At 43.6% G+C, this 71,500-nt stretch overlaps 2 protein-coding genes across 3 annotated transcripts; both read left to right on the top strand.

Annotated features, from left to right (window-relative positions):
- Nucleotides 1-21,420: 21,420 nt before the first annotated feature.
- On the top strand, nucleotides 21,421-31,657 carry LOC119354840 (transcription factor bHLH35-like). Of its 2 annotated transcripts, none has more exons than XM_037621590.1 (5): nucleotides 21,421-21,628; nucleotides 21,728-21,953; nucleotides 22,037-22,306; nucleotides 22,413-22,583; nucleotides 29,668-31,657. In XM_037621590.1, the coding sequence occupies exons 1-5, from the start codon at nucleotides 21,537-21,539 to the stop codon at nucleotides 29,734-29,736; spliced, it is 828 nt and encodes a 275-aa protein (XP_037477487.1). In that variant the 5' UTR covers nucleotides 21,421-21,536; the 3' UTR covers nucleotides 29,737-31,657. The 2 variants fall into 2 exon arrangements, with proteins under 2 accessions (XP_037477487.1, XP_037477488.1); XM_037621591.1 differs by having other exon boundaries at nucleotides 21,746-21,953; nucleotides 29,668-30,297.
- A 3-nt stretch (nucleotides 31,658-31,660) lies between these two features.
- Nucleotides 31,661-33,128, top strand: LOC119354842. The gene is made up of 2 exons (XM_037621592.1): nucleotides 31,661-32,266; nucleotides 32,750-33,128. Exons 1-2 carry the CDS (start codon nucleotides 31,916-31,918, stop codon nucleotides 33,008-33,010), a joined length of 612 nt encoding a protein of 203 aa, XP_037477489.1. The 5' UTR covers nucleotides 31,661-31,915; the 3' UTR covers nucleotides 33,011-33,128.
- Nucleotides 33,129-71,500: the final 38,372 nt, after the last annotated feature.

Raw genomic sequence — 71,500 nt, 5'->3', positions numbered from 1 at the left:
GTTCCACCATGCGGCAGCCGGCTTCTTGCTGCGTCGCAGCCGCGTCGAGGAGCTGCTGGACGCGCTCCGTCATGCAGCGTCACTCGTCACCCTCCAGGTGATCCAGTTCGTTTGCCGCCGCCTTGGCGGCACGCAGGTTTTCCAAGGGCGTGGCATAAATGGGGAAGTCAACCCCTAGCATGCTGGCGACGGCTGCGCCTCGCTGCCGAACGGTGCCCATCCGGCAGGGCTCGCCAGCAGCCGACGTGCCGCAGACGGCGCGGTCGATCTCGCGTTGGTAGGCCTCAGTGAGGCATCTCATGGCGGCCAACTTCTTCGCGCTCTCGACGAGTGCGACGCGGCAGGCCTCCAACGTCTCACCGTTGGTGTCGCCGGTGATGGGCACAGACAAGTCCCGCATTGCCGCCTGCAGCGGATCCTGGCCTGCCCCGCCAGAAACTCCACCATGACTGATGACCAGCACCTTCGTGACAGTGCTAGCACTGGCGTCGTTGATCACAGGAGGGAGCGGGTCGTCGATGATCACCATGTTGGCGGGGAAGGAATCGGGGGATGCTACGTCATAGTCGACAAGCATCGGGTCAGTGGAGCCGAGAGACTCTTTGTCGAAGGCAGGCTCGTTGGTGATGTCGATCTTGCCAAGGAGGTCGACGAGGCAACTTTCGGAGCGGGCTGCCACCTCGTCAGGTGCAGGCTCATTGGAGAGCCGGATCTCACCGACGAAGTCAGCGAGAATGCTCACAACGCAAGCGGCTTCCGCGTTGCGCAGCGTGTCGATGCAGACGCCATCCGGCGTGCCGGGCTGGCTATGTTCGCTGGGAAGGAAAAGGGTTCCCGTCCAGAACGTGTTTCCGGACGACGGTTGCTACCTCTTGAGCACTGCGTTGGTTTTCTCATGAAGAGGAAAGGGTGATGCAGCAAAGTAGCGTAAGTATTTCCCTCAGTTTTTGAGAACCAAGGTATCAATCCAGTAGGATACTACACGCAAGTCCCTCGTACCTACACAAACAAATAAGAACCTCGCAACCAACTTGATAAAGGGGTTGTCAATCCCTTCAGGGTCACTTACGAGAGTGAGATCTGATAGATATAATAATAATAAGATAATTTTTTTGGTATTTTTATGATATAGATTTAAAGTAAAGATTGCAAAATAAAATAGATTGGAAACTTATATGATAAAAGATAGATCCGGGGGCCATAGGTTTCACTAGTGGCTTCTCTCAAGATAACATAAGTATTATGGTGGGTGAACAAATTACTGTCGAGCAATTGATAGAAATGTGCATAATTATGAGAATATCTAGGCATGATCATGTATATAGGCATCACGTCCGCGACAAGTAGACCGAAACGATTCTGCATCTAGTACTATTACTCCACACATCAACCGCTATCCAGCATGCATCTAGAGTATTAAGTTCATAAGAACAGAGTAACACATTAGACAAGATTACATGATGTAGAGGGATAAACTCAAGAAATATGATATAAACCCCATCTTTTTATCCTTGATGGCAACAATACAATATGTGCCTTGCTGCCCCTGCTGTCACTGGGAAAGGACACCACAAGATTGAGCCCAAAGCTAAGCAATCTCCCATTGCAAGAAAGATCAATCTAGTAGGCCAAACCAAATTAATAAATCAAAAAGACTTGCAAAGATAACCAATCATACATAAAAGATTTCAGAGAAGAATCAAATATTGTTTATAGAGAAACTTGATCATAAACCCACAATTCATCGGATCTCGACAAACACACCGCAAAAAGAGTTACATCAAATAGATCTCCAAGAAGATCAAGGAGAACATTGTATTGAGATCCAAAGAGAGAGAAGAAGCCATCTAGCTAATAACTATGGACGCAAAGGTCTGTGGTAAACTACTCACACATCATCGGAGAGGCTATGGTGTTGATGTAGAAGCCCTCCGTGATCGATTCACCCTCCGGTGGAGCTCCGAAAAAGGCCCCAAGATGGGATCTCTTGGGTACAGAAGGTTGCGGCAGTGGAAATAGGGTTTCGTGGTGCTCCTAGATGTTTTCGGGGTGTATATATCAATACATACATACATACATACATACATACATACATACATACATATATATATAGGAGGAAGAAGTAGGTCGGTGGAGCTGTGAGGGGCCCAAGAGGGTGGGGGCGCCCAGGGGGGCAGGCGCGCCCTCCTGCCTCATGGCCACCTCGTTTCTTTCTTGACGTCTACTCCAAGTCTCCTGGATCACGTTTGTTCCAACAATAACTCTCCGGAAGGTTTCATTCCATTTGGATTCCGTTTGACATTCCTTTTCTGCGAAACACTGAAATAGGAAAAAAAACAGCAATTTGCACTGGGCCTTGGGTTAGTAGGTTATTCCCCAAAATAAAATAGAAGTGTATAAATAAGCCCATTAACATCCAAAACAGATAATATAATAGCATGGAACAATAAAAAATTATAGATACGTTGGAGACGTATCAAGCATCCCAAGCTTAATTCCTGCTCGTCCTCGAGTAGGTAAATGATAAAAACAGAATTTTTGATGTGGAATGCTACCTAGCATAATTCTCAATGTAATTTTCTTTATTGTGGCATGAATGTTTAGATCCGAAATATTCAAGACAAAATTTTAATATTGACATAAAAATAATAATACTTCAAGCATACTAACAAATCAATCATGTCTTCTCAAAATAACATGGCCAAAGAGAGTTATCCCTACAAAATCATATAGTCTGGCTATGCTCTATCTTCATTACACAAAGTATTTAAATCATCGACAACCCCGATGACAAGCCAAGCAATTGTTTCATACTTTTGACATTCTCAAACTTTTTCAATCTTCACGCAATATATGAGTGTGAGCCATGGACATAGCATTGTATGTGGAATAGAGTGGTGGTTGTGGAGAAGACAAAAAAAAGGAAGAAGATAGTCTCACATCAACTAGGCGTATCAATGGTCTATGGAGATGCCCATCAATAGATATCAATGTGAGTGAGTAGGGATTGCCATGCAACGGATGCACTAGAGCTATAAGTGTATGAAAGCTCAACAAAAGAAACTAAGTGGGTGTGCATCCAACTCGCTTGCTCACGAAGACCTAGGGCATTTTGAGGAAGCCCATCATTGGAATATACAAGTCAAGTTCTATAATGTAAAATTCCCACTAGTATATGAAAGTGAGAACATAGGAGACTCTCTATCATGAAGATCATGGTGCTACTTTGAAGCACAAGTGTGGTAAAAGGATAGTAGCATTGCCCCTCCTCTCTTTTTCTCATTTTTTTGGGCCTTCTCTTTTTTATGGCCTCTTTTTTCTTTTTTTAATTGTTTTTCGTCCGGAGTCTCATCCCGACTTGTGGGGGAATCATAGTCCCCATCATCCTTTCCTCACTTGGGACAATGCTCTAATAATGATAATCATCACACTTTTATTTACTTACAACTCAAGAATTACAACTTGATACTTAGAACAAAATATGACTCTATATGAATGCCTCCGGCGGTGTACCGGGATGTGCAATGACTCATGAGTGACATGTATGAAAGAATTATGAACGGTGGCTTTGCCACAAATACGATGTCAACTACATGATCATGCAAAGCAATATGACAATGATGTAACGTGTCATAACAAACAGAACGGTGGTAAGTTGCATGGCAATATATCTCGGAATGGCTATGGAAATGCCATAATAGGTAGGTATGGTGGCTGTTTTGAGGAAGGTATATGATGAGTTTATGGTACCGGCGAAAGTTGCGCGGTACTAGAGAGGCTAGCAATGGTGGAAGGGTGAGAGTGTGTATAATCCATGGACTCAACATTAGTCATAAAGAACTCATATACTTATTGCAAAAAAAATATTAGTTATCGAAACAAAGTACTATGTGCATGCTCCTAGGGGGATAGATTGGTAGGAAAAGACCATCGCTCGTCCCCGACCGCCACTCATAAGGATGACAATCCATAAATAAATCATGCTCCGACTTCATCACATAACGGTTCACCATACGTGCATGCTACGAGAATCCCAAAATTTAGAACAAATATTTCTCAAATTCACAACTACTCAACTAGCATGACTCTAATATCACCATCTTCATATCTCAAAACAATCATCAAGTATCAAACTTCTCATAGTATTCAATGCACTTTTATGAAAGTTTTTATTATACTCATCTTGGATGCCTATCATATTAGGACTAATTTTATAGACAAAGCAAATTACCATGCTGTTCTAAAAGATTCTCAAAATAATATAAGTGAAGCATGATAGATCAATAATTTCTATAAAATAAAACCACCATCGTGCTCTAAAAGATATAAGTGAAGCACTAGAGCAAAATTACCTAGCTCAAAAGATATAAGTGAAGCACATAGAGTATTCTAATAAATTCAAATTCATGTGTGTCTCTCCCAAAAGGTGTGTACAGCAAGGATGATTGTGGTAAACTAAAAAGCAAAGACTAAAATCATACAAGACACTCCAAGCAAAACACATGTCATATGGTGAATAAAAATATAGCCTCAAGTAAACTTACCGATGGAAGAAGACGAAAGAGGGGATGCCTTCCGGGGCATCCCAAGCTTAGGCTTTTGGTAGTCCTTGAATTTTACCTTGGGGTGCCTTGGGAATCCCCAAGCTTAGGCTCTTTCCACTCCTTATTCCAAAATCCATCAAATCTTTACCCAAAACTTGAAAACTTCACAACACAAAACTCAACAAAAAATCTCATGAGCTCCGTTAGTATAAGAAAACAAACCACCACTTAAGGTAATGTAATGAACACATTATTTATTTATATTGGTGTTAAACATACTATATTCCAACTTCTCTATGGTTCATACCCACCGATACTAGCCATAGATGCATCAAAATAAGCAAACAACACACGAAAAACAGAATCTGCCAAAAACAGAACAATCTGTACTAATCTGTAGGTTTCGAATACTTCTGTAACCCCAAAAATTCTGAAATAAATTGGTGGATGTGAGGAATTTGTCTATTAATCATCTTAAAAAATAATCAACCTAATCGCACTCTCCAGTAAAAAAATGGCAGCAAATCTCGTGAGCGCTGAAGTTTCTATTTTTTACATCAAGCTCGCTAAAACTTCCCCCAAGTCTTCCCAAAGGTTCTACTGGGCACAAACACTAATTAAAAGCATAAAACCACATCTAAACATAGGCTAGATGAATTATTTATTACTAAACAGAACCAAAAAGCAAGAAACAAAAATAAAATTGAGTTGCCTCCCAACAAGCTCTATCGTTTAATGCCCTAGCTAGGCATAAAAACAAGAATAGATCTAGGTATTATCATCTTTGGTATGCAATCCATAAGTGGCTCTCATAATAGATTCATAAGGTAATTTAATTTTTATTTCTAGGAAAGTTTTCCATGCCTTTCCTTAACGGAAATTGGAATCTAATATTCCTTTGTTTCATATCAATAATTGCACCAATCGTTCTAAGGAAAGGTCTACCAAGTATAATGGGGCATGTAAGATTGCAATCAATATCAAGAACAATGAAATCTACAGGCACATAATTCCTATTCACAACAATAAGAACATCATTAATCCTTTCCATAGTTTTCTTAATAGTGGAATCCGCAAGATGCAAATTTAAAGAACAATCATCAAATTCACGGAAACCTAACACATCACACAAAGTTTTTGGAATCGTGGAAACGCTAGCACCCAAATCAGATAAAGCATAGCATTCATGATCTTTAATTTTAATTTTAATAGTATGTTACCACTCATCATGAAGTTTTCTAGGGATAGAAACTTCTAATTCAATCTTTTCTTCATAAGATTGCATTAAAGCATCAATGATATGTTTGGTAAAATCTTTATTTTGACTATAAGCATGCAGAGAATTTAGCACGGATTGCAACAAGGAAATATAATCTATCAAAGAGAAATTATCATAATTAAATTCCTTGAAATCCAAAATAGTGGCTTCATTGCTATGTAAAGTTTTGACCTCTCCAATCCCACTTTTACCAATTTTTGCATCAAGATCTAAAAACTCTGAATCATTGAGACGCCTTTTAACTAAAGTTGACTCACCTCCAGTCCCATCATTATCAAGATTCATATTGTAAAACAAATATTTAATAGGAGACACATCAATCACTTTTAGATCTTCATCCTTATTATCATCAAAACTAGAAGAACATGCTTTTATGAAGTAATCTCTTTTAGCACGCATCCTAGCGGTTCTTTCCTTGCACTCATCAATGGAAATTCTCATGGCTTTGAGAGGCTCATTGATATCATGCTTAGGTGCAATAGATCTAAGTTTCAAATAATCAACATCAGTAGAAATTCTATCCACGTTCCTAGCCAACTCATCAATCTTAGACATTTTTCTTCAATCAAAGCATTGAAACTCTTTTGTGAACTAATAAATTATTTAATACTAGATTCAAAATCAGAGGGCATCTTATTATAATTTCCATAAGAATTGTTGTAGGAATTACCATAATTATTAGAGGAATTACTAGGATACAGCCTAGAATTAAAGTTTCCTCTATATGCATTGTTACCAAAGTTGTTCCTACCAACAAAATTCACATCGCCGACTAAGGCATAGCCTACTGGCGCTGAGGGGGTGATGCCTTCCCACCCACCGAGGTTCAAGGCATGGTACTTGCAATTTGGATTTGTTGCACCAATTATACTGTAGGGGTTCCCTTACAGTCTTTCTATAAAAAAACAAAATTCAAATTCATAGATTCATTATTATTCTCAATCAAAGTAGACAAAGGCATATCATTAGGATCAGAAGAAACACTCTTATTAGCAAACAATTTCATAAGTTCATCCATCTTTCCACTCAAAACATTAATTTCTTCTATAGCATGAACCTTTTTACTAGTAAATCTTTCGGTGTGCCATTGAGAATAATTAACCATAATATTATCTAGGAGTTTGGTAGCTTCTCCTAAAGTGATTTCCATAAAAGTTCCTCCCGCGGCCGAATCTAAAAGATTTCTAGAAGCAAAATTCAGTCCAGCATAAAAATTTTGTATGATCATCCATAAATTCAAATTATGTGTAGGGCAATTATGAATCATTAATTTCATCCTCTCCCAAGATTGTGCAACATGCTCATGATCTAGTTGCTTAAAGTTCATAATATCGTTTCTAAGAGAGATGATCTTTGCGGGAGGAAAATACTTAGAGATAAAAACAACTTTGCACTTGTTCCAAGAATCAATACTATTTTTAGGAAAAGACGAAAACCAAGTTTTAGCACAATCTCTAAGTGAAAAAAGAAATAGCCTCAATTTAACTATATCATTATCCACATATTTCTTCTTTTGCATATCACACAAATCACACAAAGTTGTTTAGATGGGTAGCGGCATCTTCACTAGGAAGGCCAGAAAACGGATCTTCTGTGACAAGATTCAGCAAAGCAGTATTAATTTCACAAGATTCAGCATCAGTAAGAGGAGCAATCGGGGTGCTAATAAAATGATTATTGTTGGTATTGGAAAAATAACACAATTTAGTATTATCTTGAGCCATCGTGACAAACAATCCAACACATAAGCAAGCAAGAGGCAACAAAAAAGAGGCGAACAAATAAGAGGCGAGCGGAAAAAGAGGGCGAATAAAACGTCAATGGTGAAGTGGGGGAGAGTAAAACGAGAGGCAAATGGCAAATAATGTAATGCGAGGGATAAGAGTTTGTGATGGGTACTTGGTATGTCTTGACTTGTGCATAGATCTCCCCGGCAACGGCGCCAGAAATCCTTCTTGCTACCTCTTGAGCACTGTGTTGGTTTCCCTTGAAGAGGAAAGGGTGATGCAGCAAAGTAGCGTACGTATTTCCCTCGGTTTTTGAGAACCAAGGTATCAATCCAGTAGGAGACTACACGCAAGTCCCTCGTACCTACACAAACAAATAAGACCCTCGCAACCAACGCGATAAAAGGGTTGTCAATCCCTTCACAGTCACTTACGAGAGTGAGATTTGATAGAGATAATAATAATAGAAATATTTTTGGTATTTTTATGATATAGATTGAAAGTCAAGATTGCAAAATAAAATAGATTAGAAACTTATATGATAAAAGATAGACCCGGGGGCCATAGGTTTCACTAGTGGCTTCTCTCAAGATAGCATAAGTATTACAGTGGGTGAACAAATTACTGTCAAGCAATTGATAGAAAAGTGCATAATTATGAGAATATCTATGCATGATCAGGTATATAGGCATCACGTCCGCGACAAGTAGACCGAAACGGTTCTGCATCTACTACTATTACTCCACACATCGACCGCTATCCAGCATGCATCTAGAGTATTAAGTTCATAAGAACAGAGTAACACATTAGGCAAGATGACATGATGTAGAGGGATAAACTCAAGCAATATGATATAAACCCCATCTTTTTATCCTCAATGGCAACAATACAATACGTGCCTTGCTGCCCCTGCTGTCACTGGGAAAAGACACCGCAAGATTGAACCCAAAGCTAAGCACTTCTCCCATTGCAAGAAAGATCAATCTAGTAGGCCAAACCAAACTGATAGATCAAAGAGACTTGCAAAGATAACCAATCATACATAATAGATTTCAGAGAAGAATCAAATATTGTTCATAGATAAACTTGATCATAAACCCACAATTCATCGGCTCTCGACAAACACACCACAAAAAGAGTTACATCAAATAGATCTCCAAGAAGATTGAGGAAACATTGTATTGAGATCCAAAGAGAGAGAAGAAGCCATCTAGCTAATAACTATGGATCCGAAGGTCTGTGGTAAACTACTCACACATCATCGAAGAGGCTATGGTGTTGATGTAGAAGCCCTCCGTGATCGATTGCCCCTCCGGTGAAGCTCCGGAAAAGGCCCCAAGATGGGATCTCTTTGGTACAGAAGGTTGCGGCGGTATAAATAGGGTTTCATGGTGCTCCTAGATGTTTTCGGGGTATATGGATATATATAGGAGGAAGAAGTAGGTCGGTGGAGCTGCGAGGGGCCCATGAGGGTGGGGCGTGCCCAGGGGAGCAGGCGCGCCCTCCTGCCTCGTGGCCACCTTGTTTCTTTCTTGACGTCTACTCCAAGTCCCTTGGATCATGTTTGTTCCAAAAATAACTCTCCCGAAGGTTTCATTCCATTTGGATTCCGTTTGATATTCCTTTTCTGCGAAACACTAAAATAGGCAAAAAACAGCAATTTGCAATGGGCCTTGGGTTAGTAGGTTAGTCCCAAAAATAATATATAAGTGTATAAATAAGCCCATTAACATCCAAAACAGACAATATAATAGCATGGAACAATAAAAAATTATAGATACGTTGGAGACGTATCAATGGTGCACCTGGCCACACGGTGGGCGCCAAATGTCAGGGTTGTGGTGCGACATATGCCAAGGGGTGGCTTATCATGGAGAGGGCCGAGAGTACATTGCCGGGCTCTAGAGGCGGGAGTGAGCGAGAACTCCTAAGCCGGCGAATCTTACCCAGGTTCAGGGCTCTCCTAGGAGATAACACCCTAGTCCTGCTCTGCGGGGTCTCCGCATGATCACTATCTCAATAAGGTGACTACAAGGTTGCTCCTTGAGCTGTTTGCTAGAGGAGGAAGATGAGCAAGGCTAGCCTTTCTTCCCCACTCTATATGTGTGTGTATCTACTAAGGTTCTGAACCCTTTGCATGGGTGCCCTGGGGGGTTTATATAGGCCTACCCCCTAGGGGTACAATGGTAATATGGCCGGGAGTGGGACCCGACCGTCAGTGTCTCTGGTTGCCGGCTTCTCCGCCGGCTGCTAGGGCCCACCGCCTGGTGGGTCCCGCCAGCTGCCTTGTACTTGGCCGACAGGCCACGCCTGCCGCTCGCGGGTCTTGTCGGCTGCTTAGCACTGTAGCCATGCCGCTGATGACGTGTGATTTGTCGGGGAAGCATGGCTACAGTCCCGCCGCCTAGCGGGCGCTCACTATTGCCACATCCCATCTTATCTGGTTAAGGGCGCACTAACTCCAAGGGAGGGGAAGGCCGCCTGCTAGGAGTCGGCCTCCCTCGCGCCGTCTGGTCACGGCTCGCCACCTTTCGGCATCTCTTGGACAGGTAGGGCCCGCCGTCCGAGGGCCGTACCGACAGACCGTCGTGGGAGCATGGCCATCTCTGCCATGATGATGTCACGGGCGGTTTGGCAACAACGTTGCGCCGGGCGAGGGATGTCCGCTCGGTACGCTGCATAGTGGCCACGTTCAGCGCTGGATTCGGGGGTGGCAGGCTGCACTATAGCCACGCCCCGTCTCGTCGTTGTAATGAGGTGCTAACTTTGAGGGAGTGAGGGGCCGCCTGCTAGGAGCCGGTCTGTCCCGTTGCCGCCTTCTGGGCTCCGCCATCTTCTGGCAGCCGGCCACTTGGACCAGCCGGCCCCAAGAAGGTGGTCCTTTGTCTTTGATGCTTGAGGGGCGCTGCCGGCCCTGATGTCTTGAAATACCATGGGGGGGTGATGAGGCTACTCGTGGTCATTTACTCCAACAATCGGGGCCTCATCCTCGAGATCTGGAATCCCGTGCATACCGAACCTAGAGTGGGAGGGTGATGCCTCCATCATCGCCGCCATCGATCGGGGCCACATCCTCGAGATCTGGAATCCCGCGCATCCCGATCCAGGAGTGACAGGGCGATGCCCCCGCCACCACCGTCGCACACGCGGTCTTAGCCCGGCGCCGACCACCGGCAGCGGCGGAGGGGAAAGCGGAAAGGAGGAGGGGTACCGGCGGAGGAGGGTTGGGTCCCCTCGGCCGCTTATGTCTACTACACAACCTTCTTCTTGTAGACGTTGTTGGGCCTCCAAGTGTAGAGGTTTGTAGGACAGTAGCAAATTTCCCTCAAGTGGATGACCTAAGGTTTATCAGTCCATGGGAGGCGTAGGATGAAGATGGTCTCTTTCAAGCAACCCTGCAAGCAAATAACAAAGAGTGTCTTGTGTCCCCAACACACCCAATACAATGGTAAATTGTATAGGTGCACTAGTTCGGCGAAGATATGGTGATACAAGTGCAATATGGATAGTAGATATAGATTTTGTAATCTGAAAATATAAAAACAGCAAGGTAACTAATGATAAAAGTGAGCACAAACGGTATTGCAATGCGTTGAAACAAGGCCTAGGGTTCATACTTTCACTAGTACAAGTTCTCTCAACAATAATAACATAATTGTATCATATAACTATCCCTCAACATGCAACAAAGAGTCACTCCAAAGTTATTAATAGCGGAGAACAAACGGAGAGATTATGGTAGGGTACGAAACCACCTCAAAGTTATCCTTTCTGATCGATCTATTCAAGAGTCCATAGTAAAATAACACGAAGCTATTCTTTCCGTTCAATCTATCATAGAATTCGTACTAGAATAACACCTTAAGGCACAAATCAACCAAAACCCTAATGTCACCTAGATACTCCAATGTCATGGGTATGATTATTTGATATGCATCACACAATCTCAGATTCATCTATTCAACCAACACAAAGAACTACAAAGAGTGCCCCAAAGTTTCTACCAGAGAGTCAAGACAAAAATGTGTGCCAACCCCTATGCATAAGTTCACGAGGTCACGGAACTCGCAAGTTGAACACCAAAACATACGTCAAGTGGATCACGTGATATCCCATTGTCACCATAGATAAGCACATGCAAGACATACATCAAGTGTTCTCAAATCCTTAAAGACTCAATCCGATAAGATAACTTCAAAGGGAAAACTCAATCCATTACAAGAGAGTAGAGGGGGAGAAACATCATAAGATCCAACTATAATAGCAAAGCTCGCGATACATCAAGATCGTACCACCTCAAGAACACGAGAGAGAGAGAGAGATAGAGAGAGATTAAACACATAGCTACTGGTACATACCCTCAGCCCCAAGGGTGGACTACTCTCTCCTTGTCATGGACAGTGCCGGGATGATGAAGATGGCCACCGGAGAGGGATTCCCCCCTCCGGCAGGGTGCCGGAACGGGTCTAGATTGGTTTTCGGTGGCTACGGAGGCTTGTGGCGGCGGAACTCCCGATCTATTCTGCTCCCCTATGTTTTTAGGGTATATGATATATATAGGCGAAAGAAGTCGGTCAGGGGAGCCATGAGGGGCCCACGAGGGTGGGGGCGCACCCAGGGGGCAGGCGTGCCTCCCTGCCTCGTGGGCACCTAGAAGCTTCCCTGACTTCAACTCCAAGTCTCCTGGATCACGTTAGTTCCAAAAATCACGCTCCCGAAGGTTTCATTCCATTTGGACTCCGTTTGATATTCCTTTTTTGCGAAACACCGAAACAAGGGAAAAACAGAAACTGGCACTGGGCTCTGGGTTAATAGGTTAGTCCCAAAATAATATAAAAGTGTTTAATAAAGCCCATAAACATCCAAAACAGATAATATAATAGCATGGAACAATAAAAATTATAGATAAGTTGGAGACGTATCAAGCATCCCCAAGCTTAATTCCTGCCCGTCCTCGAGTAGGTAAATGATAAAAACAGAATTTTTGATGTGGAATGCTACATAACATAATCATCAATGTAATCTTCTTTATTGTGGCATGAATGTTCAGATCCATAAGATTCAAGACAAAAGTTTAATATTGACATAAAAATAATAATACTTCAAGCATACTAACTAAGAAATCATGTCTTCTCAAAATAACATGGCCAAAGAAAGTTCATCCCTACAAAATCATATAGTTTGGTCATGCTCCATTTTCATCACACAAGAATGCTCTCATCATGCACAATCCCGATGACAAGCCAAGCAATTGTCTCATAATTTAGTGATCTCAATTTTTTTTCAACTTTCACGCAATACATGAGCGTGAGCCATGGATATAGCACTATGGGTGGAATAGAATATAATGAGGGGGTTATGTGGAGAAGACAAAAAGGAGAAAGTCTCACATCGACGCAGCTAATCAATGGGCTAGGGAGATGCCCATCAATTGATGTCAATGCAAGGAGTAGGGATTGCCATGCAACGGATGCACTAGAGCTACAAATGTATGAAATCTCAACAAAAGAAACTAAGTGGGTGTGCATCCAACTTGCTTGCTCACGAAGACCTAGGGCACTTGAGGAGGCCCATTGTTGGAATATACAAGCCAAGTTCTATAATGAAAAATTCCCACTACTTATGAAAGTGACAAAACAAGAGACTCTCTATCATAAAGATCATGGTGCTACTTTGAAGCACAAGTGTGGAAAAAGGATAGTAGCATTGCCCCTTTTTATTTTCTTTTTTTCCTTTTTTGGGCCTTCCTTTTTTTATTTGGCCTTTCTCTTTTTTGGGAGACAATGCTCTATTAATGATGATCATCACACTTCTATTTATTTACAACTCAATGATTACAACTCGATACTAGAACAAGATATGACTATATGAATGCCTCCGGCAGTGTACCGAGATGGGCAATGAATCAAGAGTGACATGTATGATAAATTATGCATGGTGGCTTTGCCACAAATACGATGTTAACTACATGATCATGCAAGGCAATATGACAATGATGAAATGTGTCATAATAAACGGAACGGTGGAAAGTTGCATGGCAATATATCTTGGAATGGCTATGGAAATGCCATAATAGGTAGGTATGGTGGCTGTTTTGAGGAAGATATAAGGAGGTTTATGTGTGATAGAGCGTATCATATCACGGGGTTTGGATGTACCGGCGAAGTTTGCACCAACTCTCAAGGTGAGAAAGGGCAATGCACCGTACCGAAGAGGCTAGCAATGATGGAAGGGTGGGAGTGCGTATAATCCATGGACTCAACATTAGTCATAAAGCTCACATACTTATTTCTAAAATCTACAAGTCATCAAAAACCAAGCATTACGCGCATGCTCCTAGGGGGATAGATTGGTAGGAAAAGACCATCGCTCGTCCCCGACCGCCACTCATAAGGAAGACAATCAAATAACACCTCATGTTTCAAATTTGTTACACAACAGTCACCATATGTGCATGCTACGGGACTTGCAAATTTCAACACAAGTATTTCTCAAATTCACAATTACTCAACTAGCACAACTCTAATATCACTATCTTCATATCTCAAAACAATTATCAAGCATCAAATTTCTCTTAGTATTCAATGCACTTATATGAAAGTTTTTATTATATCAAAAGCAAATTACCATGCTGTTCTAAAGGACTCTCAAAATAATATAAGTGAAGCATGAGAGATCAATTATTTCTATAGAATAAAACCACCACCGTGCTCTAAAATATATAAGTGAAGCACTAGAGCAAATGACAAACTACTCCAAAAGATATAAGTGAAGATCAATGGGTAGTTGAATAATTATGTAACTATGTGAAGACTCTCTAACATTTAAGAATTTCAGATCTTGGTATTTTATTCAAACATCAAGCAAAACAAAGTAAAATGACATTATAAGAATGGCAAACATCATGTGAAGAAGCAAAAACTTAGGATCAACCGAAACTAACCGATAGTTGTTGAAGAAGAAAGGTCGGATGCCAACCGGGGCATCCCCTAGCTTAGACGCTTGAGACTTCTTGAAATATTATCTTGGGATGCCTTAGGCATCCCCAAGCTTCGGCTTTTGTATCTCCTTAATTCCTCTCATATCAGTCTCCCTAAATCTCAAAAGCTTCATCCACACAAAACTCAACAAGGACTCGTGAGATAAGTTAGTATAAACCAATGCAAAAACCTTACCATACTCTACTGTAGCAAATCACTAAAATTATTATTCAACATTGCATACTAAATTCCTCTGCATATTTAATAGTCCTATCCTCAAATAGAATCATTAAAGAAGCAAACATATGCAAACAATGCAAACATAACAGCAATCTGCCTAAACAGGACAGTCTGTAAAGAGTGCAGCAAGATCCATACTTCCCTACCTCGAAAAATTATGAAAGAAAATTCCCACTGTAGTAAATTTATCAGAGCTTATTATGCAAAAGGTTTCAACATTTTATCACATTCTGACTTTTCTAGGGAATTTTTGCAACAGCGGTAAACTTTCAGTTTTTTACAGCAAGATCAAATAACAATCACCCAAGAAGATCCTAAAGGCTTTACTTGGCACAAACACTAATTAAAACATAAAAAACACAATCATAACATAGGATAGATGATTTATTTATTACTAAACAGGAACAAAAATCAAGGAACAAAAAAAATTGGGTTGCCTCCCAACAAGCGCTAACGTTTAACGCCCCTAGCTAGGCATGATGATTTCAATGATCCTCACATAAAAGATAAGAATTGGAACATAAAGAGAGCATCATGAAGAATATAACAAGAACATTTAAGCCTAACCCACTTTCTATGAATAGGTATTTTGTGAGCAAACAACTTGTGGGAACAAGAATCAACTTGCATAGGAAAGCAAAACAAGCATAACTTCAAGATTTTAAGCACATAGAGAGGAAACTTGATATTATCGCAATTCCTACGAGCATATATTCCTCCCGCATAATAATTTTCAGTAGCATCATGAATGAATTCAACAATATAACCATCACATAAAGCATTCTTTTCATGATCTACAAGCATAGAAATTTTAATACTCTCCACATAAGCAAAATTCTTCTCATTCGGAATAGTGGGAGTATCATAAGAAACTCGAATACTATAAATTGTTTCCATATTAAAAGAGTAATGTTCAGAAAAGGGGTAATCATAATCATGACAAGTTTTATAAATATAATCATCACTACTTTTTATAGCATAAGTATCATCACAATAATCATCATAGGTAGCAACTTTGTTCTCATCATAATCGATTGAAACCTCTTCCAAGATAGTAGAATCATTACTAAATAAACTCATGACCTCTCCAAATCCACTTTCATAATTATCACAATAAGATTCAACATGATCCGAAATAGTGGTATTACTACTTCCTAAAGTTGACACTCTTCCAAACCCACTTTCATCAATATAATCATAATAAGTAGGAGGCATGCTATCATCATAACAAATTTGCATATCAAAACCTGGGAGGCTAAAAATATCATGTTCATCAAACGTAGCATCCCCAAGCTTAGGACAGACATTAATTGCAGCAAATATATTCTCAAACATGTCATTCTCATCAAACATAGAATCCCCAAGCTTGGGCCTTTTCATATTATAAGCATAATCACTCTCATCATTAATAGTATGGATAGCACCGATAGTATAGCAATTATCATCATCACAATGAGTAGTAGGAGAAACATCATTTGGGAGGGATACCTTTCTACCTTTGCTTCTCCGTCTTTTCTTTTTATTCTTCACATCATGTGTGGGTTTAACCCTCTTTTTTGAGCTCCTTATTAATGAGATTGGTTGAATAGAAGGCTCCTCCACATTACCTGATTCATCATAATAAATAATAGGAGGATATTGGGAAGCCTCTTCCCTTTCATTAGTATTCTCTTCATTCTCTATTTGTTTTCTTTCCTTTATATACTTGGCAATATAAGGATTTTCAATGCAATTCACCACACAATACATATAAATTATATCTAGATCAAAATTAAGAACTCTATCAAGGGCAAATTCTGGAATAACCTTAGATATACGTTTCATTTCTTCATAACCCAAGAGCAAACTAAGTTCATTGTGATGTGCAAGGGAAATCAAGTCATCACAATTTTTGGACACGATACGATCATGAAACAATTTGCATTGGGTACTGAAATGATCACGTTCATTGCAAAGTTCACAAGTACGGCTAAGAAAGTTTAAATTTTCAGCACAAACATCTAGCCTTTCTTACAACCATTTAGTTTCCAAATACTTATGCCTCTTGCAGAATCTATCTTCCCTGTATGGTATGTACTTGCAAACTCTATGCACTCCACAAAAATCGATATGCTTATAAGAGATATTTTCATCATGACTAGTGCAATCATCATTAGTACTATGGATATTCAAAGAGTTCATACTAATAACATTGCAATCATGCTCATCATTCAAAGATTTAGTGCCAAACATTTTATGGACTTCTTCTTCTAGCACTTGAGCACAATTTTCCTTTCCATCATTCTCACGAAAGATATTAAAAAGATGAAGCGTATGAGGCAAACTCAATTCCATTTTTTGTAGTTTTCTTTTATAAACTAAACTAGTGATAAAACAAGAAACTAAAAGATTCGTTTGCAAGACCTAAAGATATACCTTCAAGCACTCACCTCCCCGGCAACGGCGCCAGAAAAGAGCTTGATGTCTACTACACAACCTTCTTCTTGTAGACGTTGTTGGGCCTCCAAGTTCAGAGGTTTGTAGGACAGTAGCAAATTTCCCTCAAGTGGATGACCTAAGGTTTAACAATCCATGGGAGGCGTGGGATGAAGATGGTCTCTCTCAAGCAACCCTGCAAGCAAATAACAAAGAGTCTCTTGTGTCCCCAACACACCCAATACAATGGTAAATTGTATAGGTGCACTAGTTCGGCAAAGAGATGGTGATACAAGTGCAATATGGATACTAGATATAGGTTTTTGTAATCTGAAAATATAAAAAAGCAAGGTAACTAATGATAAAAGTGAGCACAAACGGTATTGCAATGCGTTGAAACAATGCCTAGGGTTCATACTTTCACTAGTGCAAGTTCTCTCAACAATAATAACATAATTGTATCATATAACTATCCCTCAACATGCAACAAAGAGTCACTCCAAAGTCACTAATAGCGGAGAATAAACGAAGAGATTATGGTAGGGTACGAAACCACCTCAAAGTTATCCTTTCTGATCGATCTATTCAAGAGTCCATAGTAAAATAACATGAAGCTATTCTTTTCGTTCAATATATCATAGAGTTCGTACTAGAATAACTCCTTAAGGCACAAATCAACCAAAACCCTAATGTCACCTAGATACTCCAATGTCACCTCAAGTATCCGTGGGTATGATTATACGATATGCATCACACAATCACAGATTCATCTATTCAACCAACACAAAGAACTTCAAAGAGTGCCCCAAAGTTTCTACGGGAGAGTCAAGACAAGAACCTGTGCCAACCCCTATGCATAAGTTCACGAGGTCACGGAACTCGCAAGTTGAACACCAAAACATACATCAAGTGGATCACGTGATATCCCATTGTCACCACAGATAAGCACATGCAAGACATACATCAAGTGTTCTCAAATCCTTAAAGAGTCAATCCGATAAGATAACTTCAAAGGGAAAACTCAATCCATTACAAGAGAGTAGAGGGGCAGAAACATCATAAGATCCAACTATAATAGCAAAGCTCGCGATACATCAAGATCGTACCACCTCAAGAACACGAGAGAGAGAGAGATCAAACACATAGCTACTGGTACATACCCTCAGCCCCGAGGGTGGACTACTCCCTCCTCGTCATGGAGATTGCTGGGATGATGAAGATGACCACTGGAGAGGGATTCCCCCCTCCGGCAGGATGCCGGAACGGGTCTGGATTGGTTTTCGGTGGCTACGGAGGCTTCTGGCGACGTAACTCCCGATCTATTCTGCTCCCCGATGTTTTTAGGGTATATGGATATATATAGGCGAAAGAAGTCGGTCAGGGGAGCCACGAGGGGCCCACGAGGGTGGGGGCGCGCCCAGGGGGCAGGCACGCCTCCCTGCCTCGTGGCCACCTCGAAGCTTCCTTGACTTCAACTCCAAGTCTCCTGGATCACGTTCATTCTAAAAATCACGCTCCCGAAGGTTTCATTCCGTTTGGACTCTGTTTGATATTTCTTTTCTGCGAAACACTGAAACAAGGGAAAAAACAGAAACTGGCACTGGGCTCTGGGTTAATAGGTTAGTCCCAAAAATAATATAAAAGTGTTTAATAAAGCCCATAAACATCCAAAACAGATAATATAATAGCATGGAACAATCAAAAAGTATAGATACGTTGGAGATGTATCAGCCGCCCGCGCGATGGGCGAGGGAGGGGGAGGAGGAGAAGTATGATACAACAATTATATCACTAGAAACTCCTTTCACGTATGAATCTAACGATATGCTTTGTGTAACATGTATGTCATATATTACTACTCTAACCCATAGTCAAAAGGAATCTCGAAAAACGTATTAGGCCCTACATACATATAGATGGAGCGAGTATATAAACTATATTATGAAATGAAGGAAGTATATAGTACGCACATCAAGATTATGAGCCCCACGGGAAGATGCAGCTGCCCGCTGCCAAGCATACATCAGAGCAACTCCAATGAGGCGACCCATTTCGTCCACCGCCGTCCGTTTGGGTCGGCATGGGTAAAAGAGAAGGCCCAATGCAGCGACCCAAACCCAAATGGAGTCCACTTCATGTCCGTGCCGACGCATTTGCGGCCCAAATTTGCGTCCCAAATGCGTCAGCGCGGACGTAGAACGGACGCTACGCGCGCCTTCTCGGTGTCTTCCACGGCCCCACCTGGCGGTCGTCCAACCGCCCGCCACCTACCTGGTCAGCTTAATTTATGACATCGGGCCCACACGTTAGCAACGGCGGTCATCCTTTTTTAAGCCGGCCGTGCGGCGGGGCCGTCCTCATCCAGCCAGACCCCATCCCCATCTAGCCAGACTTGCTCCCCCGTCGCCGGCAAACCCTAGCCACCCTAGCTGTGCCAAATGGGGCTCTTCTCCGGCGCCGGTAGCAGCAGCAAGGCCAAGGCCAAGTCGCCCGCCACCCCCTTTCCCATAGAGTTTCTCCTGCCTCCGCCGACGCCAGCTCGCCGGCCGAGGCATCGAGTCAACATGCCGGTGCACCAGGCAGAGTGGTACTGGCAGCACTGCGTGCCTCTCCCGTACCCCGACGTCACCCTGCCGCACAACTGGCACCTAGATCCGGAGAGGATCCCGGTGCCGGCGGCCCCGCGGTCGGCCAGGGCACACGCGGAGGAGGTGCGGCGCCGGCGGGAGCTCCTGACGCCAAAGCAGCACCGCGATACCGCCTACGCCTCCGACTCGCCCAACTGGGTGCGCTGGTTTGCCTTCGAGCACGAGGAGGCGAGGTGACGCGGCGTCTGCGAGGTCGACCGGACCATGCCACCGCCCCCGCTCATCGTCCGTTTACCAGGAGAGCGAGGATGACGAGTGGCGCAGGGCGGCGGCGGCAGAGGAAGAGGAGGCGGCGTACGAGGCGGCCATGGCGCAGGCCATGGCCCTCTCCGCGGCGGGCGACTGCGTCCTGCCGCCAGTGACCCCGCCGTCTCTGTGAAAGCCGAGCCGGAGCCGGAGCCGGAGCCGTCCCCCATCGAGTGCTACTCCTGGACGGGAGTAGTGCGTGAGTGGGTCAGTGCGCCGCCGGTCCGGGTGGGGGCGACGCCGGCACACGAGGCGGCGTACCTCGAGCACTGGCGCCACATCCGGTTGGCCGAGGAGCGCCGCCACGGCGAGTACCTTGAGATGCTCGAGCGCGAGGCCGAGGAGGAGGCGCGCCAGGCCGCGGCGGCACAGGCGGCCTCACAGCCCGCGCCGGCGCCGGCACAGCCCGCGCCGGACATGAACGCCCTCTGGAACTCAGCGTTCTTCTGGGCCGGCCCTGCGCCGACGCTCATCGACCTCACGGACCCCGAGGACGACAACGACGACGCTTAGGGCAGCGCGCCGCCTCGTAGTTTAGTTTATTTTTAATTTTTATTAATGCTAATTTGAACGTGTGGACTCTCTCCGGCCTTCCTGGCCGGCTTTAATGTATAATTATTGCATGTTTTTTTTCGCGCCGTCAAAAATGGATCGGGCCAGCGTTGGGCGTACACGCCGACCCAAATACGAACGTGATCGTTCGTGTCTACCTAGCCGACCCAAACGGATAAAAAGTGAATAAAATCGCCGTTGGTTTGGATCGGGCCATTGGAGTTGCTCTCATGGCCTGGACGGAGCACATGCGAGGTGCCAAAGTTGTTGGGCCCATACGTTGACATGAAGGGGACAGCAGCGCACAGGCACATATTCGATCTCGAATGGGACGCGAATCGAGAACAATTTTGTTAGAACTCATCTAGATGAGATATAATTTGGTCTTATTCATCTTTTATAGCCATTGGATGTGATGCTATAAGATGCTATAAGATGCGTGTGTGCTGACGTGGATGTTATATATTCTTGTTTTCCAAGTGAATAAGACCAAATTATATCTCATCTAGATGAGTTTTAGGTACTTCCGTAAATGGTAAACCAGCCAATGGCTGTACGGCACGCACGTTGTCTAGGCCGTGAAGGCGCCAGGTGCCATCAGGTAGGGTCGCTCGCACGTCGGCCCCCGCCACCCTGCGACGCAGATCTACCATCGTCCACACGCTGCCACTTGTGCTAACGAATTCACGCTATCCACACGCAGTCACATCCTGATCGCATCCTGCTACTATTCCATGCTTCTGTATAAAGCCTCTGGGTGCTGACTAGCGAGTAGCGAGTGAAGCATCAAGTACCCCTGGCAGAACAAAACCCCTCGCTAAAAACAAGCGCCAGTACAGCACGGGGGAGAGAGAGAGAGGCCAACAACCATCTGTGCGAGCAGATCGACTCGTTGTCTCGTTGCAATGGAGGCCGACATGGACATGAGCTTCGATTTCTCTTGGGAGACGCCTAACTTCTTCGAGGCCCAGGTGCTGGAGCTCGGCGTCGTCGACAGGTGAGCCTGCACATTCAAGTGCGCCCCTCTGCTTGTTCATGGGGCAATCCATCGCCGGTAATTGTTCCTTCCTTTGGTGCCTACTAACCGTTGGATTAGCCTTGTTGATTGTTGCAGTATGTACCTGCCGGCTGAGGACTCGCTGTCCGGTCTGTACTCCTGCAGCTACGACGACTCGAGCTCGCCGGACGGCGCCAGCTCGTGGTCGACGGCCATGACGATGGCAACCCGCGCGAGCAAGAACATAATCATGGAGAGGGACCGTCGCAGGAGGCTCAACGAGAAGCTTTACAACCTCCGCGGCGTGGTTCCAAACATCACCAAGGTGAGCGCTCCCGCGCCCGCCTGCGATTCATCAATTTACAGATCACGGTGTGCTTAATTTGCTTGGCGTTTGTGCGGCGTTAGATGGACAAGGCGTCCATCATCCAGGACGCCATCGCGTACATCGAGGCGCTGCAGGAGCAGGAGCGGCAGCTTCTAGCCGAGATATCCGACCTCGAACCAGACAACTGCACCGCCATGGTCAAGGCGGAGGACGTCGCCTCCGTCGGGAGCCAAGCGGAGGAAGACGGCGTGGGCTTGCCGCGGCGGAAGAAGATGAGGAGGACTAGCTCCGCCTCCTCCGTCAACGACGCCATCACTTCCCCTGCCACGTATCCGGTCGAAATCCTCGAGGTAAATATCAACCTTCGAGGCAACGTTATGGAACGACACCATGCAATTGCAATTGCAGAGACGTAGTGCAATCGATGGAATGACTGCGCTGTTACGGTTTGTGCAGCTGGAGGTGACGAATGTAGCGGAGAAGCTGTCGGTGGTGAGCCTGAGGCACGGCAAGGCGCGGGACGCCATGGCCAAGGTGTGCGGGGCGCTGCAGTCGCTCTGTCTCAAGGTCATCACGGCAAGCGTCACCACCGTGGCCGGCAGCATGGTCCACACCATGTTCATCCAGGTAACCGTCCATCGATTCGCTGTCTTTCCCACCCAATCAATTGCTCCTCTCGCTCTATCCTGATTTCTCCAACGAAAAAGATTTGCTTCCGGTCCGTCCCTTTTGCTCGGTTGCTCCCGAATTTCTTTGATGACATCACCTTTGATGACGTCACACAAATGACGTCATACGTGACAGGGCTCGTTCATAAAAAGCATACGTTGGTTTCTTTTCTCCATCAACCGGGTAGATTATTATGAACCGGTAGTACTCCGTTCATTTCATAATGTAGTGTGTCTGCATTTTTCAAGATTTAAGTTTAATCATAAATTTAACCAACGTGGAAAACTGCAGTGGGAGCAAAACTTATATCATTGAAAACTTCTTTCGAATACGAATTCAATGATATAATTTTTGTTTCCGCCGCAGTCGTTCACGTTGGTTAAATTTGTGATCAAATTTAAATCTTAAAAAATGCGGACACACTAAATTATGAAATGGAGGAAGTATCTCACAAGGAAAATAAGAGGGTAGAATTTCGATCATGTTGTCCTACCTCATAAAATGTGACCAATGAAAATCCTCCGCGATAATCCTCTGAAGCTGCACCACCACTTGATCCTCCGACATAAAAAAAACACACTACTCCTCGAACCTTGGTACGTATCTCCGTCCTTGCGTTTTCAATTAGTAAGTTTGCACGTGCAATGCACGATACACTTCGATACACACCCGCACAAGTAACCACAACAAGCGTGAACTCAAAGATCCAACTAAAGACACTCACCGTGCTTGAAGATAAAGCTAGACACCATATTCGGCTTGGTATCATCATGTAAGTTGAGCAACAACGAGAAGTTTTTCAAAGAAAGATCAATGGTGGACATGCGGTCCAATACAGCTGACAAAACTACTACAAGCAAAAATAATAATGTATAAGTGCATATTATGCTCGAGAAAATGAAACATAATGCATTGGACAACAATGCCCAATCATGTTATGAATTTTGTAAAGTAACTTCAAAAAAAGCGAGTAGCTTCAAATTCGATTGTGAGAGGTCATCTATTCCAAGTTGATAACGTGTAAAATACACCTGGAAGGGAATATAGTAACGAAGCAATACAATTTTCTATTGTCGATTAAATCAACATATTCAAATCACATACGATGAGTGCATGATAGCTGATTAAATGAGCCAACCATTTCCACTGGAAAAGATTTAAATTTTGCTTATTGTTGTAAAAAAATGCATGGTCTACAGTTCAAACATGAGTGAAAACAATAAGTCAAGATATTGAAGGGTTCTACACAATATCCAGGTAGTAGAAAATAAATGTGAGTTCTGCTCTACAAAAGACGTCACCTGTGGTGAGATGCTGATAGTAAGTACAAAACAATTCTTGTAGTTAATTCTTGCGTAGGAAACACTGACCGCAATATAGTTGCCAACACTCATGCATCACAGCGCCAGGAGTAACCTGTTAAATAGCAGGAATATCACTAATTATTAACATCTGAAGAACAAATGCACGTACAAGGAACATAATCTAAATCCTTACACTAAAGTGGCAATAATATAGGAGACTTTTGATTTTCAGTAGAGCTGGTAGCAATCACACATGGAATATTCCTGCAAAAACACACATAGATGAAGTACTCCAGAAATAACAATTGGCCAGCATGTAGAACAAAATACATCAGAAAACTGAAGTGAGAAAGAGGGTGACATTCGGATTCCTTGCTATCACTCTGCCATTGTAAGCATGCACAACCATCATGTTGTGGAGCAAATGCTTATAAGGATGATGGATGGTGCAAAATAAGAACGAAAGGAGAAAACCAATATTATTTCATATTGAACAAAATTCAAAACTCACCCATTGATGCATCATGAACCTGAGCGTTTGAATCTCGTGTTTGTGCTGTAATGAAAAATAGGACAATGCAAATGAGGTTAGGATTTGAGACACCTCTTACCAAAGGAGGCAGGGATGCATGATAATTTGCAGATTTCATTTGTTGATAATGCCAAACCTAGAAGTTGCAGAGGCGGGAATATACGGTGGGGGTGAGGTCCGGCGGGTGGGGTGCGGGGAGATGATGCATTGTGTGCGGATGGTGAGGCAGTGGCAAATCAGATCCAAAACGTGTAGCACGTCGAGTGAAGCAGTGGGCGACGACACATGGGTGCCCTGAAGAAGGCACAACTCCTCCTCATGCGTCCCTGGTGGTGGCTCGCGTGCTGTCGTGGCCACTACTTCTTGTACATGAGTTCCGGTTCCGGGCGAGAGCACGTTCGTCTTGCCAGCGTACGCGGGTGGCTCTATCATCCGGCCGTATGTGAGCTCTTCATGTGTCTCCCATGCGCACACTCCTTCGCTGGACAGGGCCAGGGCACGAGCGTTGTCGGCGAGCCCGCCGGCGCATCCTTTCGATCTCTTCGACACTCACATCACGACGTGTCTCCTCCTGGGGGCATTCGCCCCTCAATCATTGGGTGCATGCGCCGCCGGCGCCAGACAGGGTGGGCAGCATGCATGTTGCCAGGCGAGCGCAACGCCGCCACCGCCGGACAGGGTCAGGCCCGTGTGCATGTTGCCCGGCAAGCGCGCCGCCGCCCTGGGCGCGGCCTCTCGCCCTCTCCTCTACATGCCTTGTCCTCCCTCCCTCGTGTGTTACTTTGGGTTCCTCAACGACGGAGTCCTCGCTTAACGGCGGGAGCGTCTCGCATGCATTGGCTGGCGGCTTGCTCGTTGGAATTTTCTCTTTTTGGTTGGAGGTTTTGTACGGGATTAATTAGATTGAGAGGTGGCGCTAATTAAGGGAGAGAGATAACCGGTGGCAATTTGGATTGCATGTGTTGCGTGATTGTAGGAGTTGCTGATGCGGGGCGTATGTGGGGTGTTTTGGTGGAGTACGGTCAGTCAATTAAAATTGCTAAATGCACATACAAATAGGATTAGATTAAGGTTAGCTGTTAAATTAACTTAGTGGGCCTAATCATACGGTGGTAATTGATCTGCATACATTTTGTGAGGTGTCTTTAGAGAAGATTTTGTTTGATCTTTTATAAGTAGTGTAGATGCGTGGACGGCTCGAGTTGACACACTGTCTAAAAAACATGAGTCTCAAACTGCAAGCACCATATGTCGTCAGCACTGACTTTGGCATGTGCATACTACTCCTCCAACCTTGGTATGTAGTATTGCTCATCGTCGCGAATGTAACCCTGGTCGCTACGGTGATTCTGTTGCTATTTTTTTTTGAAATGAAAGGTAGATCACATTCTACTTTGTATATTTCAAAACAGGCCGTAGCCCGGAGACCGTAGGTCCATTACATTTATGTTCTGCACCATGGTGCATAGGCCATAAGCTGCCTAGCGAAAGGAAGAACAACAGAGGGAGCAAGAACAGAAGCCAAAACAAAACAACAGAACAACAACAACAACAACAACAACATGATCTACATTATGCACGTAAACTCTGCATCCAAAGTAGAACAACTTCTTTACGCTCCAGTCTCCTTGTCCAGTGGCTCCATAGCTTGAGAAGATTTGATGTGTACAACCGAGCATAAGATGGAGACCAAATCTTATTGTTGAAAATCCTACCATTCTGGGTGTGCCAGAGAGTGACAGCAGCGGCAGCAACGAGGACATGCCAAGTAGCCGACGACGTTCAACTTGATTGAGTATGATGTATAAAATCCAGCAGATCAGCGGAGTTAGCCATGTCAAAGCTGTCCTAGACAGTAGATGCGAGAGAGAAACGCATGATGATATGGTCGATGGACTCTCGGGCCGGGCAGACATCGCAATCAGCATGAGAAACCACCGAGGTCCATTGTTTCCTGACCATGTTATCTCTTGTATTCAGACGACCTCAAAAAGCCAGCCACAAGAAGATACGGTACTTAAGCGGAATTATGGGGTCCCAAACCCACGAGTTGAACCTGCTGCTCATCCCCCGGAAGGTGAGAAGGTGATAAAAGTCCGAAGTGCTCGAAACCTTTCCATAAAGGGAGGAAGAACGAGTGTCCTTGTCAAGAGGCGCAGGCTGAATGCCCAGAAGAAGAGAGTGCAAGCGCTGCAGTTCCTGGACTGCCGATCGTGTAAGATTAGGGTGCAGCTGAACATCCCAAACACCATCAGCAGAGAGCTGCGAAGCAACCGAGCAAGAAATGTCTTTTGCAAAAGTGTAGAGAGTCGGCAACACATGATTAAGATGCCCGACTTCAAGCCATTTGTCATGCCAAAAAGAGAGACAACTCCCATTACCCAGAGAGCATCTGGAAGCATTGAGAACCATGGAATAAACCGCTTGAAACCCTTCCAAATGGGTGTATCTCTGCTCTGTGTCCCAAAAGCAATACGACGATCGCAGTACTGTGAAGCGAACCACTGGAAACAAGGAATATCCGAGGACTGCAGAACTTGGCCGTGAACTTGCATAACAGAGCTTGATTATGAGCAGCCACATCCCGCACACCCAGCCCACCAGAACACCGCGGCATAGACACATATTCCCAAGCCACCAAGCATTGATCTCCCTGAACACTGTTCTTGCCTTGCCAGAAAAACGCCCTTAGGAGGTTGTTCAGCTTGGCAATATCTTTGCACTGTCGCTATTATTCGCCGCAGCTGAACGACGAAGACCCTCTGTAACAATCATCCCTGTATGCACCATCTCTCTCAGAGTCAAACTCTCCCATCTATCCATTCCTTCTGCCGGCGCTGTTACCAAACCAATAACGGTCAGCTCCAAAACCACTATGCCCCCGGTGTGTCTTCTTTGTATGTTTGTGATAAATTGTTTTTCTAATAAAGGGTGAAATTTATTTTCTTAAAATTAATGGAGCATCAGGATGATACAAACACAGAGAACACACCTGACCTTTGCATGGTTAGGATGTACAACCAACACCCATGCACGCACACATAAATACGTCGCCAAATAGTAGTCATATAAGACCAACACTACTATGCATAGACGAGGAAAAAAACAAAACCTCAAAGCGATCAGATCCGCGATCGATAAACTACATCAATGACCATAGCAGTAGCAACCATTCCATGACAACACACGAATGACGAGGTTCATCAATAGCAGTGCCTTCAGAAAGGGATCGACGCTCATGCGTCGCCACCAGACCCAACTACCCAAGGCTATAATATAAATTTTTCACCCTAAAGAACCAGTCTAATAATATCCGAGCAACACCTTCAGCAAGGTAAGGACACAAAAACACATGGATTTACGGATTTCTAATATTCGTTGCTGTTGCACATGCAACAATTTTTATGGTAAGAGACTATGATCCAACTACTCGATGCAACGTATCGGAATTGCTAGGTATAACCCACACAGGTCAGCCCTAGGCTTTCATCTCATAACTCAAGACCGAAGCCACTTATGTGCTGTAGCCATCACTTTTTCGTGATCCCAGCAGTTGCATGCGATGTGGCCGCTACACAACCATCCCTCTACGCCAAGCTATCGTCCCGCCAAAGCTAGTCACTGAGTCTGGAGAGAGGAACCCTCACAAAGACCTTTCGGTGGGCACCACAATGCGTCGCAAGTGCACCGTTGCACGCCGGTGTGGTCGCCATAAGGACCAACAACAATGACGAAGCACAACACCACTGACTACCACCTCACCAGAGAGAGCCCTTCACAGGCCTGTCATCCTAGGGGCCAATATGGCTGGAGCCGGAGGATGAAAGGCACATCAATATCGCTCGCGTGGAGCGCAGCCGCCACTAGATCAGGAGCGGATAGCCGCCAGATCAATGTCGTGCCTCCCGATCCAAGTCGACAAGAACCAAGGCCGCATTGCCAAATAGGGAAGCCGCCACGTGCACTGGGACTGCTGTTGCCGCCATAAAACGAGGCTTCCATAATGTAGTTGCCCGCCCAGCACCACCAGGAAGCTGTTGCATCCACGCAACAAAAGCCACAGGGACGACGCGTCCCATCGCCAACTTCCTCGAGTTGCCCGAGGCTTCGCATGTGAGCCCTCTAGTGGAAGCAATGTGTTGGGAAGACAAAGGAGCACCCTAGCGGTGGATGTGATGAGTGTTTCCCCCATGTCGCAAGAGGCGGCACGGGGGATGCGGGTGTTTGGTTCAGTTCTAGGCTGCCTTTGTCAAATCAATTGTTTTGGGTGAGTAAGACTAGAACTATATCCTGCAGAAAAAAAAGAGATTTGAACTATGTGTTTTTAGAGCTGAAAGTAGGTATAAATCACAGTGTACGAGCGCACTAGGTAGTAACGCCTCATATTGGGCTTGCAATGTGACATTCCCCCTATCTCTCGTGCATGCATGCATACAAACAAATGCATGATATCAATAAAGCATTTCCCTAAATTGAATTTCAAAAAAATCTTTACCTCTTAAATCATTGACCCTATTAATGATTCGCTTTCACTAGCATTCTGGTGGCGAAATCTTCAAAACTAGATCCCATACCAGCATGTTTCGACGAATTTTTGGCCGGTACTTGCCAGATTAGTGTCACTTAGTTATCTTTATTTGCTACCTTGTTGTCAAAATGAAATTAACTTAGTTTTCAGATTTCTGGAAGTTGATATACACCGCTAAAAGCTTGCTTCATTATGCTTATGTTAGTTGATGCCTCTTCCTACTTTTGTCAATCATCGAATACTCACTCTTTAGCTATGCATAACATTGCAGTGTCCAAAAGCGTATGAAAGTATTTCTCGGTAACTATATACAATCATCATGGAAACCGTTCAGGGTTAAAGATGGCAACTAGGGTGACATAATATGACAACTGATGGCAATGAAAAAAATCATTGAAGAATGTCAATATCAGATCTTGTTTCGAAGCCCTTGTGAAGAAAAACCTAGCGGTGTAGAAGGATCGCTAATCGGATTAACGATTTGTGAGATAAATCATTACAAAAGTTCAAAAATGCAATTAACGTGATGACATCAACATTAGATGAAAGATTCCTGCATGCATGCATGTGCTTTTTCTATAAGTGAAAAATCTCGTTGAAAGGTGTGATAGCATCAAAAGACACATATGCACACAATGCTACTTAATTTTATTGATAAAATTTAGTTCTATTTTTCAGACGGAAGGGATGGATGGTGCTCGGACAATCAAGGAGCTGATACAGGTTGCACTCCACCATCTCAAATGAGAAGAAGCTCGTCAAATCCATGAGTTACTGATGATGTTAGTGTTGCAAACTATGCACTAATGGGCATCCCAACTTCTACCTACAGTGTATCATGTTCACTATATCATGACAAGAGAGGCCTATGAGTCCACCTTAGTACTAATGTCATCATCTAATAACACCACAACAATTGTAGTTATTAATCATAATCACTAGTAAAATGGTACCGCATGGGTTAGCCCGGCGTGGCACCATATGGAGCATGGAGGTTGATTTAGTGGGATTTCTGCTACGGTCGGCATGGGTGGGCTGTTGTACGGAGTATGTGCAGATTTCTTTTCAATATTCAAAATCCTAACTAAATATATTGAGGGTCCAAATTACAAATTTGTTTCATCGTAATGTTCCTCGTGTCGATATCTTTAAAATTAGCTACCATGTAAATAGGTTCTGATGAACTTTTATTTCATGAGGTATACCTATTACGGTGGTAAAGGAATACTCATGTTAGTTAGTTAGTCGGTCCGTGTACATTGTTAGATATTATGGGTCTTGGACCACTAAGTCTTCTATATCAGCCTAAAAAAATTCTGAAATCACAAAGGCCCATTTAAGTTGCATGGCAAGTGTGTAAGTTTAGTCTTGTACTACTACTTGAGAAACATTAGCACTGATATATAAGGTTAGGAGATATACTACTCCTTGTAGCATGAGAAAAGAGTGCAACTACCTGCACGTTCAATCTCACTCACTCCCCCACTTCATGCCACGCAATGCGCACGGGTCACATCATATATCATCATGTCACCTAAATTGAGCTTGAGTTCGAGACAATGTTATATGCCATGTTGGAAGAATTGATATTTTTCTAGGTAGTGCACCGCTAAATCATCTTTGGGTGTGCCTCTCCAAACTTGAGCCTGTTATGGACATCGTTTGCTTCCAAATACTCCTTCCACCATGTGTTAGGTGCATTTCTACACTAGTGGAGAAATGACTAGCCACAACTTTTGTTGGTGGAGCACCATTTCCCACCAATGCCGACACTATTTTTTTTCAAATAGTGCTGGCGTGTGCATACTTGGTACGGCTGTGATACGACCTTAGTGCTGTCGTAAAAAAATTCTGTTACACCATAGATATTTGCTGAGTTTTTTTTGCTTGCTACATTTTCTTATGGCGTGGCCCATTAGGCCCATGCCAGCACTAGTCCATCTTCTAACTACCCTATCCAGTCAAAAAAAAATCTAAGTTCGATTCACCCCACATTGTTTTCACCTTCGCCCCCCCCTCGACCAGTGCCGCCTCCTCCTCCCGACCACGCCGCTCGTAGTCGTTGGACTAGTGCGTCAACCGCCACCTCTGGGTCAGGAGAAGATCTCCCCTCTCCCCTCGCACATCTTCTTCCCTTGCCCTAGCGTCTCCCTCCAGTGGCGGATCTGAGCCAGAAAAATAAGATACTTCTTCTCTGTACATGGATGGACTGATGAATGGATCATGGATGAATTTTGGTACCGTGAATATGTATGTTTGTTTGGTAGGAGTAGATGCTTTGCTTGATAGATGAATGAATGGTGCTAGCTTTCTGATAGATGGATGGATGAATTTTAGTACTGTAAATGCTCAATGCTACTGTGTAGGTAGATGATTTGCTAAATTTGTATTGCTAGTGTGATTGCTAATGGATAGACATTGTAGATGAAGAAAGCCAAGAATTATAATTAGATTGGCGGTGTAGAATTTGTTTATTTGTGTCTCCCTCGACCGATTTTGTTTATTTGTGTATACAATTAGTAGTGTAAAATTAGATTTAGCAGTGCAGTATCTGATTATATTTAGTAGAAATTGATTTATTAGTATTGAAACCGATTATACTTAGTGTTTAGTCTAGAATCCGATTATACTTAGTGTTCAGTACATTTTGTTTAGAATGGCGCAACTACCACCATGTCGAGTGTGCAAGTCAAGGTGCTCTAGCAGCCTTGCAACTGGCACGTTGTTCGGCATCTACTTCTAGTTGAGTTTTGTTCCTGCAGCGGTAACAAATTATATGAACCTTCTAAAAGTTATTTCTTTTATTTTTGTTGTTATTTCCATTAATGCATTGTGTGTGTGTGTGTGTGTGTGTGTGTGTTTTGTTCTTACACAGATCGTCCCATGCAATGCAAGATAGGAATTCAATGAGCTGACCGAAGACACTATGATCTTCGACGCTCCTGGGGGGCCTACACTATGGAGGTCGAGAAGGAATGAAAGATGTCCCAGATTTGAGGAGATGAATGAGATCATTTCATTGCCCATATGCGACTCACTGGGGGGTGAATTGATCAACTTCTCCTTCAGAGGACGAAGAACCAGGCTGGTTGTTATCTATCTCAACACGGAGGAAGATGATGAGGACCCACTTGATGAAGCCCTCTATGGCCAAAGAACGAGGCTGGGCGATGATGAAATGGACAACCTTTGGAAAAAACTTCTGCCACGTGATGCCTACGCCGGGATGCCATTCGTGAGCCATCTGACAAGGACGAATATTATCCGCCATGTCATGGTACGTTACTTAGTGTAGTAATTTGATGATACTTAATTAGTGTAGTAATTTTTATGATGTGCTTAGTGTAGAATTTGATGACATGCTTAGTGTAGTAATGTGATGGTATGCTTAGTGTAGTAATTTGATGACATGCTTACTGTAGTAATCTGGTGATATGCTTACTGTAGTGGTAATGTGATGATATGCTTAGTGTAGAATTGGATGACATGCTTAATGTTGAATTCAATGATATATGTGAATTGAAGTGTATGCATGCTTTGTTGATAATTGCACATGACATATGTATTTTTTCCAGAAATGATATGCTCAATGTAGTAATTTGATGATATATATGCTTAGTGTAGTAATTTGATGATATGCTTAGTGTAAAAGCTGATGATATGCTTAGTGTTGAATCCGATGATATATGTGAATTGAAGTGTATGCTTTGTTGATAATTGCGCATGACATGCTCATCTATCATATATGTATGCTTTTTAGAAATTACCTACGAGGCTATCGGTGAGTTGTGACATCGAGCCGGATGAAGCAGACATGGCTAGACTACGCCTTACCACAAGGGGCTCCATCACCACCTGTGCGTACGCAGTGGACACGGATGATTGCACTGTCTTAAGCATGGCGGGGTGGAACAACTTCCTTGCTGGCAAGAATCTCTGTGTTGGACAGGTCATCTTAGTCACTATCAGAAACACCCCGCGTGTTGACTTGAGGATGATGATCATCATTGATCTCATTTGAAAGTATATGTGTGGCTGGGCCATCAGTGTTAAATAAACTACTTATTAACTATTAGTTAGCTAGTGTTTGTGAGAGTATTGTCATTTATTAATTAGCTAGCTAGTACTATTTGTGAGATTGTCGCTTATTAACTGGTATTGTTCTTTTATATGTGCTTATTATTAATGTGAAATGTGAAATGTTATATGGTGGGGGGGGGGGATTGGCTGCATGAAACGTTTGTGGCATGCGAAGTACATTACATGTCGCTAGGTGAGTGATTATAATGGTGGTTTTGTCCACATGACACACCATCAACATGTAGAATATTGGTGACATGGGGTCCACTACCACCATAGTTTTTTTAACAATGGTGCTATATTGATGGTGTTGGGTGTCCACGCTAGCAAGGTGGTGAGTCCAAATTATGTGATTATTTTGCTAGTATTTTTGTGCCTACTCCTTATGCCTTGTGGAATTTTACCGTGTTCGTGCATTTCTTTTTGTCGTTTATCCCAGGTAACATGTTTTGGACCAATTTTTTTTGGAAGAAATCCCAGGAAACGGTAGTGAAATCATGCATTTAGTATGATCACCTACCATAAAAGAGTCAAGTAGGAAGGCCAAAGAACAAATCGTCGCTGCGCTTCTAGGGTAAAAGACGACGTTCCATACGACTATGCCTGCCCGTATGAGCAGTCGTATGGAGTGCAACGCCGCCGGATCAACTATTTCCACCCCGTGAAATCGGATGGGGGATGGTACGAATATAGAGACCAGAAACCCGTCCAAAAGGAGGAACCATAGCCTCCAGAGTAATTCAGAGGAAGGAATCGGCAAGGAGGTGATGGCTGCCTCCACTACCATCATCGGGAAGGCTTCAACATCATCACCACTATCATCATCATCGTCCACATCCTATTCATTGTAATCTCAAGAACCCTAAAAGGGACAACTTGCGTGTTACATGTGTGATTCATTCATGTTCTACATCGACAGTGTTATCATGTTTCTTGCCTTCATGAGTGAGTAGTTCCCCTGGTTCTCGGGGATATGGATGAAACCTACCGTGTAATAGATCGTATGATATTAGGATTTATATCCTCTTTGCATATTTATGTTAATGATCTTCTTGACGTTGGGTGAAGTTGACCATCCAATGTATGCCAATTTTGGACGAAAGGTTATTACTAATGGCGGAATGGTTGGTTGCCGTGGTGGGTGACATGACTGACCCCATCCCCCTTCGTCCTGAATCGTTGCAGCAGGGGGTAAAATAAAGACCACCTATAGGCTGCATCCATGGGGTACTTTTCCCCCTTAATCACTGTTTGGTAACCAGAGTGGGGACGAACGGTGGTGGTGTATGTGAACGAGCCTGCCAAGTATATGCATGTGTCTGTACCCGCTCTGCCCACAAATAGAAATATGCAAAGTGTCTTAGGAATCTGACATAGCATTGTGTTTAGGCACCACAATAGACGCACACACTAGAGGGAACTCCAGACTCTCGAGAACTCTTTAGTCCGATTGGTTTCAAGACTCTCATTTGCAACTATCAATATTTACTTTCATTTCAATATTTAGTTTTATGTTTCTACACCATTTATATTATATTACTACTACTTTGGGTTACTCATAACTTGCATGCATAATATTTGCACCATCCAAGAGACAAATGATTGATTCATGTGCTCCCGATGGGATCGATACTCTTACTTCAAAAAGGTCACAACTAAACCATGTGCACTTGCAGGCTACGAAACTTTTTCTGGTGCCGCAGCCACGGAGCTGAGCGCTTTTGATCTTTGTCTTAAGTTTGGTTTGAATTTTGTGCAGAAGTCCAGGTAGTTGCTTTGCTTGGTTGAATTTGAGTTGGTTTATATAAAATATTATAAGATATTGGGAAATACAACAGCCGAACCTAAGTTCCCAATACAATATTGATATTCTTTCTTAACCTTTGGCAGGAAGAACATTAACGTTATGCATTGATTTATAGTGAAATTGAGAAAGTTTATTTGTATGTTTGTTTTTTGTTTGCTAATTATCAATTATAAATAATTTCTCTGCATCACTATTCTTAAGTTAAACTTTTATGGAACTACATCTGATAATCATGTTCAAGATAAGGTAGCATTGACAACAAAGAAGGCTATGTACCAGCTTGTGGATGAATAGGGATTAAGCTTGGGTATGTTGATACATCTCTAGCGCATCGATAATTTTTGTCATGTTTATGCCACTTTTATATCACTTGTATCTGTGTGAGATGAATTGTGTTTTGAAAAAATATGAAAGAAATACTTCTTGACTTTCATTGATGATTCCAATCAATGTTGTTATGTGTATCTTATAAAAGATAAAGATGAGGGTCTAGATTAATCCAAAATCTATAAGGGCAAAGTTGTAAAACAACTCGAAAGAATGATCAAAAGGATTTGGTCGGATGGTGGTGGAGAGAAATTTTCTAATGCATTGCTAACATGGTATAATCCATGAAAGGACACCTCCCAATTCCACTTAATCTAACGGGATCCTAGAAATGAAAAACCTCACTCTAATTAGTTTGCTTAACGCCATGATAAACATAACTTTTTTTATCAAAGGAATGATGTGAGGATGCGATATTTACTTCATGTCATGTCTTAAACCGAGGTCTGACAAAAGAACAAGATTGCCTCATTTGAACGATGGGAAAAAAGTTTAACACTATCATACTAGCATACGTGGGGTGGTTTGGTGAAAGTCAACTGCCAATTCTAAAGAAATGAAAACTAGCTTGGACCAAAGACCATTGGTTGTGTATTTCTTAGCTATGATGCACATAACATTGTTTATAAATTTCCAATGGTTATATATGGAGTACTTGACATAAGTAGGTACTAATCCAAAATGCAACCAATTTTTAGGATGTTTTTCCTATAAGAGATATACAAAGGATGTCTAGTCAAGAATGTTATCCTGGATCATTCACTTTACAGCGACAGAAGTTCTGATGAGGATGACAAAGAAGCTCCTTCATTAAAAAAGGATAAAGGACTTTGAACTCTTTTGGTGATAATTTCATTCTATACCATGTGGATGATACTCCTGCTACCATTTCAGAAGCTTATATTCATCTCCGAATGTAAACTACTACTCCCTCCGTCCCAAAATAAGTGTCTCAACTTTGTACTAACTTTAGTACAAATTTGCACTAAGCTCGAGACACTTATTTTGGGACGGAGGGAGTAGATGATAGGAATTAAAAGTGAGATGGATTCTATCTTGGTTAAGGTACTTTGGAGATCAATGTTTCTCCTTATAAATGGGTGTTCAAAAGAAAATTTAGATCTGACGATACTATTGAAAAATACAAGAATAGACTTGTTGCCAAGGGTTATACCCAAAAGGAAGGCAAATTGGTTTTGGAGTATTGACGACAAACTTGGTTGATGGACTAATGTGTTTGTGAGAATTGCAGGATAACACAGGTAGTAGTCCCTTATTGATTCGGTTTACCTACCAGAGATGACCCCTAAAAATGTGTGAAGACATTGAAGATAATGGTGGTTCGTGAAGACATTCACGATGAAGATTATGACATGTGAAGACATTCACTTGAAGACTATGGAGTGCGAAGACAAAGTTGTTTCGTAGTTTCCTTTTCTTCTTTATTGAGTCATAGGAACCACCGTACTGTTAAATGGGGTCCCAGTGAACAAAGTCAGAGTGACTGATGTGATGCTCAACCAAAAATCATATGTATTCGAGCAAAGACAACGGGAGCAAATCTTATCCAGAGCTAGATGAGTCAGCTTTGCTTGTAGCCCAAGTCAAGCTGCCACGTGTGTTTGAAATCCGACCGTTGGACACGTGTCAGTTCCTTAGTGACCTGATGTCTACTACACAACTTTATTCTTGTAGACTCGTGTTGGGCCTCCAAGCCTAAAGTTTTGTAGGACAGTAGCAATTTTCCCTCAAGTGAATGACCTAAGGTTTATCAATCCGTGGGAGGCGTAGGATGAAGATGGTCTCTCTCAAACAACCCTGCAATCAAATACAAAAAATCTCTTGTGTCCCCAACATGGCCAATACAATGGAAAATTGTATAGGTGCACTAGTTCGGCGAAGAGATGGTGATAAAAGTGTAATATTGATGGTAGAAATATATTTTTATATTCTGAATAAATAAAAACAGCAAGGTAGCAAATAGTAAACGGGCACAAAACGGTATTGCAATGCTTGAAGATGAGGCCTAACGTCCGTACTTTCACTAGTGCAATCTCTCAACAGTGCTAATATAATTGGATCATATAACCACCCATCAAAGTGCGATGAAGAATCACTCCAAAGTTCCTATCTAGTGGAGAACATAAGAAGAAATTGTTTTTAGGGTACGAAACCACCTCGAAGCTATTCTTTCCGATCGATCTATCCAAGAGTTTGTACTAAAATAACACCAAATAATTTTAGATTCATAATACTCAATCCAACACGAAGAGCTTCATAGAGTGCCCCAAGATTTCTACCGGAGAAACAAAGACAAGAACGTGCATCAACCCCTATGCGTAGATTACCCCAATGTCACCTCGGGAATCCGCGAGTTGAGTGCCAAAATATATATCAAGTGAATCAGAATAATACGCCATTTTCACCACGAGTATTATTTGCAAGACATATATCAAGTGCTCTCAAATCCATAAAAGTATTCAATCCGATAAAATGAAATCTCAAAGGGAAAAATCAATTCATCACAAGATAGAGAGGGGAAAATGCCATATGATCCGACTATATTAACAAAGCCTGCGATACATCAAGATCATGACATCTCAAGAACACGAGAGAGAGAGAGAGACATTAAACATATAGCTATTGGTACAAACCCTCGGCCCCAAGGGTGCACTACTCCCTCCTCATCGTGGAGGCCGCCGGGATGATGAAGATGGCCACTGGAGATGATTCCCCCCTCCGACAGGTTGCCGGAACGGGGGTCTAGATTGGTTTTCGGTGTCTACAGAGGCGTGCGGTGGCAAAACTTCTAGTCTAGGTTAACCCCAAGGGTTTTTCGAATATTTGGGAATTTATACGGCAAAGAGGGGGTGCGAGAGGCCACCGAGGTGGGCACAACCCACCTGGGTAAACCCTGGTGGGTTGTGCCCCCTCGGGGCACCCCCAGGTGCTGCTCTGGCCCATTGGTGGTCTTCTGGTCCATAAAAAATCCACAATAAGTTTCGCGGTGTTTGGACTCCGTTTGATATTGATTTCCTGCAATGTTAAAAACAAGCAAAAACCAACAACTGGCACTGGGCATTGGGCCAATAGGTTAGTCCGAAAAAATGATGCAAAGTTGCTATAAAATGATTGTAAAACATCCAAGAATGATAATATATCAGCATGAATACTTCATAAATTATAGATATGTTGGAGACCTATCAGCATCCCCAAGCTTAATTCCTACTCGTCCTCGAGTAGGTAAATGATAGAAAAAATAATTTATGAAGTGTGAATGCTAGCAAAGTGCATAAGTTTGATGAATGATAATTTCAATCACTTTTCCTAGCATCATAACATCAATTATTTCTTATAAAACTTCTCATGTTATAGTACCAACCAATTCACATGTTAAGGTTCAAACAATGAATTCTCTTGAAACTCAACAACCTATGTTCTCAGTCACCAAGCAATTGTAATTCAACTTATTCAATAGAGTATAAGTAAGAGCTCCACATACTCAACCATCATATAGTCTTCTATCATTGCTAACACTCACCACATACACATGAGCAAAACGTTTCAACCGGACACATAGAAAGATAGGGGATAATTGTTTTGCCTCCCAACATACTCACCTCAAGGGTGACGTCAACAATAATAACTCATGCTACCCATATCTGTAATGCCCACGATGCGGCTATATCTCCCATCTGTCGAAGCACAACTTAGAGGCATAACCACATTGTAAGCAATGTCACAAGACAGGTAATCTTCACACAACCCATGTAATGAATAAGGAAAAGGATACATAGTTGGCTTACAATCGCCACTTCACACAATACCTGAATATAACATTACATCATCCAGATACAATCAAGGTTCGACTATGGAACCAAAATAAAAGAAGACTATCCCTAATGCTACAGATCCCCGATCGCCCCAACTGGGCTCCACTACTGATCAACTGGAAACGAAACAACACAATGAACGAGATCTTCGTCGAGCTCCTCCTTGAGCTCGGTTGCGTCACGTGCACGGTTTCATCGGCACCTGCAAACTGGTTTTGGAAGTAATCCGTGAGTCACGGGGACTCAGCAATCTCACACCCTCGCGATCAAGACTATTTAAGCTTATGGGTAGGTAAAAGGTATGAGGTGGAGCGGCAGCAAGCACTAGCATATATGGTGGCTAACATATGCAAATGAGAGCGAGGAGAGAAGGAAAGGCACGGTCGAGAAACTATGATCAAGAAGTGATCCTAGAACAATCTATGTTCAAGCATAAGTCCAACACCGTGTTCACTTCCCGAACTCCGTCGGAAAGAGACCATCACGGCTACAAACGCCGTTGATGCATTTTAATTAAGTTAAGTTTCAGGTTTTCTACAACCAGACATTAACAAATTCCCATGTGCCCATAACCGTGGGCACGGCTTTTGAAAGTTCAAAACCCTGCAGGGGTGTCCCAACTTAGCCCATCACAAGCTCTCACGGTCAACGAAGGATATTCCTTCTCCCAAGACAACCCGATAAGACTCGGAATCCCGGTTACAAGACATCTCGACAATGGTAAAACTAAACCAGCAAAGCCACCCAGATGTGCTGACAAATCCTGATAGGAGTTGCACATATCTCGTTCTCAGGGCACACCGGATGAGCCAGACGTCGGGTAGGCCAGCCCAGAGTTGCCCCTGGTAGCCCCGGACATCGCTCAGTTGGACCAACACTTAGAGAAGAACTGGCCTAGGGGGGTTAAAATAAAGATGACCCTTGAGTCGGATGACCCAAGGGAAAGAAAAGGCTAGGTGGCAAATGGTAAAACCAATATTGGGCCTTGCTGGAGGAGTTTTATTCAAGGCGAACTGTCAAGGGGTTCCCATTATAACCCAAGAGCGTAAGGAATGCTAAATCAAGGAACATAACACCGGTATGACGGAAACTAGGGCGGCAAGAGTGGAACAAAACACCAGGCATAAGGCCGAGCCTTCCACCCTTTACCAAGTATATAGAGGGGCTGAGCAAAGCGGTAACATAGCCAAACAACGGGTTGCTAGGACAAGGTGGGTAGAGGCTTGGCTTAGCAATATGGGAGGCATGATAAAGCATGTGGTAGGTATCGCGGCATAGGCATAGCAATAGAGCGAGCAACTAGCAAGCAAAGATAGAAGTAATTTCGAGGGTATGGTCATCTTGCCTGAGATCCCACAAGCAAGAAGAACGAGTCCATGAAGAAGACAAACGGACGTAGTCGAACGAATCCTCACAAACGCGATGTTATCGGAACTAACCCGAAGAAGTAACACAGGAAAGAAGCAAACAACATAGTAAACAACCACCACATAAGCATGGCATGATGCACAACCAAGTATGATGCATGTCCGGTTTAATGATACATGGCATGGCAAAATGCACAAACAAACCTACAAATTAAGTGGAGCTCAATATGCAACGAGTTGCATATTGACGGAACACCACATCAATTAATTAGTTCTCTCTCATTTATGTACCCAACAATATTAAATGTTGTTAAACATGGCAAGAGATGAAGCAAAAGTGAACTACACAATCTAAGCAATTTAAATGGGGCCGGAAACATCAAACAACAATTCCGGTAAATCCCCATATGCATTAGCAATTTAATGCAAACAACAAATTTACACATTCTTGGAGTTGTTATCATGATCCGGATGACATGTGCAAGTTTTATGTAATATTTATGAAAAAGTTGGCACGATAAGATATGAGGCATTTGTCATCGTGGCGGAAAACAAAATGGGTGCCACGGCGACGATAACAAAACGGAGCCACGGCAATGTTCTGGTTCCGACAACTCATTGAGACGTCAGTGCAAAAGAAAGTGTGGCGGGAGCGTGCAAAAGATGGTAGGGTGATCCCGGTTACTGGGTTCCCACGGGTCGACGACGGTGACAAGGCAAAAGAGAGGCAACGTGCACAAGCAATTCGAGCACGGAGCAAGCATGAGCATCTCATACATCACACATGCATTCGTACACAGGCAGTCGTCTTGGGGTTATACCTTCGAAGCGTGCGTTATCGGAGGGGTTCGAGTTCGATGCGGTGTAGGGGAAGTAGACGTTCTCGGGATGTTCGTAGTGGAAGTAGGGGTACATGACGACGGTAGAGGTACTCGTGATCTGGGCGGCGGTAGTCGATCACGTTCTTAGTTGCACAATTTTCCGTAGATGTTCATGTCATCGGTGTCGTGGTACTTAGGGTCTTCGGACTTTACGGTCCCGTTCTTGCGACGATAGTCGTTCACGTTCGTTCGGAGAGGTACTTGATGACTCCAACGTCTTCGGGGCGACGGTAGTGGTACACACGAAGGTAGTCAAACTTGATGGATCCGAGGGCTCCGGGCATCATGCACCGTTCGTAGACGTTCGGGTCTCTCATGGAGGTACTAGACGTGTCTCGGATGTGTAGTCGTACACGCACGTAGATGAACTTGGCGGGTCCTCGATGTCCTGGTACTTGGCGTTCGACGCGGTACTTGCCGAGTAGGAGGCGAAGTCGTGGTTCGATGGTATTAACCGCAAAGGTGGTTGCAGCCACGGAAGGCCGTCGGAGAGGGACCAGGGGCGCGAGGAGGGCCATGGTAGGCACGGGTCTGCTAGACCTGCAACTACGATTGATGACGATGGTAGAAGAGACTTTGGGGTCGGTCCTGGCGCCAACTTGACCAAGGAGACGACGGAGGTTGGCGACTGGAGGTGGAGGGGAACACGACGAGGTGGATGACAGCGGCAAGCTCGCTGGCACGGCTGGTGGCGGAGCTCGTCGGGCGACGGAGGCGCGGCACTGGTGAAGGGAGGCCATGGCAGAGGAATGGGTCTCCGGCGACGAGGTGCAGCGGCGGGAGCGACCATGGAGGACGGCGGTGGTGAGGCGGGGTAAAGCAGAGGGGCGATGACGTGTGGATGGAATGGCCGCCCGGCTCCGCAGGCTCCTGGCGGAGGAGGAGAAGCTGCAGGGGCGGAGCTTGGCGGCGTCTCCCTGACGCGTGCGGGGATGGAAGGAGCGGCACGGGGACGGCAGGGCGTGGTGCTTCGCTTCTCTCTCTAGCGAAGCAGGGAAGGAGGGGATCGAGGGAGAGGGCGCTGCGAGCAAGAGAGAGGGAGGCGCAGGTGGTTTGGACACGGGAGCGAGAGGAAGATGGGATCGAGGGAGACGGGGAAGTCGGGCTCCCTAGCGGCGCTGCGGGAGGGGAAAAGGAGATTGAGAGGAGGGCTAGGGTTAGCTAGGACGGCTGGGCCAAGGGTCAAATGGGCCTAGGTGCATCCAGGAGGCCTTGCTGGTTGAAGGGAAGGTTAGGCCGGTGAGAGGCCCAGCTGGGCTGGACTCTCTTCTCCCTCTCCCCTATTACCTTTCTTTTTAAAATAGAGAAATTAAGAGAAAGGAAAAGATAGAAGAGAAGGTTAGAGGAAGAATTTAGGCATGAGGTTAAATTTCCCGGACTCATAAAAATGAGTTCGTTCCGAGAAAAAGCATTTGGCACCGTTTGTAAGGATTGCATTCAAACACATTTGAATGAGATTCAAATAGGTTTGAATTAGAAAAAATATTTTTGGAGAGTCCAAAAATGTTCGGAATTTTGTGGAGATCGGGAAAGCGATGAAAGAAAAATATGGGCAAAGTTTGGGGCCAAACTTGAAGCAGAAAAGACATGAGAGTTTACAATGCAAGTGTGTTATGGTGAATTTCAAAATAAAGAAATATTTTAATATAGCTCCCTACTATCAGGAGGATATGTTATAAAGAGAAGTCACCCTTCCCTTGATTTAAATGGATCAAAGATCCATGCCATTTATTTAGTTGAGGTAAGAAAAGAAATGACATGATGGCATGATGACATGATGCAATGCACATGATGCAAAGATGAAATGCAACGGACCAAACAAATCATACGACGAAACCCGGAAAACATGGAAGGCACCTGAAGCTCCAGCGTTGGGGCGTTACAACACTCCACCACTACGAGAGGATCTCGTCCCGAGATCTAGGATGGCACTAGAGGGAAAACGGAAGAGGAAGACGATAGGTAAAACTAAGTTGCTTCTTTGACAAATTCTTGAAACCAAAGAACCTTGCGAGGTTGAACAAATTGAAAGAAAAAAATACAACGAAGATGAACGAAGTTGAAAACACTTCCTTAGAAAAAGTAACAAGGAACATTACGAGAACCTTGTAGGTTGAAAAGCATAAGAAAAAGGTTGCAATGGATAATAAGTACATGCAAGTTCTCCGGTTGAAACGAGATGTACCAGGGATGATAAGGATCAATTACGATAACACTTCGGTTGGAAATGGAAGGCATAGAATATGAACTTGGAAAAATGAAAGCACTTGGATGCGACTCTGGTTAGAAGAGGAATAATAGACACAACACTCCAGTTAAGTGAATAAGCATGAAAAGAACACGATCCTGATAAAACAAGAAGATGGGTTGAAGAGAGCAACATCACAATGCCTCCGGAGCAAAAGATAGAACGGTTTGAAAGTAACAAAGAAGAAAACAACATCTTCTACCTCTAATGAGCTTGAAAAGCATCTTTAGGAGAAGGGTCGAACGTAGTTGTTGGAAAACCAACAATGAAAAGAGTAAGCTTGTTGTGGGCTTATGGAAAACATCTCAAAACTATGAGGTGAAATTCTGCCACTAACGAAAACAATAGATTGGATTGATATGAACAAGAAGACGAGAAACTTATTTCACCGGGAGGATAGATGAAGAACTTGGGTCATTTATGAGCACCATAAATAGCAACACTCCTTAGGGAAGGCTTTAGGTGAAACATGACACAAGATAACTCCAACAAAGAGGTTGACGGATTTAAAATACCTCATTCTTAACAACATGTTAATCATGAAACATGAACTCAAATTATCAAGAATGACATAATACCACCTCCTTGAGCTCCTCTAAAAAGAATCTCGATGGAAACTTGGAGAAGGAATTAAATCCTTTATGAAAAATCATGTAGAGCCTACATGAAGAACTCTGGTAAACAAAAGGATGATCACACGAAAGGAAAGAGAAGTTGAAAACACAAGGTGAATCCTTGCAATGATTAGATGGATTTTACGATGATATAACCGAGAAAACTTGGAACTCCGGGAAAGAAAAAACGAAACAATAGAAACTGAGAATTTGAAGAACCTCCGGAATAAGGAATTGAATTCACTCGATGAAACAAGAATAAGAATTATGTTATGCGTATCCTTCACCAATTTAATTGATGACAAGCAACGGATTTGGCATACTTCTTATTCTCGTAAAAATAATTAAGATAGATATAGCGCCAACTTGAGAAAGTCTTCCGCGAGCCACCAGTAGGATTGGAACATCGAATAAATTGATATGATAAACAAAGGAAGAAGAATCTTGGAAGAACCACCGTAAGAATTGAAAAATGAACGAATAAAAGATGGAGAAACACCGGAGAGGATTAGCAAATAAACGAAGATGCTTGCTAGGATTTAGATACAAATGAAAGAAGAGATCCCGAGTTGATTAGAGGATATCTGGACAATGCACCGGTAATATTTGGAGAGCAATAGCTGAAAGCTAAGGATGAATAAACCTGAAATGGTTGCCTTCGGAGAATCAAACTGAAAAGACTCCTGAATTACTTCGGATGGGTGAAAAGAATTCTCATAATCAAAACAATTTTGAGAGGATGGCAACAAGCTAGAATCATGAATCTTTAAGGGAATGGAGCAAGATATGGAGGAGAACTCTTCTTCGGTCTTCAAATGTTGAGAAAGATGATGAAAACCACCACTGAGAATTGTTTAGACACTCCGGGAGAATCAAAAGCGAAGAGGTTGAGCCAACGATGAAAGAATTTGAAAGATCTTGGAGAAGTCATTTGACTGATGATAACTCATTCTTACGTCAAACTTTGAAATGAATTTGAGGGTAGCTCTGAGAAAATAGAGGAGTCTGGTAAGATCCTGGGAAAAGACATGTGGGTTAGGGCCCACTCAAAAGATACACTGTTGAAAAGATTTAAAGAGAGAGAGATTGCACCGGTTGAATTAAAAGGCTTGAATGAGATAACAACCTTGAAATACGTTGGACGGGTCTTGAATGAAAGCAGAGTGGAAACACAAATCTTCGATACAACTTCAGCACTCCGGAACAATTGAGTAGCGAGAAAAGGATGATTAAGAATTGCACCGGCATGACAAAGCATTTGAAACGAGGAAAAGGGATATGATCAACACCAAAATCTTGAATTGGATCCACCGGAGAAGAAAATGAGTGAAGAGTGACGAACTTGAAGCTCCGTTAGAATCTTCCTGAGAATCACCAGATAAAAACATTGAAAGAAAAGAATGAAGTGACTTCCCATGAATAAAATGGATACTTGATTAAGAAATCCGAATCCTTGAAGAATAAGGGTGGGAGGGTGGGAAAACAAAAGCAATTTAGGACGGATGAAACAAACACCGTTGACAAAAACTGAGATTGGATCTTGCAAATGTTGAAATGATCGGATCCACTTGACAAGAAGCGCGCTGGTTGAAAAGGATTGACATGACAATCTTGATTATCAAGAAGGATTAGTACTCACATAGGAATATGAGAACACTAGTTCGGAAAGGTATGGAATCAACATTTGACTTCGAAGCAACTCGAATACCACAACTCAAAACAAAACAAAGGATTGGCTTGCAGAAAAAGCCGGAACAAACATATGATAGAGGTTTCGTCTAAAGTTTTTGTGGTGGGGCCTACACAGGCTCGATCGTACAGCACCATCATGTACAAGGCAGTGCACATGACATACGAAGTGTCCCCGAGTCAGCATAGCCAAGGACTCTTTAAGACACAATGAGGCCACTGTAAAACCAGCCGTGGATAGGCGGACCACTAGACGTCGAACCCCAATCTCATATCATGCATCTGTCGGAAAGATATCCTAGGAGCTACTTGAATTCCCACTTATAAACTCCCGAAACTTTCTGGTTATGCAATTAGGTGTTGGGGATACAAGGGAAGCATAATATCTCACCCAAAACTAGCAAATCCTACATCCAGCTATATCCATCCTTCAACACATAACCAAGAAACCTTCGGAAATCATTTACCTCAACCTTCGAAAAGCATCCGTTATACGAGTTATGGCAATACTCCCGAACTCCCGCCCCGGTACTGGGTGGCGTCGAGGTTATCTCACCAACAATTGCATAAAAGAGATTTTTGATGTTGGCGAAAATCAGGTATTCCAGAACTGCAACGATAAAATTGTGACGACAACACCTCGGAGCTCAACTCCCCGGGACACTGCCACAACCCGTAAATGTCAGGAGGCACCAAGAATAATGTTCTCGTCATAAAACTATCAGAACGATTCCAAGATACCGGCATGATCCTAAATTTTTTTTAGTGAAATTTGAGAAGAGAAGAGTCAAAACTCTACGTCAGGATGCCTCACCAGAGCGACGAAGGGACTGAGGAGTAAAAAGAATTCTACTCTCCGATATATATATATAAACCTATAAGACTCAAAACATTTTTCTAGACTCAACAACGCCAACGATTCGATCAAGCAGGGGGTTCCTAAGGTCGGGGAAGGCTCTGATACCAACTTGTAACGCCCACGATGCGGCTATATCTCCCACGTGTCGAAGCACGACTTAGAGGCATAACCGCATTGTAAGCAATGTCGCAAGAGAGGTAACCTTCACACAACCCATGTAATGAATAAGGAAAAGGATACATAGTTGGCTTACAGTTGCCACTTCACACAATACCTGAATATAACATTACATCATCCAGATACAATCAAGGTCCGACTACGGAACCAAAATAAAAGAAGACTACACCTAATGCTTCAGATCCCCGATCGCCCCAACTGGGCTCCACTACTGATCAACTGGAAACAAAACAACACAATGAACGAGATCTTCGTCGAGCTCCTCCTTGAGCTCGGTTACGTCACCTGCACGGTTTCATCGTCACCTGCAAACTGGTTTTGGAAGTAATCTGTGAGTCACGGGGACTCAGCAATCTCACACCCTCGCGATCAAGACTATTTATGCTTATGGGTAGGTAAAAGGTATGAGGTGGAGCGGCAGCAAGCACTAGCATATATGGTGGCTAACATACGCAAATGAGAGCGAGGAGAGAAGGCAAGGCACGGTCGAGAAACTATGATTAAGAAGTGATCCTAGAACAACCTACATTTGAGCATAAGTCCAACACCGTGTTCACTTCCCGAACTCCGCCGGAAAGAGACCATCACGGCTACAAATGCTGTTGATGCATTTTAATTAAGTTAAGTTTCAAGTTTTCTACAACCGGAAATTAACAAATTCCCATCTACCCATAACTGCGGGCACGGCTTTCGAAAGTTCAAAACCCTGCAGGGGTGTCCCAACTTAGCCCATCACAAGCTCTCACGGTCAACAGAGGATATTCCTTCTCCCAAGACAACCCGATCAGACTCGGAATCCCGGTTACAAGACATCTCGACAATGGTAAAACTAAACTAGCAAAGCCACCCAGATGTGCCGACAAATCCTGATAGGAGCTGCACATATCTCGTTCTCAGGGCACACCGGATGAGCCAGACGTCGGGTAGGCCAGCCCAGAGTTTCCCCTGGTAGCCCCAGACATCACTCAGTTGGACCAACACTTAGAGAAGCACTGGCCCGGGGGGGGGGTTAAAATAAAGATGACCCTTGATCCGTCCGACCCAAGGGAAAGAAAAGGCTAGGTGGCAAATGGTAAAACCAATGTTGGGCCTTGCTGGAGGAGTTTTATTCAAGGCGAACTGTCAAGGGGTTCCCATTACAACCCAACCGCGTAAGGAACGGTAAATCAAGGAACATAACACCGGCATGACGGAAACTAAGGCGACAAGAGTGGAACAAAACACCAGGCATAAGGCCGAGCCTTCCACCCTTTACCAAGTATATAGATGCATTAATTAAATAAGAGATATTGTGATATCCCAACAAATCCATGTTCCAGCATGGAACAAACTCCAATCTTCACCTGCAACTAACAATGCTATAAGAGGGGCTGAGCAAAGCGGTAACATAGCCAAACAACGGTTTGCTAGGACAAGGTGGGTTAGAGGCTTGGCTTAGCAATATGGGAGGCATGAGAAAGCATGTGGTAGGTATCGCAGCATAGGCATAGCAATAGAGCGAGCAACTAGCAAGCAAAGATAGAAGTGATTTCGAGGGTATGGTCATCTTACCTGAGATCCCGCAAGGAAGAAGAACGAGTCCATGAAGAAGACAAACGGACGTAGTCGAACGAATCCTCACAAACGTGACATTATCGGAACTAACCCGAAGAAGTAACACCGGAAAGAAGCAAACAACATAGTAAACAACCACCACATAAGCATGGCATGATGCACAACCAAGTATGATGCATGCCCGGTTTAATGATACATGGCATGGCAAAAATGCACAAACAAACCTACAAATTAAGTGGAGCTCAATATGCAACGATTTGCATATTGACGGAACACCACATCAATTAATTAGTTCTCTCTCGTTTCTGTACCCAACAATATTTAATGTTGTTAAACATGGCAAGAGATGAAGCAAAAGTGAACTACACAATCTAAGCAATTTAAATGGGGCCGGAAACATCAAACAACAATTCTGGTAAATCCCCATATGCATTAGCAATTTAATGCAAACAACAAATTTACACATTCTTGGAGTTGTTATCATGATGCGGATGACATGTGCAAGTTTTATGTAATATTTATGAAAAAGTTGGCACGATAAGATATGAGGCATTTGTCATCGTGGCAGGAAACAAAAGGGGTGCCACGGCGACAATAACGAAACGGAGCCACGGCAACGTTCCGGTTCCGACAACTCATTGAGACATCGGTGCAAAAGAAAGTGTGGCGGGAGTGTGCAAAAGATGGTGGGGTGATCCCGGTTACCGGGTTCCCACGGGTCGATGACGGTGACAAGGCAAAAGAGAGGCAACATGCACCGACAATTCGAGCACGGAGCAAGCACGAGCATCTCATACATCACACATGAATTCGTACATGGGTGGTCGTCTCGGGGTTATACCTTCGAAGTGTGCGTTGTCGGAGGGGCTTGAGTTCGATGCGGTGTAGGTGAAGTTGACATTCTCGGGACGTTCATAGTGGAAGTAGGGGTACATGACGACGGTAGAGGTACTCGTGATCTGGGCGGCGGTAGTCGATCACGTTCTTAGTTGCACAATTTTCCATAGATGTTCATGTCATCGGTGTCGTGGTACTTGGGGTCTTCGGACTTTTCGGTCCCATTCTTGCGATGATAGTCGTTCACGTTCGTTTGGAGAGGTACTTGATGACTCCAACGTCTTCGAGGCGATGGTAGTGATACAGACGAAGGTAGTCGAACTTGATGGATCCGAGGGCTCCGGGCATCGTGCACCGTTCGTAGACGTTCGGGTCTCCCTTGGAGGTACGAGACGCGTCTCGGATGTCTAGTCGTACACGCACGTAGATGAACTTGGCGGGTCCTCGATGTCCTGGTACTTGGCGTTCGGCGCGGTACTTGCCGAGCAGGAGGCGAAGTCGTGGTTTGATAGTATTGACCGCAAAGGTGATTGCAGCCACGGAAGGCCGTCGGAGAGGGAGCAGGGGCGCGAGGAGGGCCATGGCAGGATGGGTCTGCCGGACCTGCAACTACGGTTGATGACGATGACAGAAGAGACTTTGGGGTCGGTCCTAGTGCCAACGTGACCAAGGAGACGACGGAGGTTGGCGGCTGGAGGTGGAGGGGAACACGACAAGGCGGACAATAGCGACAAGCTCGCTGGCACGACTGGTGGCGGAGCTCGCCGGGCGACGGAGGCGCGGCGCTGGCGAAGGGAGGCCACGACAGAGGAACGGGTCTCCGGTGATGAGGTGCAGCAGCGGCAGTGGGCATGGAGGATGGCGGCGGTGAGGTGGGGTAGAGCAGAGGGGGCGACGACGTGAGGATGGAATGGCCGCCCGGCTCCACAGGCTCCTGGCGGAGGAGGAGAAGCTGCAGGGGCGGAGCCTGGCGGCGTCTCCCTGACGCGTGCGGGGATGGAAGGAGCGGCACGAGGACGGCAGGGCGTGGTGCCTCGCTTCTCTCTCTGGCTAAGCAGGGAAGGAGGGGATCGAGGGAGAGGGCGCTGCGAGTGAGAGAGAGGGAGGCGCAGGTGGTTTGGACACGGGAGCGAGAGGAAGATGGGATCGAGGGAGACGGGGAGGTCGGGCTCCCTGGCGGTGCCGCGGGAGGGAAAAAGGAGATCGAGAGGAGGGCTAGGGTTAGCTAGGACAGCTGGGCCAAGGGGCAAATGGGCCTAGGTGCATGCAGGAGGCCTAGCTGGCTGAAGGGAAGGTTGGGCCGGTGAGAGGCCCAGCTGGGCTGGACTCTCTTCTCCCTCTCCCCTATTTCCTTTCTTTTTAAAATAGAGAAATTGAGAGAAAGGAAAAGATAGAAGAGAAGGTTAGAGGAAGAATTTGGGCATGAGGTTAAATTTCCCGGACTCATAAAAATGAGTTCGTTCCGAGAAAAAGCATTTGTCACCGTTTGTAAGGATTGCATTCAAACACATTTGAATGAGATTCAAATAGGTTTGTATTAGAAAAAAACATTTTTGGAGAGTCCAAAAATGTTCGGAATTTTGTGGAGATCGGGAAAGCGATGAAAGAAAAAGATGGCAAAGTTTGGGGCCAAACTTGAAGCAGAAAAGACATGAGAGTTTACATTGCAAGTGTGTTATGGTGAATTTCAAAATAAAGAAATATTTTAATATCGCTCCCTACTATCGGGAGGATATGTTATAAAGAGAAGTCACCCTTCCCTCGATTTAAATGGATCAAAGATCCATGCCATTTATTTAGTTGAGGTAAGAAAAGAAATGACATGATGGCATGATGACATGATGCAAAGATGAAATGCAACGGACCAAACAAATCATACGACGAAACCCGGAAAACATGGAAGGCACCTGAAGCTCCGGCCTTGGGGCGTTCCAATATCCAACTAGATATATGTGCCTAGATATTTCCTCACCACAAGATGCTTGCCAAAAGAGAAAAATAAAAAGGAATAGCGAGAAAAACTTTGACTCTTTGCATAAAAGTAAATACTGAAAAGTAAAAGATTGGCCCTTCGCAGAGGGAAGCAGAGGTTGCCATGCACTTATTTTTTTGTACACTCAACCTATTAGTGCAAAAGAACATCACGTTATATTGCCCCTTATGATAGCAACCTTTATTAGGCAGTCTGTTGCTTTTATTCTTTGCCATCACAAGTTTGTACAACGCCTAATTTTCTCTTACACTAAATGATCTAACATTTTTAGAAGCAATTTTTATTGCCTTAGTGCACCGATGACAACTTACTTGAAGGATCGTATTCAATCCCTAGGTACGTATGGTGGACTCTTGAAAATAAGATTTGGGTTTAAGGGTTTTTGGATGCACAAGTACTATCTCTACTTGGTGCGAAATTTTTGGCTAGCAAAGATGGGGGGGCAAGCACCACGCGTTGAAGGATCTATGACAATATAACTTCTATGTGAATATGAACAAACATAAACCATTACATTGTCGTCCTTGTCCAACGTCAACAATTTTGGCATATAATGTTTTGATGGGGGCTCACAATCACAAAAGATTTCCAAGATGGTGTATTTGCATGTGAAGGTTCTCTTCTTTCTACTAATCATTCATGAATTGCTTGTATGACCAATATTATGATTGTCAAGCTTCAAAATATTTCACTTTCTAAACCCAATGTGAAGCTACTACTAGGCATGATATAATTTCATATTCATTATATTCAACTCATTCAACAATTTACTCATAGGATATAAGTGAAGCACAAGAGTAAATGACAAACTACTCCAAAAAGATATAAGTGAAGATCAAGCGAGTAGTTAAGTAAATAGGTAGCTAATTGTGGACTCTCTCTTATTTAAAAACTTTCAGATCTAATTATTTTATTGAAATAGCAAGAAAAAACAAAATAAAATGACATTCTAAGAATAGCACACATCATGTGAAGAAGCAAAAACTTAGGCTCAACCGATACTAACCGATAATTGTTGAAGAAGAAAGGTGGGATGCCTACCGGGGCATTCCCAAGCCTAAATGCTTGAGACTTCTTGAAATATTATCTTGGGGTGCCTTGGGCATCCCCAAGCTTGAGCTTTTGTGTCTCCTTAATTCCTTTTATACCATGGTTTTCCTAAATCTCAAAAGCTTCATCCACACAAAATTCGACAAGAACTAGTGAGATAAGTTAGTATAAACCAATGCAAAAACCTTATCATTCTCTACTATAGCAAATCACTCAGATTATTATTCAACATTGCATACTAAATGCCTCTGCATATTTAATACTCCTATCCTCAAATAGAATCATTAAACAAGCAAACATATGCAAACAATGCAAACATAACAGCAATCTGCCAAAACAGTACAGTCTGTAAAGAATGCAAGAGTATCAATACTTCCCTAACTCCAAAAATTCTAAAAAAATACCACACTGTAGAAAATTTATCAGAGATTATTTTGCAAAAAGTTTAAAAACTTTATCACATTCCGACTTTTCTAGGGAATTTTTGCAACAGAGGTAAACTTTCTGTTTTCAAACAGCAACATGTAGACTTGTAAAATAAGCATAGTAAAGGCTATCATTTCCACTTTTTTGAAATAAAAGATACAAAACATTATTCTAAATTACAGCAAGCAAATCCTAAAAAAAATGACACACCAAGTAAAACTCATATCATGTGACGAATGAAAACATAGCTCCAAGTGAGGTTACTGATAATGTTGAGGACGAAAGAGGGGATGGCTTCCGGGGCATCCCCAAGCTTAGTTGCTTGGATATTCCATGAATATTACCTTGAGGTGCCCTGGGCATCCCCAAGCTTATGGTCTTTTCACTTCTTATTCTCCTCATATCGACATCTCACCCAAAACTTCAAAACTTCAATCACACAAAACTTAACGGAACTTCGTGAGATAGGTTAGTATGATAAAGAGAAAACCATTTCACTTCGGTACTGTCAAAGACAAGATTCATAATTGTTTCCACACAATGACTAATGTATCATATCACTTCACAATATATATTGAGCAATATAAACCATTGAAACTAGAAAACCAGCAAATATGCATTGAAAACAGAATCTGTCAAAAACAGAATAGTCTGTAGTAATCTGTACTCCAACCATACTTCTGCTACTCCAAAAATTCTGAAAAAATAGGAAAACCTGGGTAATTTGTCTATTAATTTCTGCAAAAAGAATCAGCATTTATCATGCTTCTGTTAAAAAAGAGAATTGTTTTTCTGAGTGCAAAAGTTTCTGTTTTTCAGCAAGATCAAATCAACTATCACCGTAAGCCATCCCAAAGGTCTTACTTGGCACTTTATTGAAACGAAAGCAATAAAACATGATTACTATAGTAGCCTAATCATGTGAACACATAAAAAAATAGGTAAAAGTGTTGGGTTGTCTCCCAACAAGCACTTTTCTTTAATGCCTTTTAGCTAGGCATGATGATTTCAATGATGCTCGCATAAAAGATAAGAATTGAAACATAAAGAGAGCATCATGAAGCATATGACTAGAACATTTAAGCCTAACCCACTTCCTATGCATAGGGATTTTGTGAATAAACAACATATGGGAACAAGAATCAAGTAGCATAGGAAGGCAAAACAAGTGCAACTTCAAAACTTTCAACATAAAGAGAGTAAACTTGATATTATTGACATATGTATAAGCATAAGTTCCTCTCTGATAATAATTTTCAGTAGCATCATGAATGAATACAACTAAATAACTATCACATAAAGCATTCTTTTCATGATCCACAAGCATAGAAATTTTATTACTCTCCATGTAAGCAAATTTATTCTCATCAATAATTGTGGGAACAAACTCAACAAAATAACTCACATGTGATTGGAAATTAAAATAATGATGACAAGTTTCATGTTTATAATTATTCAATATAGCATACATGTCATCACCATAATCATCATATATATGAACTTTGTTGTCATAATCAATTGCAACCTCCTCCAAAAAAGTGGATTCATCATTAAATAAAGTCACGACCTCTCCAAATCCACTTTCATCAATATAATCATCATAAATAGGAGGCATGCAATCATCATATTAAATTTTATCATCAAAACTAGGGGGGGGGGGGCTAAAAAATATCATATTCATAAAATATAGCATCCCCAAGCTTATGGCTTTGCATATCATTAGCATCATGGATATTCAAAGAATTCATACTAGCAACATTGCAGTCATGCTCATCATTCAAATATTTTGTGCCAAACATTTTATCGACTTCTTCTTATAAGAATTTAGCACAATTTTCCGAACCATCGTTTTGAAGAAAGATATTATAAAGATGATCAGTAATGTGATGCAACATGAATTCCATTTTTATGTAGTTTTCTTTTATCGACCAAACTACTGATAAAACAAGAAACTGAAAGATTCAATTGCAAGATCTAAAGATATACCTTTATGCACTCACCTCCCCGGCAACGGTGCCAGAAAGAGCTTGATGTCTACTACGCAAATTTATTCTTGTAGAGTCGTGTTGGGCCTCCAAGCGTAGAGTCTTGTAGTACAGTAGCAATTTTCCCTCAAGTGGATGACCTAAGGTTTATCAATCTGTGGGAGGCGTAGGATGAAGATGGTCTCTCTCAAACAACCCTGCAATCAAATACAAGAAGTCTCTTGTGTCCCCAACACACCCAATACAATGGAAAATTGTATAGGTGCACTAGTTCGGCGAAGAGATGGTGATAAAAGTGTAATATTGATGGTAGAAATATATTTTTATAATCTAAATAAATAAAAACAGCAAGGTAGCAAATAGTAAACAGGCACAAAATGATATTGCAATGCTTGAAGATGAGGCATAGGGTCTGTACTTTCGCTAGTGCAATCTCTCAATAGTGCTAATATAATTGGATCATATAACCACCCATCAAAGTGCGATGAAGAATCACTCCAAAGTTCCTATCTAGCGGGGAACATAAGAAGAAATTGTTTGTAGGGTACAAAACCACCTCGAAGCTATTCTTTCCGATTGACCTATCCAAGAGTTTGCACTAGAATAAAACCAAATAATTTCATATTCATAATACTCAATCCAACACAAAGAGCTTCAAAGAGTGCCCCAAGATTTCTACCGGAGAAACAAAGACAAGAACGTGCATCAACCCCTATGTGTAGATTACCCCAATGTCACCACAGGAATCCATGAGTTGAGTGCCAAAACATATATCAAGTGAATCAAAATAATACCCCATTGTCACCACGACTATTCATTTGCAAGACATATATCAAGTGCTCTCAAATCCATAAAAGTATTCAATCCGATAAAACGAAATCTCAAAGGGAAAACTCAATTCATCACAAGATAGAGAGGGGAAAACACCATATGATCCGACTCTATTAACAAAGCCCGCGATACATCAAGATTGTGATATCTCAAGAACACGAGAGAGAGAAAGAGAGAGATTAAACACATAGCTATTGGTACAAACCCTCAGCCCCGAGGGTGGACTACTCCCTCCTCATCGTGGTGGCCGCCGGGATGATGAAGATGGACACCGGAGATGATTCCCCCCCTCCGGTAGGGTGCCAAAACGGGGTCCAGATTGGTTTTCGGTGGCTACAGAGGCGTGTGGCGGCGGAACTTCTGATCTAGGTTAACCCCGAGGGTTTTTGGAATATTTGGGAATTTATAGGGCAAAGAGGGGGTGCAGGAGGCCACAGAGGTGGGCACAACCCACCTGGGCGCGCTTGGGCCCCCAGGCGCGCCCTGGTGGTTGTGCCCCCCTCGAGCCACTCTAGGTGGTGCTCTGGCCCATTGGTTGTCTTCTGGTCCATAAAAAATCCGCAAAAAGTTTCGCAGTGTTTGGACTCCGTTTGATGTTGATTTCCTACAATTCACAACAACTGGCACTGGGCACTGGGACAATAGGTTAGTCCCAAAAAACGATACAAAGTTGCTATAAAATGATTCTAAAACATCCAAGAATTATAATATATCAGCATGAATACTTCATAAATTATAGGTACGTTGGAGACGTATCATGACTAGGGTCATTTCAGACATATCAGGTCGGGTTGCCTCCTGGCTATAAATATCCCACCCCTACACCATAAATTGGTGGCTGCTCAGAGTTAGTGCATGACTTTTGTCGTTTGAGAGCAACCCACCTCTGAAGCCGTTGAGAGAGAGATCCTTGCGAGGACAAAGCCCCAAACACCCAAAGCCAAAGAGTCTTAGGCATCACTGGAGTCTTTCTGTCCGCGTGACTTGAAAACTTGTTACACTTGAGGACTGTGAATCCTTCAGCCGATTAGGCGTCGCATTCTATGCATCCAAGAGCCATTATGGATTGCCGGTGAACAAAGTCTATGAAGGTTTGGAAGTCTACCTTGAAGACTTACTAGAGTTATTGGGTGAGGACTGGGTGTCCTTAGCTCAAGGGGAATAAGGTGAAGACGCGGTCTTCTAAGTTCAATCTCAGCCTCCCTAACCAGACGTACAGTTGTCACAGCAACTGGAACTGGTCTACCAAATCCTTGTCTTCACCAAGCAACTGGTTCTATCCCCCACTTCCCTTTACTTTACTGTTTGTCTTTATGAAGTTATTGATTGCATGTTTGATCTCATTGGCTTCACTGTGTGAAGACTATTATCTGTTTGGCTTCATACTCACTACTGCAGGATGCTGCTAACGCGACACTACAATCAGAGACCCTTCGACGAAACTGTGTGTGATGCAATAATCGCAAACGGTGGTGTAAAAAGATCGTCAAAAAAGGTGCAAAATGTTTGCAATGACGAATGCATCAAACACGGTTCATATTTTAGTTACGTGTGCGATGTAGGGCATACGGTTCAGTTCAATTAACTGTTTGCGATGAGGAGGAACAAAAGAAATGGGCAGTTAGATGAAGGTGTGTGTGATGTACAACATATGGTTCACTTGGATGAACTGTTTGTCATTAGGCAACACAAAAGAAACGGTTAGCCAGATCAAGGTGTGTGAGATATACGGCATGCAGTTCACTCGAGTGAACTGTTTGTGTTGAGACAAGAGAACAGAAACGGCCACACGTAACTGCATCGCGTGGCAATGCGCACGATGCAACCACATGCAAATGGGCCCCAGGACGTGATCGTGCGCACGCCCAACCGCTGGCAGAGCGTGCCCAAATTCAAACATTGCATTGGGATGCCCATGTATCGATTAGACAAAACATCGAATTACGTTATATAACAAATACCATAAATATTGCAATGTTCAAATTCAAATATTACGACGCCCAAATTCAAACATTGCAAACATCGTCATTTCTGAAAAGGGATCAGCCACTCACAAGTCATGTATGGGTTTGACACAATGACTTCCAATTGCTTTGCTATATGCTCTCCCAATACAAAGTTTAGCTTTTTGGAGCCTCTTCCATTCTGCAGTACCCGCCGGCTCTGATCAACATACCATTCATCTTTCCTAATTAAATGCGTGTTCAACCTCAGTACCCTCAGCACATTTTCTCTAGCAACAAAGAACCTAGAGAGTGTAATTTCCGGTAAGGTCCCTCGGTAGGAGTTCAAAGTAATATTTGAGAGATGCAGATCCAGGCATTCAATGTGATTGTTGTTATAAACATTATCCACCTCCAGGCCTATTATTAACTGCAAAAGAAGAGAACGTGTTAGTGCCTAATATCCAGTTTTGAACACTGCTACACGCCCATTCGGTTTGCACGATTTGTAAAATGTGCCAATGTGCCATCTTCGATCTGACATGATTAACATGGGCATTTTATTACAATCTAGAAACATGTAGCCTTCTTCACAAGAGGTTGGATTGGATGAAAAATTCCCTAAGAAAACTAGTACAGTGGAATCCAAAGGAGAAATGCTTATGGATTGTAACCATATGAATCAAGCAACCAATATGGGGTGGGGGTGTATGTCCTGAAATCCTCCAAAATTCCTTCAGAAATCATAGTACATTGTCATTGTAAACTTGGGAAAAGTTGCAAAAAATTGAACTCCCTTATGGTTAACATTTAACAGGAAAGGAACATCACCTCGATATACAGCTTCTTCCGGCACAGAAAACATCTCAGGCGACTGACAACTTGGTCCAGGTTGGGGCCGACAGATTCTAGTGCCAAGACCTTCATTGTGCCCAAAATCTGGGTGAAGCTTTGCTGGATGACAGATGAACATACATCTTCAAAACTAGAAATAATGTTGATATCAAGAAGGAGAGGTATAAGGCAATTGTTGTACCTGAAAGTAGTAGTATCTGACAGACGAGTAGCCCACCACTGTCAATTTCGGCACAGAAATGACATTGATTCTTGTTGGACCTTGTTGATCAACTACAAGTAATCTCTCAAGTGTAGGTGTGTCCTCAGTGACCATATTGTGGTCCACCTTTTGTGATCTCTCGTTGCAGCACCAGCAACACACATAAATAGTCCAGGGAGTCCTGGAGGTGATGTGCAAGGTACTCGACCAATTCATCACCTAAAGACGAAGGAACTCGAGTGTAGTACAGCTGTGGAGCAGGCGGTCCATGTCATCCTTTGGGATGCGGACGACAATGAGCTCGAGGTGCTTTAGTCATGGTAGAAAAACAGCGGGCACGCCATTAAGGGGGAGATGGCAGTTCATGAACTTGGTGAGGCGCAACGTGGGCGCGAAACGGAGCGCGGACGTTGGCAGCAAGCGCATATGCCCATCATTAAGACTAAGCTTCTCGAGCTGATCTATGGCGGGGGATCGGAACCACTAGTCAAGCTTGGCTCGGTCCTTGCCATTGGAACGGAACTTTCCCGTGATAAGGCCTTTGATTGGGCCATGGTGACTGCCGAGGATCTGGGAGAATGCATCCAAGCTTTGGCGATAGACATGGCAGAGCCTGTGCGCGTCGAGGAGGTCGACAGGGGTGAGGAGCCATAGGGAGAGTCACCGCCGGGAAAGGGTGGTTGTCCTCACCCGATATTTGATTGGGAGGAGGGATATGATGACCCTCAACATATCATCGGGGAGGTTGTTGATGAAGTCTAGGCCTGCTGGAGTCGCTTGTGGTTCTTTCCCGACCCGATTCCGCTTGTTCGCAGCCTTGTTCTCCACCTCGTCGGCGGTGACGAAAACCTCTTTCTCCATATTAATGTTATGCTCCGATGCTTCAGTAGCCCCGGCGTCACTGCTCCCTCCGATGGGGCGCTTCGGCGGCATCCTCATACCTGACGGCTTTGAGGACTCAGAGCGGCGTCGAGGATGCGGGCGGAGAGAGAGGATTGTGTGTGTGGCACTGATGGGGGGGGGGGTGCGGCCGCTCGGCCGCGCCATTAATACAGACCAGTGGGAGCGAGGCGGGCGGCGGTCCAAGGCTGTCTCGCTTCCCTGTGAGAACGGTTGCTTAATCTATAATGAAATATATGCTTAATTACTGAATTTTAGTTGCAAAAATTAGATAGTGCTAGTGATTTTTAGTTGCATATTTTGACAAATCACAGTGTCTCTTGGCTTAACGCCGAAGTCTGGCTTTAATTTGCATACCGTAATCTGAACCGTTTGCGTTGAAGAGATGCACAAATCCTGCGTTGAACAGCTTGGACGCTTCCCGGTGAGCCAGCGCACCGGACTGCGCTCGCACGCCTCCTATTTAGTCAAGCAGCTATCCGCACGGCACCTCCAATAGCCATTAAAACAAAGACATGTGGGGTCACGTGAATGGTTAACAAAACACACACGGTTTGAATTATACAAACGTTTGAGATATTAAAGTGGCAGCTATTTTTTCAAAATGCCTTTGTTGGCTGTTATTCGAGTGCGCCTTCTCTCAAAATGGACACAAAATATACCACATCATGCCGAGTGCCATTCCATGATAGCATGCCAAGTTTCATGAATTTCAAATGAGTTTTGGAATTACTAGAATTTTAAAACCAGGTATCTCAACGTTTTGCCGGCAATCAATAGTACCATGGTGTTTGAAATTCATTCCCATTTCTTGCAATGGACCTAAGCATGCACCCAAGGACACATATTTGACTTTTCAACCAATTTATATGCATTGGAGCATGTGCATGTATTTCAAATTTGAATTATGCACATAAAATGCCTAGAAAACCCTGTTAATGTATAAAAATGTCCAAACGAACCCCGAAAAATTCCAAAACTTAACACAACACTCTTGTTGTTCTATGTTGACACTAGAAAATTTTGGAAAGCAATAAGAGGCAACGAATATCGTTTCGTCCCCAAAGGTGGCACGTTCCCTACCGAAACCACCAGGCTTGTTGTGAGAAGCTCTAGTTTGTGAGAAACTTATACCCAAACCTGCCCCAAATGGGACAAATTTTTTACCACGAAATGTCAGGTGCCGCTCCATGATAGAATGCCAAATTTCATGAATATCAGACGATTTTTGGATTTACTAGAATTTAAAAACCAGGTATCTCAACATTTTTCCGGCAATCAATAGTGCCCCGGTGTTTGAAATTCATTCCCATTTCTTGCATGGGACCTAAGAATGCACCCAAGGACACAGATTTGTTTTTTTCAACCATTTTATATGCACGGGAGCATGTGCATGTATTTCAAATTTGAATTATGCACATAAAATGCCTAGAAAACCCAGTTAATGTATAAAAATGTCCAAACGAACCCCAAAAAATTCCAAAACTTAACACAATACTCCTATTGTTCTATGTTGACACTAGAAATTTTTTGAAAGCAATAAGAGGCAATAGATATCATTTCGTCCCCGAAGGTGGCACGTTCCCTACCGAAACCATCAGGCTTTCTGTGAGAAGCTCTGGTTTGTGAGAAGCTTATACACAAACCTGCCCTAAATAGGATAAATTTTTTACAACTGCATGTCGGGTGCCGCTCCATGACACTACTAGGGAAAACCCTAGCAGCAGCGCGGGTTTTAGGTATAGCAGTAGCACGGGGTACCGCGCTACTGATACGGCGCTACAACTAACCTGTAGCAGCAGCGCGTGTGCACCCGCGCTACTACTATACAAGTGTAGCAGCAGCGCGTAGCAAGCAAGCGCGCTACTGCTAATAGCTCTAGCGCACTTTATTAGGCCGCGCTACTGCTAACTTTTCTCCACTCGCTACTGCTAATTTTATTAGTTTTTGTTTTTTTCTGCATATTTGTTTTGTATTTGAACAGGCTTTATAGAAGAATCTTGAGCACGTACAAATGTCATCATCATACACATACAAATGGCTGCGTGACCACAAATGTAATGATAGCATATACATACAAATAGTCTCATCATAATCATCTCGAAAATAGCGATACATGCAAGTCTCGAATATTTGCAACTACAATGTCATCCATCTAAACAATGGTATACGCGAGAAGAGCTATCACTATGAGTGAGAGCGGAACTATGCAGTACATGAGGCGGCAGTTACGAGTCCTATCTCATGCTGGCGTGAACCTCAAGTAACTAGCTTCGGCTTCTTGTTTGGTTTTGAAGCCTTTATGGCTGGCGCCCGAGACCCCATTCACTTGCGCCTGACACTCATGCCACTCGTTGTAGACCCCCGGAACCTTCCCTTTGTACGCGACATAGCACTGCCATCTCGCCATCAAGAAATAGGTACCTGTTAGAGATGCAACTTCATCAAGAGGATGTACAATCATATGCAACAAAATATACTAGAGCAACACGAAAAAGAAAGAGTTAGCAACTAGATGCAACATAGAGTATGCAAACTAATATAAAACTAGAGGTACGAAGGTCATCATACCCAAAATAACAAAGTAGCATTACGCAAGTTCGGCAGGGACCGTGGACATCACAAAGTTTCATCGCTACAGAAAGTATACAAGTTCAACCGACACATATCATCATCATCGGCATCGTAAATCACTAGAAGTTCCATCCTTCCATATCATCGAGGATGGACCCTAGCTTCTTGAACGGCATGAGGTCCTGACGTTGCATGCGTATGCGAGTTCAGACGTCAGCTCGCGATATAGGGCCGTGGTGGAACATCCCCTTCTCATTGACGACTTCTTTCGTGATGATCGTTGCAATGTCCCTTTGGATGCGAAAGAAGTCATCTCTAAGTTTATAATCTGCTTCTCCATGCGATTCTATCCACCTGCGGATATGATCATCATTTCTGCTTGTCATACGAAGCTTTTGGTGATCTGTGTTGAACTCAATCATGAGATGGAGGATGTAGAATCCATCTTTCTTGCTTGGTTTTGGGACATGGATGGAGCAGAAGTTAGTTTTGTGCGCGAAACCCATCTTCTTGTTCCTTTGTTTCCTGATCTGCACATGGCCACCTCTAATGCTGAAGCCTTGGAGAGCATCATCTAGAATATTCATTATGTGGGTGTAGTCCTTCTCGCAGTCTCTGGAAGGGTCGAAACACACAGTGTGGGAGACTCGCGGGTAAAGAACGATAAGGACGGCGCGCTCGTTGCTACGGGGAAAAGACACCTCAAATTATTCTCCATATGAGCGAGAAGGAATGATTGAAATGTATGAAAGGGTTGTCCGGAACTGACTTACTTTGGATGATAAGACAGGAGGACAATTTCCTGGTCCTTATTCTGTACCATGAAGTTTTGGAGGTAGTCCCTAGCAGTTTCATGCTCAAAGTCGCCGAGACACAAGAAAGACTCGTGCATGTAGTACGGATCGACCACACAGATATGCGAGACTTCTTGTCTCTTCATGACGGAGCTCATATGTAGCGCAAAAAGGCGGACGATTGTAAAATCGAGCCACCTTGTCACAAACATGTCAAAGATATGGTCAAACCGCAGGAAGAACACCTCTGCGGGCCGTGTGTCGACGTAGCACTTCCCCTCAGGCACACGAGCCGCGTATGTCGGATATCCTGGATCCTTCGAGGCTAGTAGGATTTTCGCAGTCGACAGCACATGGTCATGCAGTCTCCTGAGATCCCTTGATAGTGCCTCCAGCGGTTTCGGCAGTAGCATCGCCTCGCCCGTGAGATGGAACATGGCCGCACCTTTCACGGGTACACGCTCTTCAGAATCCATCGTCTGGCTGCTATGTGCTCTGGCTTGTTTGGAGGCAGCTATCTTCCGTGATCTCTTCCTGTCCTTTTTCTTGTGCACACCTTCCAGACCCTTCCTTAACCCCTGTCCTAGTGTTCCCGGGCTAAGCACAATACGACCCGGGGCTAGTTGAGCCTGTGTTGAGACGGCATCTTCAGGCGTGTCCTATGAGGATTTCATGAAGAGGGACTTTTTCCAATCCCTTCTACGACCTTCCTACCCGGGCAGATCATCTATATCCTCATTAGCATGCTGATAGCCGATTCGTCATATGGTTGACTCATCATATCCAAGTCACACTCATACGCGTTTGTATTGAGGAAACCCATTGGGTCGACCTCCGTATCATCATCAATTCTCTGTTCTACAGGACCGATTACATCAGCCTGTACTATTGCACCCCTTCATCACGTCGTCCACCGCTCTCACACGGCAGTATAGGAGCTGGTAATTGCGTAGGCGGGGTGATGGTCTTCGCACATGCTTGTTGATGTGTGGTTATTGGTGTGCTCTCGGCTGGCTCCAGACAAATAAGATTCTTCGGCCATAGCAGCACCCAACCCTTGCAGCTTCCAATCCACGGCGGGGTCTCGTCGTCCTCTCCCACATGCTGTACTAGAGGAGGCAAATCCTCATGCCCCAATTTCACACTGGACAAGTTAACCCTGAAGTGCCCAGCGGGGATCGGTTGGTTGTGGAACATGGGTTGCAAGGGGTTCATTATCGTCCCCTTTCCCACGTCCACCTTCTGGCCTTTGATCAAGTAGAGTATGGCGCACGGGGTTTCTTCGGCCTGCAAACACATGTCTATGGCGTAAAACATCCAAAAGGCAACGAAAATGGAATATTCTATATATATATATGTTGGTGCGACATGTAATTACCGTGAGGGCGTCCAGCTCAGCCAAAGACGAAGGCTCACCTAGCGTGCCAGAGACTGAGGACGGGCTGCTATGAGCGGGAGCGATTGCAAGAGGAGGCCCGGTTGCGTGAGCAAGTGATGGTGTGGTGGTGTTGTTGTTTACGGAGTTGCTCCCGGCGAAACTGGGCAACGGGAAATCATGTACCGCTTGTCTGGATTTTCCTTCGTCCAGTTGATGATAGCTGGAACCAAGTTAGTAGCGAAATCATTTCTGCAGGCAGTTACAGCTGCATTGACTGCCTGCTATAGCAATTCATTTTTCTCCTCGACTGTTTTTTTGTTGTTCGACATGTTTCCTATGATTAAGTCTCCTCGTTTAATTGTAAAACTATGAAAAAAATGAGAAATGACATAAAAAAGAAATCTGTCTAGCAAAAATCATGCCAAAATTCACCAAAAATTTCGGCATGACCTTTGCTAAAAAATGGACATATCGAGGGCCTGAAATTGACCGGAACGGAAATGAATCAACATTCCTGCGTAACATAGGCCACTCAGATCATTTACCCTACACATAATCATCATGTGCAAATGACATGTCCAAATTCCAAATATGACATGTCCAAAACATCACATGTCCACATATCACATCTACCCTAACTAAATATATAACCTAATTAACCATCTGCCCTAACTAAAACCTAAGTAAATTAACCAAGAAACCTAGCTACCAGAGATAGGAGGAGCGATGGGGGGCTTACAGAGGGTGCAGGCCCGACGACGGCCGAGGTTGGGAGGGGTCGGGGTCGAGCACCGGGGCCGGGGTCGAGGTCGGGGCCGGGGTCGGGGTCGGCGTCGTTCGGGGTCGGGGGCCGAGGCCGGAGCTGGCGCCGGGATCGGTCGGGGGCGAGCGTAGAGGCGCGGCGAGGGTAGGGCTCCGGCGGCACGGTGGGGAGGAGACCATGGGGGTTTGGGGGAAAAGAGGTGGGATGAAGGCAGCAGTGGGGATTTTGGGGGTTAAGTGGGCATAGTAGTAGCGCGTTTAGGCAAAACGCGCAATAGCTACTTCAGGTAGCTATAGCGCTTTCGTGTAGAAATTGCTACTGCTATCTTGACTAGCTGTAGCACTTTTGTCACAAAAGCGTTGCTGCTATAACCAATACCTATATATAACAGTTTTCCTATTTGTTTCCTTCCATTTTCTTTTCCTTTATTTTCTCTCACTTTTCTTTTCTTTTTTTCCGAGATCAATGAATGAAGGGAAGGCGATATATTGCATCATTTGACAGTTAAATATGTATACAAAGTAGGAACATATATATTACATCATTTGACCCATGAATAATAATGGCTAAGTGTGTATACAAAATAGGAACATATATATTACATCATTTGACTGATAACATACGGTTCCTCAGCGTTGACGTTTTCGTTTTTGAGTCAGCTTCTTTCCCTTACTGTTCATTGAAGAATAATTGAGCCCCTCATTGTGACTTTTCCTTTTCCATGGAGTACGATTTTTCTTAGGTAATGTAGTACCACTATTCAAGATATCTTCCGATATTCCGATAAATCGGACGATTTATCGCTTATCATTGTCTGACCGATAAGATAAATCAGCCGATAAATCAGCCGATAAATCAGCCGATATGGCGATAACTTGGCCGATATGCCGATAAACTGGCCGATTTACCCCTTATCATGGGTCGGCCGATAAGTTCCGATAAGCAATATCCCCAACATTGTGTAGTACTGATTCTTCTTTTGACGTATACTTCATCATCATCATCATCTTCCCTCATTGGATTGTCGTACTGATCATAGTCTTCCTCGTTGGCGACTCCATCCATTCCAATGATGTTCCTTAGCAGTAGTGCGCCCCGCGACTCCGCGTTGCTGCTATACTTAGGGTGTTGGTTACTGTCGGTGGATTTTTGTAGCAGTGTGGTTTAGCCCCCAAGCGCTACTGCTAAATGCGCATCAGTAGCGTGTTTTCCTTGACCGCGCTACTGCTAATTAGCAGTAGCTCTTCTTTTTGTGCCACGCTGCTGCTAATATTCTGTGTATAAGGTTTTCCCTAGTAGTGTGATACCATGCCAAGTTTCAAGAATTTCAGACGAGTTTTGGATTTACTAGAATTTAAAAATCAGGTATCTCAACGTTTTGCCGGCAATCAACAGTGCCTTGGTGTTTGAAATTCATTCCCGTTTCTTGCAGGGGACCTAAGAATGCACCCAAGGACACATATTTGTTTTTTCAACCATTTTTATATGCACGGCAGCATGTGCATGTATTTCAAATTTGAATTATGCACATAAAATGCCTAGAAAACCCAGTTAATGTATAAAAATGTCCAAACGAGCGCCGAAAAATTCAAACTCTTAAAACAACCTCATGTTGTTCTTTGTTGACACTAGAAATTTTTTGAAAGCAACAAGAGGCAACGGATATCGTTTTGTCCCCAAAGGTGGCACGTTCCTTACCGAAACCATCAGGCATATTGTGAGAAGCTCTGGTTTGTGAGAAGCTTATACACAAACCTTCCCCAAATGGGACAAAAAATTTACCACTGCATGTCGTGTGCCGCTCCATGATACCATGCTAAGTTTCAAGAATTTCAAACGAGTTTTGGTTTACTAGAATTTATAAACCAGGTATCTCAACATTTTGCCGGCAATCAACAGTGCCCTGGTGTTTGAAATTCATTCATGTTTCTTGCATGGGTCCTGAGCATGCACCCAAGGACACAGTTTTGATTTTTCAACCAATTTATATGCATTGGAGCATGTGCATGTATTTCAAATTTGAATTATGCACATAAAATGCATAGAAAACCCAGTTAATGTATAAAAATGTCCAGACGAACCCCGAAAAATTCCAAAACTTAACACAACACTCTTGTTATTCTATGTTGGCACTAGAAAATTTTGGAAAGCAATAAGAGGCAACGGATATCATTTCGTCCCCAAAGGTGGCACGTTCCCTACTGAAACCATCATGCTTGTTGTGAGAAGCTCTGGTTTGTGAGAAGCTTATACTCAAACCTGCCCCAAACGGGACAAAAAAATTACCATGGCATCTCGGGTGCCGCTCCATGATAGCATGCCAAGTTTCATGAATTTAGGATGAGTTTTGGATTTACTAGAATTTAAAAACCAGGTATCTCAATGTTTTGCCGGCAATTGACAGTGCCCTGGTGTTTGAAATTAATTCCTATTTCTTGCATGGGACCTAAGCATGCACCCAAGGACACAAATTTGAGTTTTCAACCAATTTATATGCACTAGAGCATGTGCATGTATTTAAAATTTGAATTACACTAGAAAAGCCAGTTAATGTATAAAAATGTCCAAACAAACCCCAAAAAAGTCTAAAACTTAACACAACACTACTGTTGTTCTATGTTGACACTAGAATTTTTTTGAATGTAATAAGAGGCAACGGATATTGTTTTGTCCCCAAAGGTGGCATGTTCCCTACCGAAACCATCAGGCTAGTTGTGAGAAGCTCTGGTTTGTGAGAAGCTTATAACCAAACCTGCCCCAAATGGGACAATTTTTACCACGACATGTAAGGTGCCGCTCCATGATAGCATGCCAAGTTTTATGAATTTTAGACGAGTTTTGGATTTACTAGAATTTAAAAACCAGGTATCTCTACGTTTTGCCGGCAATAAATAGTGCCCTGGTGTTTGAAATTTATTCCACTTTCTTGCATGGGACCTAAGCATGCACCCAAGGACACAAATTTGATTTTTCAACCAATTTATATGCATTGGAGCATGTGCATGTAGTTTAATTTTGAATTGTGCACCTGAAATGTCTAAAAAACTAGTTTAATGTATAAAATGTCCAAAGGAACCCTGGATAATTCCAATTCTTTTATGACACACATATAGTTGCATGTTCACTGCAGATAAAAGGTCTAGCAATTCAAACACCATCGATTTCCGCTATGACCCCATTATGTAATTCAAATCAAGATGAAAAATGAAGTAGACCCCACACAGTTTATTATCACCACCCGTGTGAGATGTAGTACAAAATATCCAGGAGCACCGTCGGTGTATAGTACGCCTATGGCTTACGCGAGAAGGTGCGTCAGCTACAGTCCACAACTGGCGTGTCAAGCACACTAGCTCGCTCCCCAAATACTCCTGCCTCTGCATCCCTCACAATCTCGAAAATATTACTGCCTCGTAATCTCGAAAATATCTACCGCCTGGAAGGTTTTAATGTTTGATAGCACACGATTAGTATGTGCGGACCGTGTGCGATGTCTGTTACTCCCGCTCTGCTTCAATCCCTTGATTCAAATTTTCAGTAGCCCCGGCATTTTCTCCCGCCACTGCATCCCTGGCAAACTGAAAAATATCTGCTCGCCCTTGATCCAAAATTTCAGTAGCCCCGCCTTGTTACTCCTGCCTAGTAACATTTTTAGTTGCCGCAGTATTTCCTCAAACACCCCCTTGCCCCCCTCCACACACACCACAAACTCCCAAAACCTCCGCTCACATAGACACACACCACCCTCGAGACCATTGGTAGGTCGCCGCCATCGCCGGCACCTCCATCCTCAACCTCTGCCTGTGTGCCGGGGAGCTTGAGGAACCAATGGCCAAAAAGAGGTTTATCATGGTTTTTTCACCGGACACCGGCGAGGTGGCTGCCGACGTGTCCCCGTCGTCCTCCACGGGCTCGATCCGCCGTCGCTGGTTCCCCGATCCGCCCGCCGCCGCGCCCCTATGCCGGTTCGAGGACTTCCCCATCCTTCCTCGGACCCGGTGATACGTCTCCAACGTATCTATAATTTTTGATTGTTCCATGGTATTATATTATCTATTTTGGATGATAGTGGGCTTTATTTTACACTTTTATATTATTTTTGGGACTAACCTATTAACCGGAGGCCCAACCCAAATTGCTGTTTTTGCCTATTCCAGTCACTACAAAAAAATACACTTCCGCGATGATACATGTTTGTCACAGTAGGTCACATTTTCTGTCATGCATGTACATCCATGAAAATTTTATGACAGAATCAAGATAGTCATACCTGTGCTGTCGTAGAAGTGTTACATGACATTACCAAAATTATCATCACGGAAGTGTCCACTTCCATGACGATAAATCGCGCGTCATAGAAGTGCTTTCGTCAAGGGTGACCGACACGTGGCATCCATCGTAACGGAACGCCGTTAAGCTATCGGGTCTGGTTTTGGATCCGATAACCCGCTAATAGCCCCAACCAATGGGGATTTTCCATGTGTAAAATCATCTTTGGCTGGAGGAAACATGTGTCGGCTCACCGTTGGGACAGATGTCATCCACCAATTGGACCGAAGGCGCCTATGATATGTCGACACGTGGCACGACCGAACAGAGGCCCATTCCTGTGAAAAGGTCGGCCCGTTTGACTTGGTCAAAAGGTGGCGGGCCGGCCCACGGAAAGCCTGTTAACGGCCTATTCGCATATAGCCCATTTACAGCCCACTAACCCAGGGCCCATTATGACCTATCCGAATTAGGCCGAGTAGCGTCATCTGGGCCGTCCAATATGATTCCAGCCCATTTTAAGTTCCGGCCCATGTATGGCACATGACGTCTTTCGGCCCATATGAGGCCCTTTGTAACTCTTGGCCCATTAACGGCCCGTGGTGAAACTGGCCCATACTGAACAGTGTATCACTTTATACCCATTAACGGCCCATTAATCCATTGGGCCGTTTGCAGCCCATGTTATCTTATGGCCTTCTCAGGGCCCATTTATTCTTGGGCTCATTTCCAGCATTCGGTTAATTATGGCCCATTACTACCATTTTCTGCTTGTGGGCCAAATTCAGCCCGTGGTTACAGTCGGCCTATTTGTGTCCCGTTAATACGTTGGGCCGTTTTCATAGCGTCATCAAATACGGCCTATTAACAACAACTCGTTATGGTCGGCCCATGAACGGACGACTCCAACTCTAGCCCGTTTACGGCCATAATGCGGTCTGTTTTTGGCCCATGTTTGGCTAATCGATCATACGGACCGTCTAAGTCCCATTGATTGTACGACCCGTAGAAGGCCCATTGTTTCTACGGCCTGTAGAAGGCCCATTGTTTCTACGGACCGTAGAAGACCCATTGTTTCTACAGCCCGTAGGAAGCCCAGTGTCACTACAGTAAATATGTAGCCCATGGCCTGTTAAAGGCAGGAAACTACTATAGGTTTAGACCTGCTAATGGCCCAAGATGATTATAGGCCCATGTTTTGGCCCATATGAGTAACGGGCCGGCCTGAAGACCGACAACACTGAGATCCATTGAACCTTCCGGCCTAAATTTCAGCATACCGACCAAAGAATAAACCTAGACTATACAACAAAGAAATTACGGCATATTACATCCACTGGGAATCAAAGTTCGCTACCGGTGATAATAAAGCGCAACATGACCGCGGATTACATACACTGGGCATCAAAGGTCGCCACCAGTGCATATTAACGCGCCGACAAAAGAATATACAAAACTGAGAGCACTTCAGAAGGCACTAGACCTAGGAAGCTCGGGCCCCTGAAGCAGCCGAATAAGCTGATGAGACCTCAGTTATGTCAACGATAGATGCTTCATCCCTAGTTGTATGGCACCATAGTGCGCAAGTCAGTCCCCTGACATCTTCATTACATCTTTGACTTCAAGTCGAAGCTGAGCTGAAGCAAGCCTTTCGCTTTAAGTTGAGACTGAAGAAGTCGAACTGATTGAGGCAGCGACTGCACAGAGGTTGTCTCACACCTGCTGGTGAGTAGCTTCAACTCACTATCTTCATCAAGACGGGACCTTGGGGTCATCTCGCTGTCCTCAAGATGGTTTGGCTCACTATCTTTCCTAAAGTTCTGCATGGCATAAGAGATACGACTCTGAAAGAGAAACAAGGAGACACGTAACATGTTTCACAATTATATAAGCAAATAAATGGATCTGTTCTGCATAAGGAACATGTTTTTACAACTACAATTTAAAACTGGTAGTTGTTGCAAACATCCAATCAGATGTAAACAGCAGTGGAGGAAATGATGCCTATCCAAATCTATACTAGAACAAAGTTAGAAGGCTTGAGAAGGATGAACTTACATTACATGTTAACACGGGCTGGACAAAACCCTTCTCCATGTTGATGGAAAGATAATTCAATAAATTCCCTAAAGAAAATTCTTTATAAGCGTTGCCATTATTCTACATTTGGCAAAGAGTAAATATAGATCAAATAATATTGGAAGAAATAGAGGATAATGAAGCTCAGGTGTAGACTGATGATACATAATCAAATAGTTAAATAAGTATAGCGTTA

The sequence above is a fragment of the Triticum dicoccoides genome, chromosome 2A, assembly GCF_002162155.2.
Source record: "Triticum dicoccoides isolate Atlit2015 ecotype Zavitan chromosome 2A, WEW_v2.0, whole genome shotgun sequence".
Taxonomy (NCBI): Eukaryota; Viridiplantae; Streptophyta; class Magnoliopsida; order Poales; family Poaceae; genus Triticum; species Triticum dicoccoides.
The sequence above is the reverse complement of the archived record's forward strand: the minus strand, read 5'-3'. Positions and strand labels throughout refer to the sequence as shown.

Coding starts and splice junctions, on each gene's coding strand:
- LOC119354840 (XM_037621590.1), top strand. CDS start 21,537: ATGGAGGCCGACATGGACATGAGCTTCGATTTCTCTTGGGAGACGCCT. Junction 21,954..22,036: donor TGGTTCCAAACATCACCAAG/GTGAGCGCTCCC, acceptor GTGCGGCGTTAG/ATGGACAAGGCGTCCATCAT. Junction 22,584..29,667: donor TCCACACCATGTTCATCCAG/GTAACCGTCCAT, acceptor TCTATTTTTCAG/ACGGAAGGGATGGATGGTGC.
- LOC119354842 (XM_037621592.1), top strand. CDS start 31,916: ATGATCTTCGACGCTCCTGGGGGGCCTACACTATGGAGGTCGAGAAGG. Junction 32,267..32,749: donor ATATTATCCGCCATGTCATG/GTACGTTACTTA, acceptor TATGCTTTTTAG/AAATTACCTACGAGGCTATC.